The sequence below is a fragment of the Dendrobium catenatum genome, unplaced genomic scaffold (assembly GCF_001605985.2).
Source record: "Dendrobium catenatum unplaced genomic scaffold, ASM160598v2 original_scaffold_96786, whole genome shotgun sequence".
NCBI classification, from domain to species: domain Eukaryota; kingdom Viridiplantae; phylum Streptophyta; class Magnoliopsida; order Asparagales; family Orchidaceae; genus Dendrobium; species Dendrobium catenatum.
The window spans coordinates 1,130,621-1,202,553 of record NW_021415225.1 but is presented as its reverse complement, the minus strand read 5'-3'; the positions used below and the strand labels follow the sequence as shown (position 1 = coordinate 1,202,553).

The 71,933-nt window shown below is 36.9% G+C and overlaps 7 protein-coding genes across 8 annotated transcripts; 5 read left to right on the top strand and 2 right to left on the bottom strand.

Annotated features, from left to right (window-relative positions):
- The first annotated feature begins 524 nt into the window (after window positions 1–524).
- Window positions 525–2,528, top strand: LOC110109021 (xyloglucan 6-xylosyltransferase 2). 2 transcript variants are annotated; one of them, XM_020839916.2, is made up of 2 exons: window positions 525–874; window positions 1,070–2,528. In XM_020839916.2, exon 2 carries the CDS (start codon window positions 1,112–1,114, stop codon window positions 2,420–2,422), a length of 1,311 nt encoding a protein of 436 aa, XP_020695575.1. In that variant the 5' UTR covers window positions 525–874; window positions 1,070–1,111; the 3' UTR covers window positions 2,423–2,528. The 2 variants fall into 2 exon arrangements, with proteins under 2 accessions (XP_020695575.1, XP_028547799.1); XM_028691966.1 differs by having other exon boundaries at window positions 1,065–2,528.
- Window positions 2,529–4,817: 2,289 nt separating this feature from the next.
- On the bottom strand, window positions 4,818–6,433 carry LOC110109035 (probable galacturonosyltransferase-like 3). The gene has a single exon (XM_020839931.2). It carries the CDS (start codon window positions 6,298–6,300, stop codon window positions 5,266–5,268), a length of 1,035 nt encoding a protein of 344 aa, XP_020695590.1. The 5' UTR covers window positions 6,301–6,433; the 3' UTR covers window positions 4,818–5,265.
- A 9,317-nt stretch (window positions 6,434–15,750) lies between these two features.
- On the top strand, window positions 15,751–26,615 carry LOC110109006 (60S ribosomal protein L19-3-like). The gene is made up of 5 exons (XM_020839896.1): window positions 15,751–15,809; window positions 16,268–16,390; window positions 16,483–16,796; window positions 25,996–26,048; window positions 26,374–26,615. Exons 1-5 carry the CDS (start codon window positions 15,797–15,799, stop codon window positions 26,399–26,401), a joined length of 531 nt encoding a protein of 176 aa, XP_020695555.1. The 5' UTR covers window positions 15,751–15,796; the 3' UTR covers window positions 26,402–26,615.
- A 5,968-nt stretch (window positions 26,616–32,583) lies between these two features.
- Window positions 32,584–35,135, top strand: LOC110108996 (pentatricopeptide repeat-containing protein At2g22410, mitochondrial-like). The gene has a single exon (XM_020839881.2). It carries the CDS (start codon window positions 32,665–32,667, stop codon window positions 34,510–34,512), a length of 1,848 nt encoding a protein of 615 aa, XP_020695540.2. The 5' UTR covers window positions 32,584–32,664; the 3' UTR covers window positions 34,513–35,135.
- Window positions 35,136–39,468: 4,333 nt separating this feature from the next.
- On the top strand, window positions 39,469–40,422 carry LOC110109028. The gene is made up of 2 exons (XM_020839924.2): window positions 39,469–39,695; window positions 39,769–40,422. Exons 1-2 carry the CDS (start codon window positions 39,609–39,611, stop codon window positions 40,156–40,158), a joined length of 477 nt encoding a protein of 158 aa, XP_020695583.1. The 5' UTR covers window positions 39,469–39,608; the 3' UTR covers window positions 40,159–40,422.
- A 16,521-nt stretch (window positions 40,423–56,943) lies between these two features.
- On the bottom strand, window positions 56,944–57,604 carry LOC110109023 (splicing factor 3B subunit 6-like protein). Its single transcript, XM_020839918.2, has one exon. The coding sequence runs from the start codon at window positions 57,533–57,535 to the stop codon at window positions 57,158–57,160; it is 378 nt and encodes a 125-aa protein (XP_020695577.1). The 5' UTR covers window positions 57,536–57,604; the 3' UTR covers window positions 56,944–57,157.
- Window positions 57,605–62,289: 4,685 nt separating this feature from the next.
- On the top strand, window positions 62,290–68,405 carry LOC110109022 (pectinesterase). Its single transcript, XM_020839917.2, has 3 exons — window positions 62,290–62,939; window positions 63,009–63,338; window positions 67,519–68,405. The coding sequence occupies exons 1-3, from the start codon at window positions 62,306–62,308 to the stop codon at window positions 68,211–68,213; spliced, it is 1,659 nt and encodes a 552-aa protein (XP_020695576.1). The 5' UTR covers window positions 62,290–62,305; the 3' UTR covers window positions 68,214–68,405.
- Window positions 68,406–71,933: the final 3,528 nt, after the last annotated feature.

The window sequence follows — 71,933 nt, the reverse complement described above, 5'->3', positions numbered from 1 at the left end:
ACCCGTAACCTCTCTCATATATAAAAAAGTGCTTTATACGTAGCCTTTTTGAAAGAGAATTAAAAAACATATATCGAACAACTTGTATTGATCCCCTTGATCATAAATAATTTACCAACATTTAAATATCTTAATGATGTAAAAATTGATGGATTTCAAACTATTACGTTGTCTCACCAAAACATTTGATTTGACACAAAGCATGTTTCAAGTATTTTTTTTACGCTCATTCAAAGTCAAATCAGATCAGTTGCAACATCGATGAATTTATCTCTTCGAGACATTTAGTTCAGTCATAACCTTTTCAAAATTAGAATTTGTTTCATTCTAACTTTACCTTCGTAAATTTTCAATTCAAATATACATCATAATTATTTTTTTATATTAATACAAATACATCCCATCACAACTTTCTTTTGATTAAAGAAAGATGATTAATATAATGATAGAATTATATATAAAATTGTGAAAGAATGAAGAACTTAGTGATTATAGAACAATTACACTTCACTTTACCCTTTAAATTAATGGTCCAACAACTTGCATCCACATCCACAGCAAGCAATGCCGTCTGCGCCATCTCCGTCATCTCCGCCGCGCCTTCTCTACAAAACTGGGTCAAATTCAATGCCACCTGCACTAATTTAGCTGCCCCTGAAAAGTGAAAACTTACGCGCATGTCTCCCTCTCCGTCCAGCTGCCGTTCAAATTAGATTTTCATTTCTTCCAAAATCGCCCTCCTCCGTCTCCAATTTCTTCTTCCAAGTCCAGCTCTTTATTCTATCTCTCTCTCATTCTCTCTGCAAATAATCTTTTTTCTAGCCCTAATCGTGTCCCTCGGTCTGTCTTTGCATCTACAGTGCACATTCAACATGTTGACCGCGTAAATCTCCTCTTTTTATCCCCCTGCACTTCCAAATTGCAATTTTTACATCTTGCCTGGATTTCCGGACAAAGGAGAAGAAATATACATTTTTTTTAAAGAGAAGAACGTGCCTGGGTTAACTCTTACGTGTTCGTTGCCCTAGCCGATCCTCCGATTTATTTATTTATTTTTATTTCAGCACAGGCGGCGAGAAGAGGGAGGAGTCGTCGGTGAAGTTTGGCGGAAATGTGGGAACGGTGCTTGGATGAGCGCCGTGTGCGGAAGATCCAGCGAGCTTTCCGAAGAGGAAAGCTTACTCTTTTGTGCCTCTTCATGACCATCATCGTCCTCCGCAGCACGCTAGGCGCAGGCAAATTTGGCACGCCGGAGCAGGATTTCAATGATATCAGCGACCGCCTTAGATCTCACCACCGTGTCCTCATCGAGCAGCATTCCTCATCGTCGTCTTCCACCGCCGGAGTCGCAGAGGAAGAGGACCCGCCTCCGGATCCCTCAAAGCCTTACTCCCTCGGTCCGAAAATCTCTGATTGGGACAAACAGCGCGCTCGCTGGCTCCATTCCCATCCTGAAACCCCCAACTTTCTCACGGCGACAAAACCCCGCGTCCTTCTCGTCACCGGTTCCTCGCCCAAGCCGTGCGAAAACCCTGTCGGCGACCATTACCTCTTGAAATCGATCAAGAATAAGATCGACTACTGCCGCGTTCACGGCATCGAGATCTTCTACAACTTCGCTCTTCTCGACGCCGAAATGGCCGGTTTCTGGGCCAAGCTTCCCCTCATCCGCAAACTCCTCCTCTCCCACCCTGAAATCGAGTTTCTCTGGTGGATGGATTCCGACGCAATGTTCACCGACATGGCCTTCGAGCTCCCCTGGGATCGCTACGTACCTTATAACCTCATCATGCACGGCTGGAACGAAATGGTCTACAACGACCGCAACTGGATCGGTCTCAACACTGGAAGCTTCCTTCTCCGGAACTCCCAATGGTCGCTTGATCTCCTCGACGCTTGGGCTCCCATGGGTCCTAAGGGCAAAATCCGCGAAGAAGCCGGTAAAGTCCTTACCCAGTTTCTAAAAGACCGGCCTGTATTCGAGGCCGACGACCAGTCCGCCATGGTCTACCTCCTCGTCACCCAGAAAGATCGATGGGCCGATAAGGTCTATCTCGAGAGTGCTTATTACCTCCATGGATACTGGGGAATTCTTGTGGATAGGTACGAGGAGATGATGGAAAACTACCACCCAGGTCTCGGCGACCATCGCTGGCCTCTTGTCACACACTTTGTCGGCTGCAAGCCATGCGGGAAGTTTGGAGACTACCCTGTCGAACGATGCCTTAAGCAGATGGACAGAGCCTTCAATTTTGGTGACAATCAGATCTTGCAAATGTATGGCTTTACTCACAAATCATTGGCGAGCAGGAAGGTGAAGAGAGTTCGAAATGAAACTGCTAATCCGCTGGAGGCCATGGATGAACTTGGATTGCTTCATCCACAGTTCAAAGCAGTTAAGAATCTGAATTCTGAATCTTGATTTTTCATTTGGCTGCAATGTGTTTGTGGTGGGATAGAGGATCTCTATTTGGTTCTCGATATGTTTTTTGGTATCAACTAATATATGTTCTATATGTTTTAGTTTATTGATTTATCTGCTTATTGTTTTTGGGGGCAATCATGTTGTTTTCCCTGTAGATTTTAACTTGGAAATTTGTTAATTTGGATGATGAGCTGATTTGATATGGTCTGAAAGTTCTTGCCTTCCAGATTTGTCTGTGCGAATCCTCATTTGGCTTACTTAGCATGCCAAAGTTTATGATTTTGATCCGTTCAAAGCTAAGGCCTTTGAGAGTTGTGATTTTGATTATCATTTTTGCTTTTGGAGGCCAGAAGAAATTTTGATGGAATAGTCTTTTAGTGAAGAAGACTTCATCTTCTCTCAAATTTGCATCTTGCTCACTATTCTTTAGGAATTAGGAGATTCTTCCCGTTACCATTTTTGCCACTTCAACTTTCTTGTTGTGTTTAGATGGATTTATGGCAGGGAAGCGTGGTGGTGGGAGAGATGTAGTAGTGGTAGATAGAAAAGTGTAATTTGTTGGCCACCATAAAAGCTCTAGGGAGTGGGAGGGGGAGGAAGAAATGTGTGTGTGTGTGAGCTGAATTTAAGAATTAGTTTATGAGCAACTTTTAAGGGTATACCACTTGATCATCTCAATTTGAAGAGAGATTATTCTGTGCGGAGTCCAAACGCATCCGGAGGCCAATTTGGACGTGCCACATCATGCAATGCACTGTGCATTGGATGATGTTACGCATCCGGAGTCCAAACGCCTCCGGACGCGTCCGGACACCGCATGTAATAATTTTTCCAATTTGCGGGACTTTTATAATAACAATTCATGTGTTGGTTGGGGAAACTAGGTTGTTTGAATCAAGAATGGTAAGTAGTTAGCCTATTGCATGATCTTGATAAAAGACTTCATTGAGAGACAAAAAACTTCATTGGTTGCATCTTGGATTGGATAACAAATTACCATCTCTTTGATGAACTTTTGCTTGAGTTGACATTCAACTTCTTGACTTGAGCTTGTTGGATAGCCTAGAAGTTGTTGGCAAACTCCAACTATAAGCTGAACAAAGTCACTTATGAGAAAAAACCCATATGTCTAGAGTGAGCAACAACTGCTACTATTATCATTTCTCATATGGACTTAATGTTATGAAGATTCTCTAATCTCCACATTGCCTTCCTACCTCTAGTCATGATACTATTCTGCAATATGTGGACCAAGTGATGGGCATCACTTTACATTTAGGTTTTATTTGGGACGGTTTTTTATTACTTCTTAAAGCAGTTTTTTAGTACAAAACTTAAAATTTTTGTGCTAGAAACTGTTTTAAGAAGCGATAAGAAAGTCATCCCAAACGAAGCCGTAATCACTTCCTAGCATGTATCATGGTCACTTTGCTTGTCCCTGCCAGAGGAGGTCACCCATGGCTCTTGTGTTGCACGCTATCCATGTTAGAACTGCTTGAAACCAATCAAGTGCCTACATATTCCTTTTTCTTAATCCTTCATCCACATGACATGAGATGGATTTTAGCTATATCAATACTCAGCCAAATTATAATGAGAGTGAGGGAGTACAAAATTTTAGAATAGAACCTCCGCTTTAGCCAATATTAAAGACTAGATACTAATATTTCTCAAAATCAATTTTAAGATACGGCAGAATGCTATACATTTAATAAGATGTTTGATGGAGAAATGTTTTGTAGAGTTTTAGAAAAGAAAGTTGTATTCAAGTCTTCAAGGATATATATATATGTGTGTGCGCGCGCGCGCGCGCGCAAATTTTGTACTAAAAAATCACTATATAAAGTCATAAAAAAATCGTCCCAAATGAAACATAACTAATTGATTTTTCACAAAATTACTTCCAGGGGCACTTCCCTATTTTAAATACATTGTTGATTATTTATCATTGAAACCCCCACTAATTCCATTTGCTGGCCATCGCCACCACTTATTATCAAGGATTAATTATTCTGTGTGGATGTCGAACACCATCCGGAGATCACCCAGAATGCACGTCACCCTTGAGCTCAATACTGCTCGGTACCGATCAATACCATTGCTCGATACCGCTAACATGAATCATTTTAATTAGTCTTCAGACGATGTTTTGTCCTGCCTCCGCACAAAATAATTTCTCGCTATCAAGAGCTGCTAAAAACTCCTAATCACCGCCGCTATCTATCATTGGTCACACATCACCAATATTCAATAGCCATCACCATCGTTAGACTTTTACATTACAATCATCTTACTCAAGAAAAAAAATAAATATATTTATTTTACACTAATTTAAACAATCCTAAATATTTCAAACATATTATACACTTTTTACACTATATTTCTTTTCATCAAATCAAATAACCCCTTAAAAAATTCCTAAATCATCAAATACAATATTTGACTTCCATAACGATTAAATAAATTCCCCTTAGAAACTTGTAAGCTAAGAGGAACTAAAACAACATATTGACCAGAACAATTAAACAAATTTTACATTTGCAAATCGGACCCTCCCTCCACTTCAAAACGAATTATATTAAATTAATGGGCTAAAATGGAAAAAAAAATAATAATAAAATAGCCAATGACGACGAAACACTATGAGCTGGCGACACCGATCGGCCACCGATTGGTCCGATTCCTTCATTATTGCTTCCAGCTCCATCCCGCCTTGGCCTCTCCGTGCCAGCTGTAAATTCATTCGAATTGACGATTCTGCCCCTGTTAATCATCCAAATTTCCAACCCATTCCGTGGGTCCCGCGCGCTGCTCCACCGACAATGGCCGGGCCGGCGGTATCAGACATCGACGGCGAAGGGGCTTTGGTCGCGGCGGCGGAGGAGAAGATCGTACGGTTCCCAGAGCCCGTCGAGCTGGCAGGGACGGCCGGCGTCGAGGCGAAGCCATGGCTTCCCTTTACCGCTCCAATGGAGCAAGCTCACCGGGCCCGGATGTAGATCCCGGCATAGCCCCTCTACATTGTCACCGCCGAGACCGTGCTGATTCCATCGGTGTTCCACTCCCTTCACCTCGCCGGCGAAAACTAGAAGGAAAGGAGGCAGTGATCCCAGCTCGTAGATCCTCGCCACCTTCTTCTGAACCTCCATCCACCCCTCTAACCTCCTCGTGTATCCCCCTGCCCTCCATTTCTCCAGATCCATCACCATCACGCCGGTGTTGAAATAACACGGCCGGCGCGCACGCCCGTCGAGAGCGTGGGGGAAGTCGGGGTCCGACCAGAATCGGTCAGTGAAGTACGCCGTGAAATTCGCGTGGCAGTACTCAGGTGCACCGAGCACGTACGGACCAAGCTCAATGCCCCAAAGACGCGCGACGTCGTCTACGACCACGAGGTCCGAGTCAAAGTAGATGACGCGGCGAACTGCCCGCGGAAGAAGATCCGCGAGATAGATTCGCGCGTAGTTGAGCGGCTGGTCGAGAGCTCGCCGGACCGAGGACGAGATCTTACCGCGAACCAGCGCGTCATCGAAGCGGTATATTCGGAACGGAAGGGAAGGGAAGGCAGCGGCCACGGTAAGTCCGAGGTCGTGGAATGGAGAAACGGCGACGAAGTGGAATGTGACATTCTCCGGGCAGGATGTATGCTTCAGGATCGATAGAACGCCGGCGAGGGATCCCCGGAGGTAGGTTGCGTCGAGGGTCATAGCGACGTGTATGGTCGGCGCCGCGGCGCAGCCGCGGCCGTTGCGGAACGCCGGGGCCTCGCGAAACGCGGGTAGATCGACGGTGTGTAACGGATTGGTGCAGCCGGTGACAGCGAAGAGCACCACCGCCGCCATTAGGCTTACGGAGGTGCGGTAATGGCGGGGCATGTGGCGGCCGGAGGAGGCGGTCCACTAAAAACGAAATTGGCGGAGAAATCTAGGGTTAGGTTTATGAAATAGGTCCGCTGAGTGCGGGACAGCGGAGTGCAACGAGCTTGTGCGATTGTTCTGTTACGCGCTAATAAGTAGTGACGGTGAGTGCGATGTACGTGCACGTGATTCCAAATAATAGTTTTTAAATTACTGCTCGAGCGTTGTTGGTCTGTAATTGTTGGCTTTCAGGACATATCCAATAAAAAATATTTATTCTAAAATAAAATTCAAGAGATTATTACTGTACAGATAATCATATAATTTTATTTTTATGATTATAGTTATTATTCATTACTATACTTTTACTATTCATCACTGTGATGTTATTTTTCATAGAAGCAAATCAGACGGTTTCCTGTGTCCGCTCTCCACACGTAATAATCTCTCCTAAAATACACTAACATTTGAAAATACGGTAATTCATCTTCAATCTAATTTCATTTTATAGCATAAAAAATATTTTAGATATATTCTTTCTTCAACTGAAAAAATGATGTTTGGCATCACATTGTTGATATTGCAAGAATAGCGCAGGTTTTTGTGTTTGCACTACCAAAAAGTTAAAATTTTCACAGTAGTTTCTAGCAGCTAAAAATTGGTATATACAGTAGTAAAAAGTGATGCTAAATTTAATATTAAAATTTGATATTTTTCATGATAATTTATAGCAGCAGTTTACAAACCGCCACCTAAGCGCCGACCGCACCAACCACATTATCAATATCGCCTTTCTTGACCAAGTCGACACATTCCATATTTGACTCCTAAAGCAGGTCGCGGACGACAAACATTGGTTTAGTGTCTGGTCTGTGATAGCCTTATGATATGATTAGGGTTGAAGGGATTAATTCATTAATTTTAAATTTATTTAATATTTAAAATTATTTTTTAAATTATAAGTATTTTTAGGATGTAAATGAGTCAAGTTGACTCAAGAGTCAAATTGAATTTTACTTGATAGATTTCTCATGATCTTAGCTGCATGAGCTAAGCTTGAGACAGCCTCTACTCAACTCGTTAGCTCGGGCTTGTTAATATAAGATATATTGAAATATATATTAGAATTATAAAGCTAAAGTATAAGGCTATTATAAATACTTAAAAAACTTATATCACTTTTTATATCAAATGATATTTTATAACCTATCTTTTAGATTTTCATTCTTTTTCTACTTTTATTATAATAATGCTTGAATCATAATCTTTTTTTCTCAATCTGACTCCCGAGTCATCCTGAACTCGTAGAATTAAGCTTGAGTTTAAACTCAAACTAGATTAATTAATCGAATTTAAGCCCAAGTTAAAGGTGACTCGAGCTTTGCTCAACTCATTTACACCCCTAAGTATAACTCTATCTGAATAAAGTTATGCCTTGATGTGAGAAAATTTATTTTATGTCTTGTAATTGTCATAATTGATCAATTCTACTTATATATATATATATATATATATTTGCTTTAACACAAGCTCGAGATTTATGTGAACTTATGTATAAGAGAGAGAAAGAGAGAGAGAGATTTGAAAGATCCCCTTTAAAATATATTAATCATTAAATTACTAAATTTTCTATACAATAACAATAACAACAACAAGTCTTTATCTCAACACCTCGATGAATCCTTTTTCTCCATTAGATTATCTTATGAGTTAAATTTTTATTTAAATCTAAAAAAAATATTATTAAAGTCATTTAGTGCTTAAGAAAGATAAATGAACAAATCTTTCAATTGTGGATAGGAATATATATTAATTATGTTTTGCAATTATTTGAGATTACAACTTCAATCAATCTTTTTTTATTATTTCACATAGGAATATAATGAATTGAATAAACCAATAAGTTTATTTTTTTAATTTTTTTAAATAGCTTAGTAAATAAATTTTATTCTTCATAGTTGACTATTGATTTATATACTATCAATTTTGTTAAACATAATGAAGAAGACACATACTTTTAATTATTTCCTACAAATAAATCAAACTTCATATTTAAATGGAGAGAAAAATATACATTTATGGTTTTTTCATAACACACTTCTTCTTATTTTAATTTGATTTTTATGTAGAATTTAGGTTATCAATTCACTATATTCCTATGTGAACTAATTAAGGCTTCGTTTGGAAAAGCTTTCGTACTGCTTTTTAAAACGGTTTTCTAGTATAAAAATTCAAATTCAAGAGATTTTTTAACTAAAAAATAGTTTTAAAAGCAAGAAGAAAGTTGTCCCAAATGAAATCTAAAAGTGTTACTTGATATTTTGATCTCAAATGTTTGTAAACCCTAAGTAAGCATAATCTTATCCCACTTAGAAGATTTATTAATTCATCTTAGTCAAGCACCTAATAGCATTATTAAATGCTATAGGTTTTAAGTTAAGTTAAAAATTGGCCACTTAATAAAGTAAATGAAGAACATTATAAACAAATAAATAAATGAGATAAACACGTAAGAAATACAAATTTTGAATTGAAGAAAATATTATGGTTGCACCATAAATCCATAATATAGAATTAATTTATGATAGAAATGACGAAATAATGCTTATTAATCATGAACTTAAAGTTACAAAGACGAAAAAAGGAAGAGCATAACTAATTATTATTTTATGCCCAAAACTATTTTTAATTATCCTTCTTCTCCTTCTTAATTCTCCAAAATATCTCCTTGATGGCAGTTACTTAGTATCTTCAAAGCTACCTTTTATGCTTCTCTCTCTCTCTCTCTCTCTCTCTCTCTCTCTCTCTCTATCTATCCTCCTTCTTAATTCTCCAAAATATCCCCTTGATGGCAGTCACTCATTATCTTCAAAGCTACCTTTTATGATTATCTCTCTCTCTCTCTCTCATAACCCCTCAAAAACAACTGTAAATAGCTCCCTCATGATTTTGAAACTACTTAAAAAAAATATGTTTGATTTGTAGCACTACAACACTCTAGACAAGTGCCTCAACACTACTGTTGAATGCTCTGCAATCATTTTTTGTTTGGGGTACCATCCGCGCATTATTAAGCACCTTAATGTTGCATTAACAAGTGCTTCGGTGCTTCAAGTCAAATGTTGTATGTAATCATTATTTCATGAACGTACATTTTCTTTATCCTTGGCTGCTATGCTGCTCCTATTCACTTCATTATTTTTGCCTCATCTACTCATGTCTACAATATTCATGAATTTGTCATTAAAATAAGTTAAATTAATTGGTGAAAACTCATTATTCACTTAGCAAGTATTGATATTGCTACCCATGTTGGACCAATTTAATTCTAGTCTTACTTAAATGAGTTAATGTAAACAATCTTATATTGGAGAAACTTCATTTGAATGAAAATAAATGAACCAAATTTTGTAATATAAAAAAGTATCTTTGCCTTTGCTTGTTCAAATTTAAGAATTGAGAGAAAAAAAAATTATGATCAACAATTTATTATGCTTAGTTTATGCATATTTATTTGAGAGAGTTTGATTGGCAATAGAAGGTTTCTTATCGGCGTACCTTTATGCAAACATATTGCTCAATTGATCCTATGTACAATCTTATAACACCATTATTTAGTTATCAACAAACTTTCATTTCATTAGCAAATGTTGTTTGAATTTAAAAACATCCTTTGACTTTTCAAGAATGCTTGAACACCTAGCTAATAGATAGGTAGGCATAAGCAATCATAAATTGTATAAAAAACTCTTGTGATTAAGCCATTTGTTCATAAGCTGAAAATGTTACACATAATTATTTATGCAATCATTTATGATACTCATAGATGCTATGGGAGGAGCATATAATCTTTCTAATCCTAAAAAACAATAGATTTATGTTTGAAGTAGTTCATGAAGTTTAAATTGACTTAATTTGTTAGTTCAATGCATGAATGCCTTTAAGGCAAAAATTGGTTGATGTAAGTAAAGAAGATGCTTGATGGCATTACATATCCAACTAAATGGATGATGGATTTATCAACATTTATTATAACTAGACATCGAGAACTTGTGGATAGCTAGGAGACATATCTAGTTGGAAGGCCAATCAAATAATAAGATCATTTTAAAGGAATTCACATATATGTTTATAGCCTAGTACTCATACAACTACTTAGTATGACATGTAGGTGGAATTTAGCTAGTTCGTGTTTACATGACTTGGCCATATAGAATTTTAAGTTCATATTTGTTGAATTAGGCTATTAAATGTTGAAAATAATCCTATATGAAGTGCAATGATATTCATTTTTTTTAAATATTCTTGAGTTTGAGGGACACAATAAGTAGTAGTTGGTGTTCTTTCAACTAACAACTTACAAGATGCAAATACAACATATGACGCTAATATATGACAAGTAGAGAATGACCAAGAGAGATTAGGGTTGTTAAAAAAGAGAAATAAGACAACAAAAGGGAATGGAATATGAAATCCTCCAAAGAAGAAATTTAATTCCCCTTATAAGACGTATGAAGGGCACCAACCTTAAATTTGATTATCTAAAATGTGGTAGTGCTATCAATATAAGGACTTTGGATATTATATAAAATTATTATAATCGAAAGACAACTGAATTGTCTATATTGGTCCATTAACATAGTGCCAATACACTAGTTTAATAGAATAATTCAGTTAATTGGAATGTTGATAAGTTAGATGTAGAGTCATTGCATTGAGCCATTAGGAGACAATATAAGAGACATATGATGTGATAAGGATATTATACTTTCTGAAGTGCCTCATGGTAACATTGATTAATTTGGAACTTTCATATTCAATTCACATTGAAGTCAACAAATAGAAAGATGGGAGTTTGGTATGTTCCTTTAAGTGTTGGCTGGATGATTTATTTATTGATTGTAGGTGTTTTTCTAGTTTTTTTATTAGTATAAAAATTAAGCTTCAACCATAAAGAATTCTATATTTATTGATTGTATTACCAGTGATAAGCTTTTATTGCTCATCATGGACTATTTGAGTTAGTATAGTCCTAATATTGACCATCAAGAGAAGAATGTGAAGTTTAGGATTACAAACCAATCATATTCAATATCTTTAAATGATTTTGAAGGGATGTAAAACCTATTTAAGACATGTTAAATGTCAGAGAATTTTAAATAATAAGAGGATATATATGCCTATTAAGTAAGCCGTCTTGATGTCTTTTCCAATGACCAAATTGACTTTCTACCTAGCTAAAAGATAGAATTTCTAATATATCCAGGACTCAAGATGATCTCTATCTCTAATTTTCCACACTAAATGACCATCCCAAATATTTTAAAATTAAAGAACAATCTTCTAATCGTGTTGAATAAATTATTCATTTGAATGAGTGTATCTCCTTTGAGAGAACCTATATTATTAAATAAGAAGAAAAATAAAATCATACAACTTTGTATGAACTATTGGGAGCTAATTAAAATAGGTAAAGGCCAAGACAAATACCATATATAGAGAATGCATAAATTGTGTTGTATCATTTGTATGAACTATTACATGGTCCTATTTGTAAACAAAACTTTTATTTTCATAATTATTCGTTCATTAACGACTTTAGTCCTTAACTGAAAATGTTCTTTTGATTCCTATATATAATATATAATTAACCATATAATCTTGCTCTTATGGGAGATCACGATCCCTATAGTTAAAAAAAACCATATATTTAGGCTTTTTGTAAGCTATGCAAGGGGAATATTTGGTTAAATAACCCATCTTCATTCCATTGATTATATGAGTTTGTAGAATGTATTGATAGGTGATGATTAGTCTTCTATTAAAATTCTTTTTTTTTAGTCTTCTATTACAATTCATTTGATATATTTGGTAGCTAATATATTTTTGATAATTGTGTTGATGAAGATATTTATTATCATTTATGGTCAAAGATTGATGAGTCCATTATCCATCCTCATGCATTCTACTTTAAAGTAGTTTATGAATTGCTCATAATGATATTTTTGTTTTCAATTAGGTGATTAATTAAGAGCCTTATCATAATTTTTTCATGAAAATTACTCTTCAGTTCACCTTTTTCCTACTTAATCCTCGATCTTAACATATGCATATACCTCTCTTTACTCTTATCACAAAAATTTTGCAGTGTTGAGAAACTCATTCTTAGCATTGGAAATTCTTGCACTATCAAAAAGTGATGTAAGGAGGATCTTTGATGCAAAAAAAAAAAAAACACACTCATTTTCTTTTAGTAGTGTATGTGGTATATACGGAACCATGGTGTTTATATGGCTAGGAAAAATGTAGTGGTGAGGGATTTTAGAGGTTAGTAGAGCAATTATAGATGTAATGAATTTTTTGTGTGGACTTATAGATGAAGGAGGGCTCAAGTTTATTAATTAATGGACTAGGTTGAGAGGTGATGGCGGTGTATTAGGGCTCCTGGAAGTCTGGAATAACCTAAGAGGTGAGTTCATATTTTATTATTTTATTTATTTATTACAATGTTAAATTTTGTTTTTATTAAATGTTATAATATTGGAGTTTCATTATTGGCTTATTTATTGATTATGACATCTTAAAGTATACATATGCATGGGATATGCAAAATGATTTATCATGTAAGAATTTTTTAAACTAGTTGAACAATGCATGATAGTAGGTGTATTCTAATTATTTTGATTTATTGTGATAACATAATATTAATATAATGAAACATGCAACGTATTCTAATTATTTTGATTCCTCATGACAACTTAGCATAAATATAATGAGCTATGTGTGTATGCAAGTAACGAGATTATAGTGTATGATAATGCTACTAAATTAGAAAATAAAAGGTTTTCTCTACTTTCCTCAAACATTGTTTTATCTTAGACTAAGAGATGAAGTAAATGTTAAAACTTGTATGTTAACATTGTAAAACAACTTCTTGGCCTAGAGCCAAACTCCATTTCTTCCACTTTCCCATCATTCCATGCCTACTCTCAACCTTCACCAACGTCGCAAAATCCTTCTCATATATCTACCTCACTCTAAATAAGCCATGGAAAAGCTTCTTCTATCATATAAGGGCAACATATTGTTCCTTTATTAAGACAACTTCTTGGCCTCCTTAAAAAAAAAAGTTCCTCATATTATCTTTACCCCAATCAATTCCTTCCAATTGTTATCCTCACCTCACCACTCTATAAATAACAATATCCCACCATCCCTCTCAATTACTATAATCACCTAGTTCAATTTGTTTATGGATACAAGGAGAGTGTGTGGAAACCCATGAAGGTGTTGGGATTGGCTTAGGATTTATGGGGAAGTACTAAAGCAGAGATATATGTTTTAGGGTTTGATCTTGTAAGGATTATGACAATGGATATGGGGGGAATTTTGGATTATTGTGGGATTGTAGAAGGGGTGAAGGTAGTAGTTAGTGTTATTAGCCTTCAATTTCTCACCCAATTCCTCTATTTTAAGCCCATCTACCCCAATATGTGAAGAATATTATTTTATTTCCTTGTCAAGTGAGGATAGAGCATTAAAAGAGTGGGCAATAAAGTCATTGGTGCTAAGCAAAGAGATCTTTAATGAAGCAAATGATAGTGTTATGGGACATAGTCAAGGTCCAATACATAATGACCAATTCTTTTCATATAAATAGAATATAGTAGGTGTGTTCTAATTCTTCTAATTTATTGTGATAACAAAATATTAATATAATGAAACATGCAATGTATTCTAATTCTTTTGTTTTTTTGTGACAAGTTAACATAAATATAACAAGCTATGTATGTATGCATGTAATGAGAATATAGTTTAAGATAATGCCACTGAATTAAAAAATAAAAGATTTTCTCAACTTTTCTCAAACACTGTGTTATCTTTGACTAAGAGATGAAGTAAATGCTAAAACTTGTATGTTGTATGAGTAAAGACTAGACTTATGCAAGAATACTTGACTTATCAAGCATGAATAATAGTTTAATTGCCTCAAGGTTGATTATATTTGTAATAAGCTGACTTACATTTCTTAACAATTTGATCAACTTTGTTACATGCTTGTTGCCTCATTATTTAGCTAAAATCTACTCATTTGGTTCTACTATTAATGTGGTAGGCACTTTTTTTAACAATCATATTTCACTCTTCATTGTTATTTACTTAGTTTACTTCTAGGTTATGATTCATACTAAGGTATGGTTGTTGGAGAAGAGTAGGAACTTACTAGGCCTAAATGATCAGTCCTTCTCACTTTATTTTATATTTAATTATTTAATCGATCGGTGGTCTTATTCTCTTTGGTTATATTAATATATACTACCTTGATTCTTACTGTTAGTATACTAAGAATCTCATTTAGTGACTATATCTCACTCTTTATTATTGTCTCACATCAAAGTAATGGGTCATATTAAGGTGGGCGGTAGATGGAGATGATTGGGAGTCGGTTATTCTATTATTTTTGTTATATTTAGTCAGTCAATGAGACTCAGTGTCTGTAAGAAAGTTTGAATATTTTTAATATGAATATCATTTTATTGTTACTCAATCATATATGTCAAATGCTACAAATTTTTTTTCTTTCCCACCAAAAGAATATTTCTCATTTGTTCATGAAAGAATCACTCATATTCCCTATAAATAGACCTCTCTTCTTACTACAATTCAAGATAATCATGTTCAATGATAAAACATGTCCTTCAACTTGTACTTGATAAGTCAACTTGAAAGTTTAACATAGCAGAGTGATATTGAGTTCTTATTTATAGACTTTTTATCTCGATTGACAAGCCAAGTCAGTTTGGTTTATCTATATTAGGTTTCATTGATAAGGTTCAAATTCAATTGAGCTTCCATGATCATATTTGGGATAAGATAATATTAATGAGCCGTTTATGTGTAAATAAATTTATGTAAAAAGAAGAATGTTCCTCCATATGCATCCTTAAATCCATCATGATAACATAAATAAATTCACACAAAGCTTATGGGGCCTATTTCCTTTTGCTTATATAAATTTCTATATGCAAAAATATGAAGTAAATAATATAGTATTCTTAATCTAGATCCAACAAATTAGATTTGTATTTGATGTTTTTAAAACTCATATACCAATTTTAATTTATCCTGATATTTCATACATCCTACTAAATAAAGTAAAATATTTTTTTTTATCGAAATCTTTACTTAAAATTTTGGCTTGGCTACATCATCATTAACAAAAAAAAAGTTCGAAAAATTAAGAAATTGATACGTACCATCAGTTTTTCTATTTATAGAATAAATTATCATAAATAGAAAATAAATTAATAAACTCATATTTTTATGCTTAACATAATAAAATTATTTGAAATTCAATAAATCATTAAAAATAAAATTAATAATTTTACTATGTTTTTCAAAATTTATGCGAGATTAATGTAAATATAAAGATTTAGTTTCTTCTATGTCAAATATTAATATCACAAGCAAGGGGAAGGTCTGGCTCGACCCTAATGAGGTCAGCGAGATTTCCATGGCAAACTCTCGTAAGCACTGTCCCTCTATTTTCTGCAGTTTTCTTTCGATCAGTGTGTTGCACACCCCCTTCCCTTTATCTTTAATCAACCTCTACGATGTGTTCGAACCTTAAGATTATGATTAGGATTTAGCCTTCCCGAATCATGCTTTTCTTTGGATATTTCTGCGAGCAATTCGGTAAGATTCAAAGATTGCCTCGAGCTCTGATAATTGTATGGAGAGAGCTGATGCGTTATCCTTGCCCTTTTGATGTATCGCTCTATTAGTATTTCGTTTACTGCCGTATTTGCTGACAACTATGAATTTAACTTATCCCACAATTTGAGTTTCAGTTTCTTCATAAGAAGGTTAAAATCTGTAAGTTGTTGGAAAATTATAATCTTGTATTACTGTGTGCTAAATTCTGAGAAGGTTCACATGAAGTGTTTGCTTATATGTAAAATGCTGTTGGTTTATTAAATTGCAGGCCAAAACATTAGGAAGTTGGTAAAGGATGGTTTTATTATTAAGAAACCTATGAAGATTCACTCCAGATCTCGTGCTAGACGCATGGCAGAAGCAAAGAGGAAGGGACGCCATTCTGGATATGGTATGGCTTAAATGTTTTTCTAGAGCTTGACAGCATTTGGGGGATGAAACCGTTAATGTTGTAATTGATTTCAAAATCTTAAATTCTTGCAGGTAAGCGCAAGGGTACTAGGGAGGCTAGGCTACCCACCAAGGTTCTGTGGATGAGGAGGATGAGGGTTTTGAGGCGTTTGCTTAGGAAATACCGGGAAGCTAAGAAAATTGACAAGCACATGTACCATGATATGTATATGAAGGTGAAAGGAAATGTTTTCAAGAACAAGAGAGTTCTGATGGAGAGTATCCACAAGTCTAAGGCAGAAAAGGCAAGAGAAAAGACATTGTCTGACCAGTTTGAAGCCAAGAGGGCGAAGAGCAAGGCGAGCAGGGAGAGGAAGATTGCTAGAAGGGAGGAACGTTTGGCTCAGGTGACCTAATATCGTATTGCAATAATTCCCTTTGATATGAATTGTATTTTTTAGCTGCTTAAAACTTTTTGCCGAGTGTTTTTACCCTTAATATGATTGCTTTTGCAATTGGTTCTTGGCTTCCATTTATCAATTTATAGCTAAATGTTATTATTATGCAAGTTGTCTCACCAGCATATGTTTGCTGTCTGGTGTCTGAAACCGTTCTTTTGCTCATTGGTCTAAAGTAAGGATGAGTGCCCATTTCATCTGCACATTTTAAACAATATCTTTGCATGTTTTACTAGCAAATTTAGATGTATGGATCTGAATATGTATCTTTCAAATTTCAGCACTGAAATTTATACATGGTCAACTGTGCTTCCCTGATAATGTATTCATTTGAATATTTACGTATTATATTAACTCTTTAGTTACCTAGGTTTTGTGGGATGCGTTCTACTACTTGCATTGAAAAATTTAGCCATTTTGCGTCACCATTCCTTTGTTTTTGAGTTTCTAAGTGGCACAAAAAGTGAGGTTTTCTTTTCTTGTATAATCGTCGATCTAGTTTCCTTACAAGTCATTAAACACTTATAGGAGTTTTTACTTTTATTTCTGATCATTTGATTTTAGCTTTTCAAGTTTGTTTCAGTAAATTTTATATTACTAAGTAGTTGCTTTGGATTTTGTCCTACTTTGAATGGCATTTATATTCAAGCAAGGTAGGTTTCGTGCTTGAACCTTGTACGCCCATCTTTTTTTCTCTTTCCTCTCTATAGCATGATTATAGAAGTTGTTTCTTAGGTAATGGTACTTATCAGTTATCCTTAAATTGTAATCTTTAGCAATCAAATGAAGAACTCTTTTAGCTTAAAAAGACTAATTGATGCAGTACGTTTTCAGAAGTGTACTGTTACTTTAGGGTTCCAATAATCTAAATAAACTCAGAATGTTAATAAATGGAAATATTGGATTTGTACATGACTGTTATTAACTTTATTTTTACTTGTATGAATTTTCTGCATTTTCCTGCTTACTCATAAGTGATGTTTTTGAAACAGTTTCTATCCCACAAAGGTCCTATTTGCATTCGCAGCCTTGTTTATCTGTCTCTTAGAATGCCGTGAAACTTCAAAATTAATTATTCCCCAACATAATTTAAAATTATAATTATCATTTTTATTCTTATAAATATTCCTTATTATCAAATGTGATTTCTAAGAAATATAAATTTCTTTGGAAGCACAAAATTCGATTTGCTGAGGGCTTTTAGTGTTGTATGGTGCTTTGGGTGTTTGGTGATCATTTTACCTTAAAGTTCGTCATGTGTTTTTGAAAGCACTAGTGAACAAAAATAGGTGGTTTGGACAATAACGATGTTGTTGATTGCCAAGTTGTGCATGACAAAGTTGAAAATGTAAAGATGGATGCTAGAAAGGCTAGATTGAGCATTATTATATTTGATTGATGATAATAGTAATATATATTGAAGATAAGTTATAAGAAATCTTATTAAAGGTGGAGCCACCCTTCATTCACGTTGGCACTTTGGCAAGGCTAGTCCAGAACCATAATTCAGACCTCCTAGGAGGTCATAAAGGTGTTCCTAGACAAGGGTTGTGCCTTAAGGCACTAGGCAATAAGGCAAAACATATTGCCATTCCTAGCCAAGGGTTCTTCCTTAAGGAACTAGGCAATAAGGCAAAACATATTGTCTTAATATGAGAAATGTGTAGTAATTTGAAACATGCTTTTCTCATGAGAGAGGAGTTAACCTAAGGGCATTAATTTTGGTAAACTAATCCTTTTTTGGTCTGTAGATCGTATTATAAGTCTTAGCAATAGTGCAACATTCTCATACAAGCATATTTGTTACATGTTCTCAATTTTACTATGCTTAAATTGCCATTTTTAAGGGTTATTGCCATTTATGACATCTTAGGTTGAGCAATGAGGGTATTCCTACTTTCAATCTTGTTTGATTCTCAAAGCCTTACATCTTGAGGTTTTATTTGGTACAATTATTCTAATTTTGTGCTTTGTGTTATATGAAAGGAAAATTGCATTAGAATTAGTGATGCATAAGCTTGTCCAGATACTTATATGAGATTAGAAAAAAAATACACATTGGTTATTATTAAGTTTTTTTTCAATATAAACCAAATTTGAACATTTAGATAGCATCATAGCATAGAATTTTAAGCAAGATAGTTCAATTAAGAAGATTGTTTTGAAAGTTTTAGCAGTCTAAAAATAGATTGTACATTGTTAATGAGACTTGTTGGTGGAGTGAAAAGGTATAATGGGTTATTAAAAATGAAATATACTTTTAAGACCAAATTTTAAAAATGAGCATGTTTAAAGCTTAATTAAGCAAAAGAAGCGTGATCATTAAAAAAAATTAATAAGGAGCAAAACACCAAATAATTGGTATTTTCTATAGAAAATGATAAATAATTAAGAAAACGTCAAATTATTTGGCGCTTTCCATAGAAAACACCAATTAATTTGGCATTTTTCATAGAAAATGCTAATTAATGGAGAAAAAGTCAAATCATTTGACGTTTTCTTCATTGGAGAGAGAAAGAGGGAGGGGCGGGAGGGAGAGAGAGAGGAGGGGTGGGAGAAAGATAGTAGAGAGGGAGAGGGAGGGGAGAGAGAAAGATAATATAGAGGGAGAGAGGGAGAGGGAGAGAGGTGACATGGGAGAGGAAAAAAATATTCTGTGCGTATACCGGACAAAGTCCAGAGACCAATCAGAATGCGCCACGTTATTTTTTTGCTCGGTACTGAGTGATGTGGCGCATTCTGGTTGGTCTCCCTCTCTCCCATCTTTTCTTTCCCCTCTCTCTCTTTCCATTGTCAACTCTCTCTCTCTCTCTCCAACTAAGAAAATGCCAAGTGAGTTGACTTTTTCTTCATTAATTAAAATTCTTTAATGAAAAATGCTAAATTAATTGGCGTTTTCATGAAAAACGTCAAATAATTTGACGTTTTCTTAATTATTTAGCATTTTTATAGAAAACGTCAAATTATTTGGTGTCGTTGCTCCTTTTTTAAATTATTTAATAATTATGCTTCTTATGTTTAATTACACATTAAACATGCTCCTTTTTAAAATTCGGCCTACTTTTAAAAGGTGGCAAAAATTGATTACTTCTAAGGTTTTTAATAAGTATAAGAAATTAAAAGTTTTTTAAAGATGATAATCAATAAAGTAAATTTTTTATGATTTATATGATAGGTTTGGTACTAAGGAGAAAATAAATAATATATATATATATATATATATAAAGGTAAGAGATTAGCTAACTATGGTTAGATATATTAAAAGTCAAGATAATATGATTATAAAAAAGGATGAAGACACTAAGAAAACAAAAGGGGGAACAAAACAAAAAAACAAAGAAAGATAGAAGAGGGGAGGAAGAAGAAAGACGATGGCTAGGAACAAAAGGGGGAACAAAAAAAATAAAGAAAGATAGAAGATAAAACGAGAGAGAAAAAATAAGAACTGCGAGCCTTGGACTCTTCCGAAGACTGACGGGTGATGCTTTTGCCCTTCTCCAAGGGACTTCAAGTCACGAGCCCGGACCCATCCTGCTGCTGGTGAAACTCCGATTCCGTCCCATAGGAATCTCACTAACGCTCTCTCACAAGAAGAACACAAGTGTGAACACAAATTTTTAATATCAATTCTTCATTATCATTATAATAGCTTAAGGCCCTATATATAGGCCACAACATAAGAAAAACTCAAAATTTCAAATTTGCCCCTTGGGCCACAACACTCACATAAACTATCCTAGGGGTAAAACAGGAAATACATCAAATAAGAATTAAAATGCAGAAAATAACTCATAATTGAAAATTTAAATAATGGCCGTCGATTTACAACGCCGCTTGTGATAGATGCGCCAAATCTTCGTACTGATGTCCGCATCATTCTCCCCAGGTGGGAGAATACTCGACTCCGTTGAGTAAGCATCACAACTGCTCATGTACAACTCTAGATTGTTATTTTGAAGCACTAAACCCAATGACCTTTTTGCAACGATTTTCAAACAGCCCCGATTGCCCACAATGTCAACTTGCTTGTTGCACTTTAGCTCGCCAATTATGAATGTCATTTCCAGAGCTTCATCCACATTCTCCGTTATAGGAGTTTTAACCGGGTCAGGAGAAACCTTTGCTTCTGTAGGAGTTGCAATTGAATCAACCAAATATCCCTCTGTATTATTTGCAGTCACGCATTCCTCCTTGCCAACCAATTCATCTTCTTCTTCATGTTCTTCCTTGATCGCCTTATGTTCCTCTTTGATTTGCACAGTGATTGGGAAATTAAAAGCTTCATTGGCCTCCATCCATTTGTCCGCTCTATCCCTTATCTCTCTGTCTCTTAGTGCCCTTTTTCTATCCTTTGAGGAAGGGGATCTTGCAGGTGTGTAAAGTGATGGGTCAGTCCTACCTCGCACTAGGTTATCGAGTCGTTCGATTGTTTGACGGTGGAAGTCTGCTAAGTCTGCTTGATTTTCCTTGAGATGTTGACTAATGGCGCCCAGTTGACTTGCCGCCCAGTTTAGAGTTCTTCCAAGTCGATCTTAGTCCATGCTCTGATACCAAACTGATGTAGAACAGGGAGGGAAGTAGTGGCAAGAACGAACTCCAAGCGCCCTCCCGAAAACCTGAAATAATTCCTTCTAGAAAATCTGAAATATATTTAGATTTCTTTCAGAAATTGGCTGTAGCTTTGGGAGGAAGAGGGCTCAATATTGTAATGAATTTGGAGAGCTTCTAGTGGAGAAATTCCCACGTGATGGCCTTGGAAGATTTCAGCCTTGATGGTGAAGAGAAAAAAAAACTGAGAAGAAATTCAGATTTTGGAGAAAGAGATAAGAGAATAGCCTCGAGCCTCTTTCTAACAATCTGAAAAATTATTTCAGATTTCCGGTCCAGAAATCTGAGAGGAGATCTCATATTCTAGTTAGTAAGGAATTGAAAATTGGAACAAGGAATTACAACAGCAATTGCATTTGAAGTAGGAGAGAGGGAGAGAGGGGAGAGACGGGTGACAGGAAAAAGAGGGAATAATAATGTGTTTTTTATTTTGTTTTGTTTTGTTTAGCTTCAATTATCTTTGTTTTTGTTTTGTTTCTTTTATTGTCCCCGTAGTCGTATTCATCTTGTCATCTTTCCTCCTCCCCGCTCAACCCCTTAGCCAAACCTCCATACCAAGCTCCACGAATTTTCCCCATAGCCGCCGGCTACCTTCCCCCATTAGCTCCTCCACCGCCGGCCATTCTTGTTTGTCTCCATGAATGAGGAGTCGATGTCATCTTAAAGCTTACTTAAAGAGTTCAAATAATTTAGGAAATTATTTTCATATTCAAATTTTGAATTTCAATTAATTTCCTAAATTAGAAAGCTATTTTAGGAAAGTATTGAATCTCATTCATGATGTAATTCAAATTTAATTTGGGTGATTTAATTTTGGGCGGTTTTTAAAATTCAAATCCAACTAATTTGAAATTTGAAATCTTTCCTAATTTGCCATTCCATTTTTTAGACAGTTTTAAATGACTTCTATTTGAATTTCAAATTGAAATAGGACTGAATTATTTCTTTCATAAACCCCAAACCCATATTAAGTATTCACAATCTAATGCATTAAAACCCCTATTCCCCCTTGCATGCCGCCAGCCCACCTCACCTCCACCTTGGCATTCACTCATATTTATTTCCTTTTCTCCCTATTTGCTCTAGCCGAAATATTCAAAAGGTTCAATTTGAACTTTCAATTCAAATTGGATTTAATACCATGCTTTCCTAATTCCAATTTCCAAATCAATTTGCCTTAATTTACATCTCCCGTAACTCCTCAATTAATTCCCTTATCTAAGGAATTAATTAAGGAATTCAAAATCCATCCCTGACTCCTCCCCTCACCCCCTCATTCCAGCCGGCCCCTTCTCTCCCTCTCTCCCATTTCACGTGTAATTGCTACTGTAACTCTTGGTTCCAATTCACAATTCATACTACTTGAATATGAGATTTATCTCTCAGGTTTTGAATAAAAACCTGAAGAAAATTTCAGATTTTGTGAGACAGTTGGAGTTTGTCCATCTTCCATAGCAAAGCGTGACCCGTTCTACATCAGCTTGGTATCAGAGCATGGACTCGGATCGACTTGGAAGGACTCTAAACTGGGTGGCAGGTCAACTGGGCGCCATTAGTCAACATCTCAAGGAGAGTCAAGCGGACTTAGCCGACTTCCACTGCCAAACAATCGAACGACTCGATAACCTAGTGCGAAGTAGGACTGACTCACCTCTTTACACACCTTCAAGATCCCCTTCATCAAAGGATAAAAAAAGGGCACTAAGAAACAGAGAAATAGTGGATAGAGTGGACAAATGGATGGAGGCCAATGAAGCTTTCAATTTCTCAATCACTGTGCAAATCAAAGAGGAACCTAAGGTGATCAAGGAAGGACATGAAGAAGAAGATGAATTGGTTGACAAGGAGAAATGCGTGACTACAAATAATGCAGATGGATACTTGTTTGACTCAATTACAACTCCTACAGAAACCAAGGTTTCTCCTGACCCTTAAAACTCCTATAACGGAGAATGTTGATGAAGCTCTGGAAGTGATATCTATAATTGGTGAGCTAAAGTGCAACGAGCAAGTTGACCTTGGGGGCAACCGGGATTGTTTGAGAATCGTTGCAAAAAGACCATTGAGTTTATTGTTTCCAAATAACAATCCAGAGTTGTACATGAGCAGTTGTGATGCTTACTCGACGGAGTTGAGTATTCTCCCACCTGGGGAGAATGATGTGCACATCAGTACGAAGATTTGACGCATCTATCACAAAAGGCGTCTTAAATCGACGGCTATAATTTAAACCTTCAATTATGATTTATTTTTATGAATTTTAGTTCTTAATTAATGTATTTCCTGTTTTACACCTAGGATAGTTTATGTGAGTGTTATGGCCCAAGAGGCAATTCTGTAATTTTTGATTTTTCTCATGTTGTGGCATATATATAGGGCCTTTAGCTATTGTAATGGGATAAAGAATTGATATTAAAAATTTGTGTTCACATTTGTGTTCTTGTGAGAGAGCGTTAGTGAGATTTCTATGGAGAGGAATCAGAGTCTTCACCAGCCGCAGGATGGGTCCGGGCTCGTGATTTGAAGTCCCTTGGAGAAGGGCAACGGATCACCCATCAATCTTTGAAAGAGTCCGAAGAGTTGAAACAATTAAGAGGAGGGAGACGGTGAGAAAGAAAATAGAAAATCTGAAGAAAATTCCAAGTGAGGCTAAGCAGGATTTAGGAAATAATTCCAAAAAAAAAGTTGCGGAGGAATTAAATTAAAGGTGGGGACGTGGGGTGTTCAGCCAAGATACGAATTCTCAATTTTGGCAATAAATCCAAATAATCCATTAGGGGCCGGTGGCATGAGGTAACAGAGGAGCATTAAAAGAGAGGATTTAAGGCTTCTTAAAGTGGTTTAATGAGTTAGGAAAGTAATGAAATAAATCCGATTTCAATTTAAAATTCAAATTGATTTAAATTAAGTAGTTTCCTAAAATAAGATGACAAATTAGGAAAACTTTTCAATTGTCAAATTTCATGAATTTGAATTTGAAAGCTAGATTAAATATTTTCCTAATTTAGGCGAATTAAATTAGGAAAGAAATTTGAATTTTAAACAACTTGAATTTCAAATTAATTCCTAATATCATGCACCCCTAATTAGGAAAACCAAGAAGAGAGGGGAAAGGATGAGGCCGGCGGCTAGGGAGCCATGGCCGGCGGTTTGGAGGACTTTCTGGGGAGATGTGGCCGGCGGCTTATGGTGGAAAAAGGAGACGACGATGGTGGACGTAGGTGGAGGATGACGACGACGGCTAGGAACAATAAGAAGGAACAAAAACCAAACAAAGAAGAGATAAAAAAACGAAAGATAGAAGATAAAACGAAAGAGAGAAAATAAAAACCGCGAGCCTCAGACTCTTTCGAATACTGACGGGTGATCCGTTGCCCTTCTCCAAGGGACTTCAAATCACGAGCCCGGACTCATCCTGCGGCTGGTGAAGACTCCGATTCCTCTCACATAAACTATCCTAGGGGTAAAACAAGAAATACATCAAATAATAATTAAAATGCAGAAAATAACTCATAATTGAAAATTTAAATAATGGCCGTCGATTTACGACGCCGCCTGTGATAGATGCGTCAAATCTTCGTACCGATGTCAGCATCATACACCCTCGCTGTACTTTAGCTTTGGTGTTTTCATACCTTTCTACTCTTGTGGCTCATGCTCAATGCCTCTAAACCATAGGCGACCATTTGTGTTGTGTTCCTTTGTTTATTCAATTAAAATTACTACAGTTAATCCTTTCCCAATGAATGAGTTGAATTCAACCCTACTTTGCTTAGAATATTTGAGAGGAGACGCCCCATTATTGCTCGTCAGCCCCATGGATGTTACAAGTTAAAGCTTTATTATGTTAGTAGATTGAATCCTTCGAGACGAATAACCATGAGATCTGATTAAGTTCACTTAAATTCCCCCCAGCATTTTTCATTCAATCATACTCAAATTTAACTACATGCAAATCTAACATTGTGCCTAAGCATCCTTTCTTTAGAGCAAAAGGGGTAACTAATTATGAAGGTTTGCACCCATTAGAAGTCTCAACCTAGATCTAATGTATGATTGTTAGCCTCTCTATTGGGCATTCTATGTCCAGTGAGCATTGCTTCGATAATTTTTCAGCTATTGCAGAAAAATCCCCAGTCTTCTACAAGAGGGTTTGGCTAAGATAGCAGAGACACCTATTGTTGAGGATCGTTTTTGTTTGAAAAACATGGTTCAAAATGTTGAACAAGAACTAAAATGAGAAACTACAGCTTCATTTGGGACGGCTGTCTTACTGCTTCTTAAAGCGGCTTTATAGTTAAAAAAATTTAATTTTTGTACTAAAAAGCTACTTAAGAAGCAGGAAGAAAGCCCGTCCCAAATGAAGCCTAAATTGGCATTTCAACTCCCCTCAATCAGAGCATTTATTTATGATTCATTGCTGACTATCATTTGTAATTCATCCTTCTTATTCGACTCTCTTCCTACTGCTAATTTTTGGAGAATAACTATCTAAAAAAAGTCTTTAGCAATAATTCTGACTTTTTTTCTTCCCTCCTAGGGCCCTGGAGAAAAAGCACCACCTGCAGTAGCAGCTACAGCTCAATCATCCGAGTAAGTCTTCTTTTTAACATCCTATGTTATCACTCAGGCTTCGTTTGAGACTGCTTTTTTAGTGCTTTTTAAAGCAGCTTTTTAGTACAAAAATTAAAAGTTTTTACTAAAAAGCTGCTTTAAGAAGCAGTAAGAAAGTTGTCTCAAATGAAATCTTAGGCTTCGTTTGGGACGGCTTTTTTATTGCTTTCTAAAATGGAGTTTTAGTACAATTTTTTTAATTTTTGTATTAAAACTCCGTTTTAAAAAGCAGTAAAAAAACTGTTCCAAACAAAACCTTAGTAATCTAGGATAAAGCAAGCACTCAGTACTTGTTTTGTTGCAGCTCTCTCCCCAAGAAAACAAAGAAGTGAGCTTAGCACTGACTGAGACGATATTCTGAAACATGGAAATTAAGTAGATTTTTACAGAGTCTGGTAGTTCTTAACAGTCTAGACTATGTGAAATATATTTTTGATATTTTCCCCACCCTTTTATCAAACTATGAAACAGTGTATGGAGATAATGCATGTTGATTTCAAAACCCAGTTTTTATTTATTTATTGTTACTGTGATCTTAATTTCTTTTAGTTTCAGCTCTGACATCTCTGTTCAGCTTATGGCTTTCATGCTGATGACTTCAGGTGAAGTAGCAGAATTAAGTAACTTTGTATTATAGTGTTTTTTGGGCATATTTGGGTTTCAAGATTCAGGCTCTGTTTGGAAAAGCTTTCTTACTGCTTAAACTTAAAGCAGCTTTTTAAGTGTTTTTCTAATCTCTTTGGCCTTTAGTGAGGCTGTTAATGATAGTTAACGGGGTGTTATATTGCATAAATAGTAAAATTTAAATATTAAATACATTAATGATATAATTTTAATAAACCTCTTAATACCATTTTGTGCCAAGAATCATGATGGCATCAAGGAATTGAGCAATGATTTCTGAATTCTTAGTTCGTGCATAAGTTTACATATACTAGTTTTATTGCACGTGCATTAAATACACGTGACTAAAAATTTAGAAATCTTCATATTATTAAAATGTAATAACATTATCATTTTTGAAAAATAAATTAAATTTATTTTCATAAGTAATTATAATAACTACTTATTTTAATCAAGAAATAGATATTTTTGTTAAAATTATGGTAGAGAAAATATATTAATATTATATTACAATTTAATATTGAAAAATACATTGTTTATCTTTATAGAATTAATGATGCAATGAAATAAATAGGAGCCATGAGTTGATAAGAGGATGAGCTCGAAATATATCAACACAACCAAAATTTCATTAATATAGCAATAAACAACTCAAACTAATAAGAGTTGAATTAAATTCCTTAAATTTTAATTTGATTCATAGACTTTTCATTTGACCCTTCTCAAATTTCTATCCTTTTTAGATAATCACTTAAACATCATGGAGGAAGAAAAGAAGATATTACAATATGCTAGATGATAGAACTTCATAGCCAATATCAAAGCTCTATTATTTCCAATTCAAGTAACATCTCAAATAATGGAGATGGCATAGTCCAATGCATCCATCAGGAAATTTGCAATCACGAATTATATTTTCTAATAATAATCTTGTTTTGAGTGAGAAAGATAATACAAACTTGCATCTCTTTGCCAAAGTTATATTTTCTATTAATGACAAGTTCCACAGCAAGCATTAGAACGATGACTCTGACATCTCCAATGATTGCAAAGTGAACATAGCTCAATAAGTCAATTTTATGAATTGGAAACATGGAGTATGATTGATAAATTTGTTAGAAATCCAAACATTTGATGAACAAAGTACAATTTAATATTAGTGAATCTCTAGATAAATTGTTATTCATACTGTCATACATCATAAAATCAATATGATAGACAACCAACAAAAAAGCATTTGAATTTAATAAAAGCAAATATCATGAAAATAATTCCTCTGAGAACCTTAATGCCCATCCTAAAAATACCTCCACTTATTCCAAAATCTTCGACAAATCTAATTATGAATAAAATATTAGAATGAATTATATCAACCTTTTAATGCAGAGTCTGAACCCATCTTGTCATAGTCCTCCTTTTATAAAGCACAAAAGTATGTGGTACTTGATAAATCATGTCAAGGGATAAGAATTTATTTGAAGTACGTCAACTTCATGTCTTCATGTACAGTTATGCTAATTGGAACTAAGATGAGTGGAACTACAAAGTTTTAAAAAACATGGTAAATTGGAAAATAAAAGACACCAATTGGTCAAGTTCAGGAAAGCCTTTAAGTCATTCCAAAAATAAACCACTTGTAGCTCCCACAACACATAAGAATTAATCTCAAATACTGCAAACATATAACAGTCTGCTACCAATACAAACTTTAAAAATAAAAGTATAATGGGCAACAAAAGCCATTACCAATTAGACAAAATAAAAATTAAATGAGGGAAAAGCAAGGCTTGATTATACTAAATTACTGTATGAAATAACTGTTAACTAAGTATCTATCTGCAATTAAAAACCTGCAACAAGGATAAAAAATCCACTGCTCATCTAACATAAAAAAGGGAATCAAGTCGCTTACAATCTAAATGATCGATAATGCATCAGAAGAAGCAAAAGAAACAAAGCAGACAGAATTCATTATCATAAGGCTGACCCCAACTAATCAAAATAAAGGTAGTTGACGATCAAAAGATAGCATTTTTGAATAATATAATGCACATAGACCACAAATCTGAACAAGCTATGAAAGAAATGTGCTCCCATACTCTTCCAACATCCAGTAACTTCGTCTCTGAAAGTTCTCATCATCTTCTCTGTGTGCATAATAGCAATGCAAAACGTCTACGCTTCAAGCCTGGAATTTTTTACATGTTGAAGCAGCTTATTACTCTTGAGAAGGTAAGTACTTAGGAGAAGTAGATCAAGCAGTTTGATAACTATATATTAAGTTTATTACTCTTAAGCAGTAGATCAAGAAGTAGATGAAGCATCTTATTACTCTTAAGTTTTTGGAGCGGATTCAACGTATTAAGGAGTATGATTTTGCATTGAACACGGATCAAGCAGTAGGTAAAATCCTTATGGAAAAACTAAGAAAGCTAAGCATGTTTGATAACTGTATAGCCATTTGAAAAGCAGTAACTTCACAGCCGACCAAAATTATAGGTTAATGGTTTGCAATAAGACATTTCAAAGCCTCACAATATACAATGTAATACAAACAAACCCTCAACCTTTTTCAAAGCCTCATAATATAAAATTTTTTTTATGATGTTATCTCAAACATCATATCACAAAATAAATATATCAACACAAATTTTAGTAAACATAACACAAACACAAAATAAATATATAAAATTTAAAATCTTCAAAAAATAAATTTAAAACTTCTTATAAATATGTTTAAGTCAAAATAAATGATGCATGTAAAGTATGACCACAAATATAAAAGATTTTACAAAGTAATTTGATATTGTAAAGAGGTTAAAAATGATATTGTTGCTTTAGATAGTTCAACTTAATTTTTTTTTTAATAGTACCCAATCATTTATTTTGATTAATATGCAAGTTAATGTGAAAATTATTTTGATTGTATGGATTTAGCTTTATTGCTACACGCATGAGGCAATAAAGATTTGTCCTAAATAGATCCTTACTCTGCCCTATTTGTCCTAAAGTTTATGTTGTTTTTCTGTTTTCCTAAGGCTAGCCATTTTACTGCTTTTAAGAAGATGTGTGTGATATTCTATCAGATCATGTGACAGTCTTAATTCTAGCGTGTTTTCAACTTCTTTCGACAAGAAGCCAGATAAGTTAACAATCTCATTAGATTGTGACTCTGGTTTACTACAAATGCACATTTTTTAGTTACAAATTTTCCTTTTCCAACAAAGCTATAATGTCCTCAGCTTATGGCAACATCTATTTGAAGGAAATCTAATATCCATCATTGTTTTCATATTTCACAAATACCAATAAACCATTATCATCATCCTCCATTTCTACAATATATGATTTCCCATCGTTCCTCAAGTGTTGCAAAAACATTCCACATTAACTACTGGAAAGTAAATATCTCTTGAATTATTTAAGAAGCTCCCATGGCCATTAGTTTTCAATTCCACTACCATTTTTAACAAGTTCAAAATAATCAATGAATTCTAAAAGATGGAAGTTGAATCTGTCTGATTAACTCTTACAGACTAAGCTTTTTCGACAATATTTTCTTTTGGCGTCTTCTAAACGAGCTAATGAACCTCAAATAAAAACAAATCATATCCAATAAAATCAACTATTGATTTGAGGCCAATGCTATAATAACAATTAAAATCTCTCTGTTAAGCATTTCCTGGTATAAACATTCACCAATTTTATGTCAATTCTAACACCAACATAAATTAGATTATATCTTCAGCGGACAGGATTTAAATTTACTTCAAGAGTGAAACAGGGTTAGGTACTTTTGGTGAAACAGAGGCACTCTGAGATGTTCTCAGAGCAAAATTAGGGCCCCTGGGAAAGAAATTTTTTGCTGCATTGTGTTGTCATACTTCGCTTTATAAAGGTGCTATGTGGTGAAATAATTTATCTATATCATAATATTTTATATTGGGTTTGTTTTAACATGATAAGATCATTCATCATCCCCTTTTTTATGGAATTTTCTATAAAATTTATGTACAGGTGATAGAGTTTTGTGGCTATGAGAAGTAGTGTATCTTGAAGCTAAAGATGTGTAATAACATAATTTGTTGCTATGAAAAAAAAAACGTAACTACATTATAGTAAAAAACGTTATAATATTTAGAAAATAACATAATTTGTTGCTATGAAAAAAAAAAAACGTAACTGCATTATAGTAAAAAACTTAATAATTTTTAGAAGGAAATTGTTTTCTTTGTTTTTTTTTTCTATCAGGAAGTACATTTGGATCATGGGTGGGCTATATCATGTGACAATTATCAAGTTTAATGGCATACACATTAACATTCAGTAATGTGTTGTTGATGTCTCTTTCTAGTAAGAATTTGTGAGCAACCAAACAAGATGAAGAGCATAACATAGTGAATTAAAGCAAGATAAAAAAATGTTCTAAGTAAAGTGCACATAAATGTAATTAAAAGTTGAGATCCTTTGAAGCCAGAAGAGTAGATATCCAAGAACAAAGTGCAAATAACAAAAGGAGAATAGGTGAGGAAAGCTTAAGTTCGTTTTTGATGATGCGAACCGTTTCCCAAGGATGGAGAGGGATAAAAGCTTAGACAGTCACTTAGAGAGTTTAGAACCGTTTCTGAAGGGTTCAACACTTTCATTACATGAAGATGTGTTATAGAAGTTGAAGAGATCTAATCGAGAAGCCGATTGTGGGACGAATCTATGGTAAGTTACAGAGGAAACGGAGGTCTCGACAGTTACAGTAAGGAGATGCGTACCACCTTAACGAGAGAGAAAGAGTAGTAGTGACCGAACGATGTAAAGACCGTAAGAAGATACAAACCGTAACTATGGAAAGCTAGGGCAGACGATGGTAGTGCCAGGCGGACTAAAGAAAGGTAACGGAGGAATCCTGAGAGCCGTGATTAGTAACGAAATAATGTCAGGATTAATTACCACAGGAAAAAAACATACCTCAGGTAATAAATTTTAATTATAATTAACATAGGAAATTAAAAAAAATATAACTGCTAATGATATAAATGTTTGGCCATTACGTCAACCTTTAATTAAATGTTTGGCCATTACGATATTTAGAATTAACTTGATTTAATTCTAATTCAATTAGAGATTCGAACAGTCAAATTATATTGAATTTATTATTAATTAAGTAGAACATTACTGTGAGACCTCGTTCCCTTACTGTTTCTCTCTAGATTGGATTTTCTCCCAGGATCGTCCGGGACGATATTGAGATCGTCCAGGCCGATCTGTACTGTTCAAAATATCGTCCTGAAAATAGTTCTGGGAACTGTCCAGGCCGATGATTTTAGTCTGATCGTCCCAGGACGATCTGGCGATCGGCCGGGCCGATTAGCTTTATGATATAAGAAAATCAGCTCGTTTTGAATATTTCACACTAAACATTTAAAGATTGATGATAATAAAGAGTGGATATTAATGATTTCAAAAAATTAAATATATAATATCTGTAAATTAAAAAAATTTAAGAAAATATTAACCGCTTAAATATTTAATAATCTTAAAAAAGGCACCAAACATAACCCAACAAATGGGGCAAATTATTGCATCCGGTCACCCGATGCGGAGAATAGGTTCGAACATCCAATAAAAATTTGTCACGTCACCTGTGCTTTTTGACTGCGCTTTTGACTTGCGCTTTGATTGCGCTGTTTGACTTGCGCTTTGACTTCGCTTTACCTGCACTTTACCTGTGTTTTGCCTGTGCTTTATCTACGCTTTAACATGTTTAAGTTAAAATAATATTTTATTAATATCCAAGCCTATCTACCCGTTCGGTTACAGGATGCAATAATTTGACGAACAATGGATGGAGACTTATCATTGTTCCCATTGGTCCCAATCGAGAGTTACACCATCGCGCTTCTCGCCTGAAGCCACGGCCCTTCCAAGATTCAAACTTCAAGCAAATCTCTATTCTCTTCTACAGAGATGCTGCTCCATGAAACAGCTCAAGCAGCTCCAAGCTCAGCTCACAAGCCATGGACTTCTCTCCGACACCCTCACCCTCTCCAGCCTCATCGCCTTCTGCTCTCTCACCCCTTCCGGCGACCTCAACTATGGCCGCCAACTGTTCGACCGCGTTGCCTTCCCCAACCGATTCATGTACAATACATTAATTCGAGGTTACTCTAACAGCGATACAAAAATGGAGTCTTTCGTCCTCCTCCGCAGAATGATGGCACAAGGTTTATTGCCCAACAACTTCACCTTTCCATTTGTTCTCAAATCTATTGCTGAAAAATCAACCCTTGAGGACTCGTTTGTGCTACACTCCATGATAATTAAGACTGGTTTTGCATCGCAGGTTGTCGTTATGAATGCCCTCCTTCATGTTTATGTTGTTTCTGGGCATGTTTGTTGTGCGCATAAGGTGTTTGATGAAATTCCTCAAAAGAGTATTGTTTCATGGAATTCAATGATTGATGGTTATTCTCAGATGGGTGATTATAGAAGCGGATTTGAGTTGTTTAAAGTTATGAGAGGTTTGGGTTTGGAGGCTGATGAGTTCACTCTAGCCAGCTTGCTTTCAGTTTGCGCGCAATCGAGAAATTTGGAACTGGGCAGGGGTTTACATCATTTCATTGTGATGAATCGCGTCAATAAAGATTTGATTGTAAACAATGCTTTGGTAGATTTGTATGGAAAATGCGGGGAACTGATTTTGGCTCAGGCATGTTTCGATAGGATGCCGGTGAGAAATGTGGTGTCTTGGACTTCACTCTTCCAAGGTTATGCGAAGAATGGCTTGCTCGATCTTGCTAGGTCCCTTTTTGAACAAATGCAAGAAAGAAGTATTGTTTCATGGAATGCAATGATGGATTGTTATATCAGCAGTGATCAGTGTCAGGAAGCATTGCTTCTTTATGAGCGGATGAAGATCTCAGGTATTGTCCCAGATGAGGTAACTTTGATCAATGTTCTTTCTGCTTGTAGCCAGATTGGAAATTTAGTTGTTGGTAAGATAACTCATGAATACATAGTTCAAAACTTCACAAATCCTAGTCTCATCCTGCTGAATTCTATTATCGACATGTATGTGAAATGTGGCCATCTGGATGTTGCCTTAAGCCTATTTAATATGATTGAAAAGAAGAATGTAGTATCATGGAATGTAATGATTGGTGCTTTAGCAGTCCATGGGAATGCTTTAGATGCTATTGAACTCTTTAGAAGAATGACAGGTTATGGATTCTCTCCTGATGGAATTACATTTGTTGGTGTATTATCTGCATGTAGCCATGGAGGTTTACTAGAACTTGGCCACCATTATTTTGAAGCCATGGATGTTGTCTATAATGTTCGACATGAAATCGAACACTATGCTTGCATGGTTGATCTGTTTGGTCGTAGCGGATATATCGGTAGAGCGATCGAGTTCATAATACGAATGACGATGAAACCCGATGTTGTTATATGGGGTGCTTTGCTTGGAGCTTGCCGGATTCATGGTGATTTGAGGACTGGCTTACAGGTAATGAAACAACTACTGGAGCTGGAAGTTTACAGCTCTGGGTTATTTGTGCTTCTGTCAAATTTGTTTTGTGAGATGCAGAGAAGGGAAGATGTGATGAAAGTTAGAAAGCTGATGAATGAGGGAGGGGTGAAGAAAGTTGAAGGAAGGAGTTTAATTGAGGTAGGTGGCAAGATTCATGAGTTCCTTGTTGAGGACTTCAGGCATGAGAGCTCAAGCAACATTTACTTTCTTATGGATCAATTGACAGATCATATAATGTCTTCAGTTTCATTTTCAAGCTCTTTGGAGACATTATTACTCACAGAAGAATGAAAAGTTCTCCATTTCTTGTGGACATTGTTTCTATACTATGGTAGTAACCATGATGACTAATAATTCAAGGCTTTAATCGATTGATTGGATTGAAATATCATCAACAGGAAGATCAAAATTTTTTCTTATAGAGCCAATCGGAGGTGTTCATGGTTTCAAGGACATGACCAATGTATGTTGGAAGAAGAAAGATAATTCTGTGCTGACGCCGAACGCAACTCTACATCCGGATACTAATCAGAATGAGCTACGTCAGCGATACCGAGCCGCGGGCTTAGGTACCCGGATGGGGTTCCGCTTCCGCACATAATAAGTTTTCCATCAGATGGGGATCAGATCTTAGGAGCAAGTGGAAACAAGACATTTCCAAGCTTGAGATAGACCTATCAGCTACTTTATGACTAGTAAATGTGATAAAACAGTAAGGGAAGGCTAATTTGTTAACCTTTTATTAAGAAAACCATCCTTATGGTGTTAAGTGTTATATACTTAGGATTTGTTTGACACTCAATCAAAGAGTTAGGGGTTGATTGGGATCAGTTCTAATGTTATTTTTATTTTTGTGTTTTTAATTTAATTTTATTTATATTTTGATTTGAAATATAATGTTATGATTTAATGAATTTTTTTATTTTTTTAAATATTAAATAAATTGATTTATGTGGTGATAGTGATGTTTGCCAATGACTTATGCTGTTGTTGATAATGATTAAAGTTAGAAGTGTCAATATTTGACACGACCCGAAAACCCGACCCGAATCCAACCCAAAAATTTTGGGGGTTCGGGTTAGGGATTTTGACACAGTTGTAAAATCGAGTCGGGTTTGGATTGATCAGGAACACGAAATCAACTGGGCTTATACGTTTTTCATTAATTTAAGAGGGTTTTAAAATATTATTATGAATTAAGTAAATGTTATTTCCAAAAAATAATAAACTATGTTGCTCAAATTGAATTAAACTTTATTTATTTTAAATTCATTGAAGTAAATTTTATCTTAATTTGATTTAGGTTTAAATAGATCAAATTAAAAAAAAAAAAAAAGTAAAACATACCCAAAGCAGGTAAGGTTCAGGTTGACTCAGACCTGAAGACGGTCGGGTTCTGGTCCAAAAGATTGACCTGTTTGCAAAAACGGGTCGGGTCGTATAGTACCAGGTCAATTCCATGTTGAATTTGAAACCGACCCGTGATCTGTTTTTGACAGCCCTAATTAAATTTGCCTAAAAATAGTGGAGGGTGATAAATATGATTATTTTTAAAAATATCTAAAACAACTAAAAATTATTTTGAATATTTGTAATAGCAACTTGATTTATTTTTTAAATAAAAAAATATATATACACTAATGTACTAAACAAACATATTAAAAAAATAATAATTCCAAAAACACCCAATTTTAAACCCCATATTTCAAATATAGGCCAATAATGCACTCAATCAATCAGCCTGCTTCAAAAGGTTTTCAAAAGGTTTCCTTTTTTCACGTAGTATTTATTGAACTTAGTTTGGTCACGTGATCGGCACGTTTTGATCTCACGCTCTGGTGCTCAATTCATGATTCAATTAATAAACTGTTTATCGTAACGGTATCGGATGAAACCCGTCCATTTCCTTATCGGTGAAAATGACTGTAATACCCTTTGACTCATTAACCTGCTTAAGGATTGTGCCGGTATCGGCCAAAACCGGTACATTTCCTTAACGGTTACTAATGAATAATAATCGAGAAATTCGTATAAATTTTAAATGGTGATACGAAATGTCTATTTATGTTTGTGAATAAATCTATTTATTAATTATTATTTAACCCTAAAATTAAATAATATCTAATAAACACATAAGTTTTATTAAAATTTATGAACTCAATTATTCCTAATAATAATATTTTATGCTTAATTATTAATATTAAATATATAATTATTTGTGCTCAATTTCTATTTTAGGTTGATAAGAAATTAAATAAATAAATTTGAACAGGAGCTTATCAATCAAATCATATTCAAACTATGACTACACATTGTTGGTAATGATGAGCGACGAGCTCAATGACAAACTGTGGTCTTATAGTTAATGACATGCATTCATATTACTGGTAATGACGAGCACCGAAGTTAGCTGACATTGATGTTTATTTCAACGATGGCATGGATCAGCGTTGCTGATGACAATAGACGATGATGATTGGACGATCATAGTAGCGATAATTATTGGGATATTATGACTTAACAATCAGGGGCGGAACCAGCTGATTCTTAGGGGGGACGAATTCATAAATAACACATATACACAATGTATTTAATTTTGCTAGGGGACAACCACCTAAAGATAATAGTATTTTAATTTTTTTAGGGGGGGGGGGGTATTATACAGAGCTACTACAAACATTCAAATATACAGAAAAGCTCATCCAACATCTTCTTCTTTCTTTCGTCAAAATAATCATGTACATTACAGTGCATGACTATAAACGGAAAGTACAGAACATAACAGAAAAGTCATGACTGTACAAAAAAAAAAAATCAAAAGTACCAAAAATACCTAATCTCAGATCAGATACTGAACGGCTAGTCCAAAATCTCCTTCCCTTTCCCAGAACCTGAAAACCATGAACATAACCACAGTGAGCTAACAGCTCAGCAAGGCTACACTAGCCAATCAAAATATCCAAAAACCCTCATATCAAAATACTCACAGAAACAGTTTACACAAATGGCCGTACATAATTCAGATAATCATACATAAATCATATAATATCAAATATCAGACATAATTCAGATATTCGTCCAGAATAGAACAGATAAGATAACAGACTTCAAATATTCATACAGATCGGATGCTCAAATAAAAATCAAATAGCAGATACAGAAGAACTAAATCAAATTCGTATCACAGAATCGTATAAATCACAAATCACATTTTTCAAATCATATTATCAAATCACATATCAGATCACATATACTTGACCCAGACAGAATCTCAAAGGATTCTAGCCCCTTGTGCCTCCCTTCCCTGACACAGATAGAATCTCAAAGGATTCTGGCCCCTTACGCCTCCCTTTATGCTTACAGCACCAGAATATATCAGATATACAGAATTATCAGATCAGAATTCATTTTCATATTCCCTGACACAGACAGAATCTCAAAGGATTCTGGCCCCTTATAACTCCATTCTGATATCATTCAAATCATATCAAACATCAAATCATCATATACAGAGTAATTGAGCACATATAAAAATTTCACATTTTCGTATAGCGACTAACAACAGAAAGCCAATGAATCAAGAATGCACAATTTCATAAAATCACCAAATTAATAGAGATCGTGTAAAACGTAGTTTCAAGACTTTTCTTGTATTGAAACAATATTTTTCAACAACCAGATAATTTACTATTCGATAAAAACTCCACAAATTCAAAATATCCGGTGAAAAACTTACAGAAAATACTCAAAACATGCAAAATGACAATCTCTACAACATACCAAAAGTTACGCGGTAAAAGTTTTACCGGTAGAAAGATATACCCATTTTTTGCAAACGGAAACAAAATTTGAAACAGAAAATCCGTCAAAAATCACATTTTTTAAAATTGAGAAAGGCATAATGTGTCTTACCTCGAGTTGGTTAACTTTCCTAACTGCGACGAGGAGCCGAAAATGCCTAAAATGCGAATTTCCTCTTCTTTCCTTCATTTTCTCTCTCTCCTGCCCTTCTCTCTCTTCAAAAATATCACTATTCGGATATTTATCAAACTCGATCGTCCGGATGATATGCCCCAATCGTCCCGAGACGATCTCCTATGGATTCCAATCGTTTAGACGAAAATTGCTTACGTCCCTGAACGGTGCCCTCGGGTTGCCTTCGTATGAACGATAATTATGATCGTCCTGGGACGATGCTCTCGAGTTGCCAATGTTTCAACTGTTCGTCCCGAACGATCCCAACTTCGTCCGGACGAACCTGGAAGGAAATCTCAAATCAGACCAAAACATACAAGAAAAGAAAAAGAAGGATGTCACATCGAGCTTGACTTGTTCCATTGTAAATGAGTTTGAGCCTCTTGTCGAATAGCTCATCCAGCCTCTGCATCCGTGTCATCCGCTTCTGCATAGTCCTGTTTACTTACGCGTTGTTTAAGTTGAATTCGCCAGTATGTTTAAGAGTCGTTCTCGTCATCCCGTCGTCCGAGATCGAGCTACGCAATTGACATGACCTCCTTGAGCCACGGGATTGATGCGAGCACCTCGAGACCTCGAGACTCAAGTGCTGTCTGCCTCAAATAGGCATAATTAGCATGGTATTATGTTGGTATTAGTCGGGATTAGGATGGTATTAGGTGGGATTAGACACTTTTTAAAAATAAAAAGAATTTTAAGAATCATAATAGTGAATAGAGCCGGCTTGTGAGCTTGCGAACCGAGCCTCAATCAAGCTCGAATTTAAGCTTGAGCTCGTTTAATAAACAAGCTCGAATTTGAGTTCAAGCTCGACTCGTGAGCTCGATAAGCTCGGCTCACGAACCAAAAAATGAGTCAAGTTCGAGCTAGCTCGCGAGCCGCCCGGCTCACTTACACCCCTAGGTCTAGAGAACATAGCCGAGTGATAGTGATTAATAGGCCAAAATTGAAAGATAATGGTCACAAGGAGTCAAGGATATAGTTGGGATATTGTGATGCATAGATTATAGTTGGGAGATAGGGTTCAAGAGATTAAAGTTAGGCAACTGAGAATCTTAATTTAGACATTCCATTCGAATGCAATTTAAAAAAAAAATAAGAATATTATCTCAAAGTCTCTAAATTTTTAGATTAAATATCATATATATAAATATATTATATTTTTAATTTTGGCTTAATTATTTAAGAACGAACCGCGGATAGAGTGGGGTCCACCAGATCCGAATTTGCAACGGTCAACAGGCCCGTGTCAACTAGCGTGGCATTCTCGTAGTTAACTCGAAATACCTGTCCAATCTTATTAATCCGCCCTCGGACTGGAGCTCCTCTGCCCTAGAAAAACCAGAGATAATACCACAGGCCATCCAAAGAATCGATCCGTTTGTTCTTCACGTCCTCTTAATCCCACATTAATGGCGACCAAAACCCCCATCTTTCCAATGCCGATTCCCCACCACTACAGCGACTACGGCTTCGATCCCGAGATCGACTACTTCCAGGTCTCTTTCTCCCTCTCCTCCTCTTTCCTCCCCTTTCAATTTCTTTTCAATCAATCGAGCGATCCATTCGCAGGCTCTGGAAGAAGCGCGGAGACATGGAAAGAGAAGCGACGGGTCTCGATCGGCGGACGCGCTGCATTTCAAGCTACAGAAGCCGATTTCGAAGGAGGAGAGAACGAAGTCGAAGAAGAGGCGGCAATGGTGGAAGAACGCGTTTGGGCTTATTTGGAAGAGCGGGAGAAGCGTTGGTAGAAGCGTCGGCGGCCGGGTTCCGTCGGGGCCGCTGTACGCGACGGAGAGCATGCCGTGCCGGGCGGTTCGAGCGAATTCCGGTCCGCTGAGTGCAGCTGAGTTCATGGAGACCCAGGTGCCGTACTTTAGCCTTAGGGATCTTAATCTTCTGGAGAGTAATGAACTCTCCGCCGGCGAAGCGACGATGAGGCCTATCTATCTCGTTACTTGAGTGTTTGAGAAGGTTTTGATATTGAGCTTGATTGCTCTGCTTTGTCTTCTTCTTCTTCTTCTTCGCCTGAGGTTTGTTGTTTTCTTCTTTTCTTTTTTATTGATGGAAATCAGATCTTTAGCCTTTTGCTGGCTCTGCGGCAATGGCGATGAACTGAGCTCTGTAAAGTTTTCATCTTTTTGGACTTCTCGCGTGCGCGCACGTCCTGTTGTCTTCTGTCTTTTTGCCGTAGTGGTGGCTTTCCGGATTTTACTGAAAGTTGAAGAAGATGCAGAATCAGTGCTGCCTTAAAAAAATAAAAATATAAAAAAATATATATATTAATATTAATTTAAAATTTAATATTTATTTATGTAACATAAAAAAAATTTAAATTATATAAAATATATGATTAATATTAATTTATGTAAAACTATATATAAATATACAATAATTTTGAGCTATTTATATAAATCATTGAAAAAAAATTATTTAGTTAAAAAATAAATCTTATGCATAAAAAAAGTTGGGTTAGTATATCTTGATCTATTTTTTTATTACTATGATTTAAAATTGACAATTATTGATTTTTATATTATATCTATTCTCACCATTATACATAAATATCTTAAATTTTTGCTATTTATAAAATATTTTGTAATAAATATTTTTACTAATTTTAAATTATTAACATTTAATAATTGTCATTAGATTATTATTATTCAACTGCCATCATCTCTCAATTACTTCTCAGTGGTCTACACTACAGCCATAAAAGAGATCCAGTCCTCCGAATTTTATAATTTCAAGTATATAAGTTATCGAGAGAGGAGTTGAAAATACCTTCACTGCCAAAAAAGAAATGAAAATGAAAATATTGGATGATTGGGTATTAAGTGCGGACATTGATTTGGTGTTGTGGATATGAAATAAGAAATTTAGTTTAAATCCCGTCAAATACAAGAAATTATATTTAAAAAAATCATAAAATATTTAAGATATGTGTGTCAGACACAGGTGTCCAATTTGTATTTAATATTTTTTTAATCGGACACGTTTTCGGCGTGTCCGACACGTGTCGGAGGAGTGTCGAGCGAGTGTCGTGTCGGATATGGTGTCGGGCACTGCACGCCTCTTTGAGGAGAAGTGTCGGTGCATCATAGATTATCATAAACTTTAAATAAATAACATTCAATCCCATCCATTTTGCAAATTTTAAGATTGAGAACACCTTTCCTTCAATACCAATGCACGATATTGTTGTTTGGTGATAGTAATCAGACGATATTGGTTGGATTATAGTGAATGGATTGTGATGATCGAATAATAGTGGTCAAATATTGATGATCGGGCAATAATGATTTGATGACACCAATCAGAAGGCGAAATTAGAGTTCATATGATTCTGAGTTTAATTTAAAAAATTTTCAATTTAAATAGTTCTTCAATATTCATGCAATCGAATCACAAGTGATTATTATTATGCACCATAACATGATCATGACACAAAATGAAAGGGGATGATGAATAAAATTGGTCATAATCATCTTAGAAATGAGAGGGACTTTACCATGGAGAAAGTTAGTAGTAACGTATGCTTTGTTTGAATTTTTGTACTAAGAAACTGCTTTAAAAAGCAGCGAGAAAGATGTCCCAATCAAAACCTTAGTTAAGAGAAAGGTAGCTCATGTCCCAAGTAGTAGGTTAATCTTTCTTTTAAATTACTGATGCAAATTAATTTTTTCTAAATTATTGCCTTTATATGAGTTATTATAAATTTTTGTGAAAAAAAAAAACTAATTGTCTGCATTATAGCTATCACTCTAATAAAATTTAAAATTTTATTTGAAAAATAAAATAGTGAAAAAGCTACCCAAAACGAATAAGTAAAATATTATCGTATTTTGTTTAGAAATCTAGTAGCCTAACATACATAACACACACATCTAATACCGTAATCCTTAAACTTATGATCTTCTACGAGAAGCGAAAACTCTCCACCAACAAATGGCGGCACGGGCAAATTCAAGATGGGGGCACTAAGAGCACGCACCTCCATTAACTCGAGTTCGACTCATTGACTTGTTTGATTGAGAGATTAAATATATTTCTCAAATCCTCTTTATTTTACGACTTACAAAGAGTCTGAATCTAAACGAATAAGTTACAAACATATACGTATTATAATTATAAACAGATCATCAATGACTCAACCCACGTTGTAGGATAAAAGCTTGATGTTATTGTTGTTGTTATAGACCATCGGAGACTCTACAACTCATTATCGAAATTTCATCTACTTGCATCTAGTACTATTTAAAATGAAATATTTATATTTTATCATAGTGTCATGGTGTGCAAGGCAGCAATTTATGATGAACATGAAAAACAAGTCTTCTTACTATTTTTAATGGCCTCCATTAATCATACTAGGTTAGCATTAAAGATATAAATAAGAAAGCAACCTCAAAGGTAGGTTGCTAAGAAGCTTTGATTTTTCCTATTTAGTTGGTGAACCCATGTGACAATCAATGAAGTATTAATGCATGCCTAGCGGCTAGTTAAAGGCGTTTTTGATGTTGCAAGGACCAAGTCTCTTACTTCGAATTCTCTTTTAACTTGGAGTCATTTATTGAAAAAATTATTTTGTGTGGACATCAGACGTTGTCCGGAGGTGAATCAGAGCGCACCACCTCACCCCTTTGTTATGAATGGATTGTGACGATTGAACAATGGGGTAAAATATCGATGATCAGACGATAATGGCTCGATGACATCAATCGGGCGATGGAATTAGAGTTCAGGTGATTCTGAATTACATTTAAAAAAAATTAATATAAATAGTTCATCAATATTAATGCCAATACAAAAAATTTTCTTAACAAATATCACGAGTGATTATTATTGTGCATCATAAATAGGGGTGTCAATATTTGACACGACTCGAAACATGACTCGAGCCCGACCCGGAAAAATTTAAGTTCGGGGTCAACCCGTTTCACATACGGGTCGGGTTCGAGTTTGCCAAGTTGACCCGTTTCAAAAGTCGGGTCGGGCTCGGGTTGACCCAACAACCCAAAAATGACCCGTGTTGACCCCTTTAACCCGGCCTACGCTGTACGCGGAACCGCAGTTCGCTATTCTGCGAGAATGCATCGCCGTCGTTGGTCGCCTCCCTCTCCGCCATGCGTCGTCGATCGAACCATTCGCCTGCCGGCCGTAGCCTCTTCAACTAGTAGATTTGCCGCCGCCTGCCGCCCTACTCGCCTGCCACCGAGAACAAAAAGTTGAACAAAACCTAGCCGCACGGCCCGCGCAGTAGCTGCAGGCCCAGCCTCCAGCGATCCGTCGGTCGGCACGCTCAACCCTGGCTTCATCTTGCACCACTAGCCTGCCAAGCTCCAGCTCCACCCGCACGCGATTGCGCACATTTACTGTTTGCGGGTTGGGTCGGGTCAAAGCCATATTTAAGAGAAAGAGTAGCAGTAGCTCAAGTCTGAAGTAGTAGGTAAATCTTTAAAATTAATCATGCAAAATTTTTTTTTTCTAAATTATTGGCTTTTTATTAGTTTTATAAATTTTTGTGAAAAAAAACCTAATTATCTTCCTTATAGCTATCACTCTAATAAAAATTTTATAAAAAAAACCAAATAAATGATAATCAAATAGAAATATAATAGTAATTTGAAAAATAAAATAGCAAAAAAAGTTATCCAAAACGAATAAGCAAAACATTATAATATTTTTTTAGAAATCTAATCAGCCAAACATACATAACACACCTCTAATATTGTAATCCTTAAACCTGAGATTCTACAAGAAGCGAAAGCTCTCCACCAACAAATGGTGGCACGGGCGAATTCAAGATGAGAGCACTAAGAACACGCACCTCCATTAGCTCGAGTTCGCCCTCACTGACTTGTTTGATTGAGAGAATTAACATACCACTCAAATCCGAACTTTTATTTTATCCAGTGAACGTACGCTCCTCTACGTTCGGATCTAGGCAAAAAAAGCGCAATACCGAGTACCGAGTTTTTAAAAAAAACTCGGTTTTGCGCTGTTTTGGTCTAAAAATGAACGTAGAGGAGCGTACGTTCACTGGATGTAATAAAAGTTCCTCAAATCCTCTTTATTTTGCAATTTACAAAGAGTAAATTTAAACGAATAGGTTTTATAATTATAAACAGACCATCAAAGACTCAACCCATATAGTAGAATAAAAGCTAATTGTTTTTATTGTTGTTGTAGACCATTGGAGACTCTACTACTTATTATTGATATTTCATCTACATGCAACTAGTACTATTTAAAATGAAATATTTTATATTTTATCATAGTGTCATTGTGTGCAAGGCAGCAATTTATGATGAACATGAAAATGAAGTCTTCTAGCTATTGTTAATAGCCTCCATTAATGTTGTTGGGCATCCAAGTCAGAGAGAGAGAGAGAGAGAGAGAGAGAGAGAGAGAGAGATTACTCCAACTTGATTATAATGAAGTATTAATGCATGCCTAGTGGCTAGTTAAAGGCACTTTTGATGTTGCAAATAGACCTGTCAATATTGGCCCGGACCTGAACCCGACCCAAAAATTTCGGGTTTGGGTTGACCCGAATCCGAAATGAGTTGGACCCGTTTGAAAAATCGGGTCGAGTTAACCCAAAAACACGGGAATGACCCGAAATAACACATAAACCCGTCTGCTCGAATGAACCCGCCCCGCCTCCCACAGCTGCCCTGCATCAGTTCCGCATGACGGTTCCGCGTCGCACACTCAAGCGCGCCCCGCATCGAGCACTCGAGGGCGCCCAACGTCGAGCCCTCGCGAACACCCAACATCCCGTATCATTTCCACATAGCGCGTCCAGTTCCGTTGGTCCACTGCTGCAACAGGCCAGTTCCACGTTAGTTGCCTATCCGCGGGTCGGGTTCGGGTCCAAAAAATTGACCACTTTGCAAAAACGAGTCGGGCGGCCCAAACTCGAATAGTGCCGGGTCAATTTCGGATTCTACCCGAACCTGACCCGTGACCCAAAATTGACACACCTAGTTGCAAAGACCTAAGACTCAACTTATAAGATAGCTTATTTAATAAATATTAATATAAAATACAATTATAATATTTTAAAATTAGTTAAAAAAATTAATAAAATTTTAAAAATTATATACCATTTTCATATACCAAGTGATTTCCTATTATTTCTTATATAATTTTACATTTTTTATTATTTTATTTAAATAAATACTTCCATTATAATCATTTTCAATCTTTCATAAAAAATAAGCAAACAAATGAGTCAATTCAAAAACATTAGAGTTGATTTTTTTCTACTTTTCAAAGAGCTCTATAATAAGAGGCGGTGCTTAGCAACTAAGGTCTTGTTTGGAACGGCTTTCTTACTGCTTCTCAAAATAATTTTTAGTATTGTTGCGTCCTGGAGTATTCGCGGCGGTAGAGAAATATATAGTTTAACGTCTTAGCGTTGTACGAAGATCCAGCACACAATCAGATAAGTGAGAGGGTGTAGCATTCATAAGAGACAACAGAGTTTTTTACGTGGAAAACCCTTGAAAATGGGGAAAAACTACGGGGCCTGGCCCAGTTTGAATGAATTCACTAGTATTTATAGTCGATTACAAATGAGGCCCTTCCTTAGGAGAAGGCCTTGGATTGATGTAGCAAATGTACATCATATAGATTGCATTACATGGTAGGAGTTACATATACATGTTTGCTTGGTCGGAAGGACTGTAGTCGGTAGGAGACTGGGGTCTGAAAGACCGTTGTCTGGTGATGGAAGTCGGAGTGACCATAGTAGGCGACGGAGGTCGGGAGGACAGTAGTCGGCAGGAGACTTGGGTCTGAAAGACCGTTGCCTGGTGATGGAGGTCGGAGTGACCATAGTAGGCGACGGAGGTTGGGAGGACCGTAGTCGGCAGAAGACCGGGGTCAAAAAGACCGTTGTCTGTTGATGAAGGTCGGAAGGACCATAGTAGTCGACGGAGGTCGGGAAGACCGTAGTCGGCAGGAGACTGGGGTCTGAAAGACCGCTGTCTGTTGATGGAGGTCGGAAGGACCATAGTAGGTGACAGAGGTCGGGAAGACCGTAGTCGGTAGGAGACCGGGTTTGAACGTCGGGCCTTAAGCAGGACGTCGGGTCTTCAGCAGGACGTAGGGACTGAATGTCGGACCTTAAGCAGTACGTCGGGTCTTCAGCAGGACGTAGGAACTGAACGTCGGACCTTAAGGCATTGGTGCAATGAAACTCCGACGAGGTTTCGGTGGTGGTCCGGCGAGGTTCCTGTGGTGGTTCGGCGGTGGTACGGCGAGACTTTTGCGGTGGTCCGGCGGCCGTCGAGGAGGACCTTCCTCCTTCTCTTCTTCATTCTCTTCTCTTTTTCTCTCTCTTGCTTGAGTCCCCCTCTCATGAGAAATGAGGGCTCTATTTATAGATTTTTTGGAGTGGCATGGCCCGTAAATAGGCATGAGATCAGGGGCGAATAGGGAGTGGTCAAATGGATGGCCGATATTAAATCCTATTATCGTGCACCGTTCGTTGGACATTTGAAGGCCTTAGTGATGTCGGAATTCTATGATCTTGGGCTCGTTGGACTCGTCTCGTCGAGCTGTTCGATTCGAGTATAAGCTCGTTAAAATCGGAGACTATTTGGTAACTCAAATTGCGGTTTGAACCTTCCAACAGCGCTTCAGGTCCATGATACGGACCCATTTTGGCTCGGATTGGGTCGAATTTGGTGTCGTTGAGTTCGTATTTCCGAGACGCTCAGTTCGACTATAAGCTTGCTGAAATCGGAGTTCGGGTGCTCTCGGAATTATTTTTTGAAGTTTCCAACTAGCTTTTGCCTCGAGATTCGTGCCCGATCAAGATAATTTTTGCATGACGTATCAAGTATAAAAGTTAAAATTTTTGTACTAAAATTTATTTTAAGAAGCAGCAAAAAAGCCGCCCCAAATTAAACCTAAATATGTTGAAATGTAAAAGCACAATTGTCTAATTTAAAAAAGAGGGATTAAAACACTCACAACAGCTTTTATAAAAGCTATTTTCACCGTAATAGCTCTATAGCTGCGTTTACAAACAGTTGCATTCACCACAAACAAGCCCTCATGTCCAAATCCAATACAAGACCTCAACTAAACTTGGAACATGAATAAACGCATGGTAGTTTCATGAAGAAAATATGAGAGATCTAAGAGTCCTTAAGGGCAACTACAATCTACAAATTTATATCTTAAGGGCGCATCTCCAACCGAAAAAACCCATTTTTCACTCCAAAATGCAGTACAATATGCAGTCATTCATTTGCAATCAAACGTAATTTTTTCTTCTTTCGCGCGCTTCCTGCAAATGTAACCATCTCTGGTGAACTTTTCTCCTCTTTCGCGCGCTTCTTCAGCAATCACGCAGCGAATTTTTTCGGCGTAGGTGAACAGTGCGACGCCTTATGAACAGTGTGACGCCAATATGACATCGCACTGTTCATCTACCAGAATTTGGCGTGATTTGGAGTTTGAATGAAACAAATGACGAACGGCAAACAGTGGTATGGAATTCGATTGGAAATTGTCCTATCACATGCACTCGATCTCCTCGGCCCTTCAAAATCTGATGCAAGATTTCTTATGTACTTCATTGACTATCCAATTTATGATCTGATTTACCCCAGGCAACAGAAAGGTGATCCCTTTCCAGAGCCTGATGATGGCCATCGCAACCATTACTAGCGTTTAGGTCTCTATAGCGTCTAGTATTCTCACTAATCACCCAACGCACTACGCATAATAAAGAGCTGTAGATAGTCAATCCAAAATACAATTTATTGCATCCTATCAGCAAAAAGATCATAAATTCTGGAGCAGTTTAGCGGGATAGTTCCTCGTTCTTCTAAAATAGAACTCTAAATCCATTCTCTCATATAAAGGAATTTTTATTGCGTCCTCCCACCTGACGTAGAGATACGTCCTTCCAGAGCTAAAATCGCGCTAAAAAACGAGAAGTACCGAGCAAATACCGAGCAATACCAAACAATAATGAGGAATATCATCATGTGAAGACCAATACCGAGTTATACCGAGCAATACAAAAAAATACCTAGTTTTTCCTAGAAAAAAACTCGGTATTTTTTTGTGTTGCTCGGTAGTGCTCGGTATAACTCGGTATTGGTCTTCACATGATGATATTCCTCGTTATTATCAAATAATACGTAACAATACCGAGCAAAAACCGAGTTTTTTGGCGGTGGGAGGACGTATCTCTACGTCAGGTGGGAGGACGCAATAAAAATTCCATATAAAGAGGCCAACAAAGCTTTTTCAGCCTGAGAACCCATCAGCAAAGATCATAAATTCCAACTAACCCATTACCACACGATCAGGGCAAAAATTAGGCTCCATATCTTAACAGATCTAACCTTGTAATTTAAGCCATTACATTTCAATTAAAGAATTAAATGGTTTCTCCCCATTCTGTTTAGGGCAGCGGACAAAATTAAGTTAATTCCACAAATATGATGAACTCCTCTTCTTATTCAAATGTTGCAGGTCCGTTGATGCCTACTCCAATAAGCTCATGCTATGACTTCTTTAGTATCGTCAATGCCTTCTCAAGCCCCTCCTATCACGACTTTCTGATGAGGACATCGGAAGATCTACAGCTACGATCTAGAGTTTATTTATTTTATGTGCTTTATGAACTAGTTTATTTGATATTTCTGTTTTCCCATTGTACCCTTATGAGGGGAGTTTAGTGAGTTGTGTGGCCAGGAGGGAATGTTAGTCTTTTGAGTTTTCTTATTTGTGGAGGCCTATATATAGAGGCCTTAGGCTTTGTATTGGGATGATGATGAATATGAAATTTTCAACTTGTGCTTATGGATCTCTTTGTGAGTTCTAGGTTTTCTCTCTTTGGATGATATCTTAGCGAGTTAGTGAGAGGAGAGGCCCAAGTGGGGCAAAAGCAATACCCGTCAATCTTGGTGGATTTCAAGGTTCGCGGTTCTCTTATCCTTCTTTTTCTTTTAATTTTCTTCCTGCATCGAATTCCCTCCCCACTCGTCTACTTTCATAGCTTCCACCGCCGGCCATTCTCACCACCCCAATTCTCTCCCAAATTCCTCCACCTCAAGCCCCTGTTTTCCCAAACCCACCGGCTGCCTTGGCCTACCCAGTCGCCGGCCACCCCTCCCAAAGCCACCATCTCCACCACGGCCCGTCCCCATCTCCACCCCTATGCCGCCGGCCACCTCTCCCTCTCCCATAGAATTTGAAATTCAAAATTCTAAGCCCATAAATACTTTCCTAAAATAATCCTCCCAATTAGGAAGGTTTATTAATTTGAATTCAATTCAATATTTGAATTCAAATAATTCCCTCCCTAATAAATTTCAATTAGGAAACCTCTCTAAAATTAAGCAAATCTGAAATTAATTTCAGATTTGATTTCAATCAACAATTAATTCCCTTGGCCCACATGCATTGAACCTACACACATTTGCCCCCTTCATGTGGCCGGATTAAAAACTCCCATGACTTTGAATTCAAATTTCAAATCCTAGTCTCTCTTGCTCAAATCTGAAAAGGGAATTCCGTAACTGTTGTCCAAGAAGTGCATCCCGTCAACCTAGCTGTCCTGCTTCTCCAAGTGGTGTTCCTGGCTGTCCACATGATGAACCTTGCCCCTCCAAGCCCTGACCAGTCAGAAGGAGGAAACCACTGAATTCCTCCACTCTAGACTGCTATCAAGGTTCATGGACAGGTTTGATCTGCTGTCCTGAATTTTGGGACATTGAAAACTGCTGTCCATCAATTCCAGCTGAGGGAGATCAACAGTTTTGCTGCTGGCAATCCTCCAATTGCTGTCCAGAAGAATTCCAGCAGCAGAAACAGCTGTTCTGCTGCCTAGAAGTCCTCCCGCTGCCGCCCCACTTCTCCAAACAGGATCCAGATCCCTGTCCAAATAAAATTCAGTCACAAGAGACGATTGCCAGCTTGGGAAAACCTTCTATGTGCTGCTCCAAGTCACAAACCAGGATTCAGTGAACTCTCTCCCTTATTCTTTTATTCTCATAGTTGCATCCAATTGTGGAATTAATTGATTCACTAAAATTGTGTTAGTTTTATCCACTAAAGCCTAGCAAGATAAAGAGTTGAGTGAGGGACCCTTGCTTAGTGAATAATCTTATTGTTAGCATTGGAATTTATTGTTGAAAACCAGTCATGCATGCAACGTTAGATTAAGTTGGCTATTTTACGATCTTAACTCCTATGCATGTGGTTTAGCCTAAGCTTGTCTTACCGCTCTCTGTGTTTTATTGCGTCGTTTAAATTCACCATTAAGTTATAGTTATTTATTCTAGGAATATTAAGCGTGCAAATTTCTTAAGCAGTTCATCCATGCATTATGTTTCACATCACTTCCTCTCCATTGTTGATGCCTTCCCTAGCGAGCAACAATCGCACTTCTTGGTTCTTCTTTTATGGTAAATGAGCTCCCAAAGATGCTTTTGTTTTTGTCACGACTTTCTTGCTTCCCCCATCGATACCATCTTCAGTGAGCTCCCATCAATGCCAATGAACTCCTGTTGCTAAGTTTTTGAGAATTTGCGGATATTGAGCTCATGAGTTGAGCTTGAGCCCACTATTAATTTGGTGAGCCAAATTTAATCTTAATATATGAGTTCGACTTAACCATGAGCCTGAGTTTAACCCTATCATTATGTAGGCTAGTTGAACTTCAAGTAGATGTGACTCAAACTTGGCTCGGCTCATTTAAACCTCTACATGAGGATTCCATTCATGAGTGAACCAGGGCGCTAAACAATATCTAAATTATCCTAGCTTATGCAACCGTAGAATGTTTATAGCTGTTTTAGTAGCATGACATGCACAAAAGTGGAGGAAGCAAATGGAAGTGGCTAATCTTGGCCAAATCATCTAGCAAAAGTGTCTTTTGAGTGCCGGAAAATTTCCAAACATTACTCTTATTAGCAAGTTTTGGTTGTTGAAAATTCACACAACATTAGGCTTCCTCTATCTCTGTGAAGATAAACACTGATACCACCAATAATCCTAGCCAAGCATGATATGTTTTTGGAGGTTGGTGCCAGCATAGAAAAGTTGTTTTCCATGGTTATAGCCTCCAAAACCGCCTTAATTAGGAATAAAAACCCCTTTGGTCATTGGGAATGAAGGCACCTCTACTAGTGATTAAGGCACCAAAGGGTTGAACCAAACCATTTGGTCGTCCTCAACTAATTCACCTAATGGGTGTAGTTTAATCTGGTTAGGTTCATAACCTCACTTTTCTGAGATGAATATATGGGTTGATCCATCTAATGATATGCAAGGACAGAATAAGAATGAGAATTGAAGAAGAAGAAGAAGAAGATATCTCATTTCATCACTTTGAATTGTGTTAAGTAGTCGTATATATAGCAGAGAGAGTTTCCATGGCTAAGATGGAGACAGATGATTCCTATCACATTTAATGACTAGGATTCTTTTGGTTGGTGAGAGATGCCCGGTGATGATGTATTTGTAGTGAGTAGTGGCTGCTCCTTTGACCATGAGATGCAGACCACACTATTACCGTTATTACCATCAAGCCAGAGATATTTTCACTCTGATATTGCTTTGATCGAAGCCAGATAAATAAATCAAAACCGTACAGGAACATAGAGTTGAAAGAGAAATTACTACGTGCAAAGTTCGCATGGCATCCAGACTCCAATCGAAAAAGGCCACATCGCTTGTACGCAGTGTATATTATACACACATTGTGTACAAGATTATACACAAGCTGCGTACAGACGAAGTAGCCTATTTTGATTGGAGTCCATATACAAGCTACGTCCAGAATCTGCACTTAATAATTTCTCGAGGTGAAAAGCTATCCATGATACATTACAATGGGCTGTCATCCCAGTACACCCAAAATGCAGGCTATGTCCATTAAATTCATCTGAAGCATTGCTACCAAGGTCAACATGGCATGGACATGACATCCGGATTAACGATCCACTATCTAGGATTGAAAGCTCCACTAACACACAGCTCTCCTTGGCCTATTGGTTGAGAGCTAAGGCTTCCAACTAAGAGGTCTAGGAAAAAAAAAAAAAAAATCTCACGATTTCATCGGCCTATTAGCACCTCTACAAAATCAAACTCAAGGTGCTTCCATATAAAAAGTTCATGACGTTAAAGAGAGAAAAAAAGGCCAATACAAAATAAATGAGCAGGCTGAAGGCTGCCTAAATAAGCTTGTTGATGTTTTGATTTAAGTTCTATTTAGCTGTTGATTTTTTGCTACTTTTCAAAGAGCTCTATAATAAGAGGTAGTTTTTAGCAATTAAATATGCTGAAATGTAAAAGCACAATTGTCTAATTTACAAAAAGAGGAATTAAAACACTCACAACAGCTTTAATAAAAGCTACTTTCAACGTAATAGCTATAGCTGCCTTTACAAACAGTTGCAGTCACCACAAACAAGCCCTTAAGTCCAAATCCAATACAAGACATGAACTAGGGGTGCAAACGAGTCGAGTCGAGCTCCTGTGTCAAATACCGAGCTCGAGCTCAACTCGACAAAAGAAAGAAAAGCTCGTCGAGCTACTCGAGCGGCATTCGAGCTCAGCCCGCGTCGTCAGCATTCGAGCTCAGTCGTCGTTGTCGCGTTTGAGCTCAATTCGTCTGTTGAGCTGCTTGAGCGGCATTCGAGCTCATTCGTTCGTTGCCAGCTTCTTTCCCCTTTGTGGCCGTTCAAACTCAGTTCGTGTCATCAGAGTTCGAGCTCAGTCGTCGTCATCCTGTTCGAGCTCACGAGCTCAGTCCGTCTGTCGAGCTAAGCCCGCATCATCAGCATTCAAGCTCAGTCGTCGTCATCGCGTTCGAGTTCAATTTGTCCGTTAAGCTGCTTGAGCATCATTCGAGCTCATTCGTCGGTCTCCAGCTTCTTTCCCCTTCGTGGTCGTTCAAGCTCAGTTCGCGTCGTCAGAGTTCGAGCTCAATCGTCGTTATCCCGTTCGAGCTCAATCCGTCCGTCGAGTTGCTTGAGCGGCGTTCGAGCTCAGTCGTCGTTGTTGTCAGCGTCTTTCTCGTCTGTCGTCGTTCGAGCTTAGTTCGTGTCGCCAGCGTTCGAGCTCAGTCTGCGTCCGTCGTTGTCGTCGCTAGTGTCCGCGACCGTTGCAAGCTTCTCATGTCACCAACGTCTTTCCCGTGCCAGATTTTCATTTTCACGTTGTTGATTTCATATGCAAGCTGCTCGACGAGCTTGTGAGTGGAGCAGCAGGCTGGTCGAGCTTGAGCTCAAAATAGTGTTCGAGCTCGACTCACGAGCTCGATAAGCTCGACTCGTCGAGCCTGTTATCGAGTCGAGCTCGAGTCGGATCGCGAGCCGACTTGACTCAGTTGCACCCCTAACCTTGAAACATAACTAAACTCATGGTAGTTTGATGAAGATATATGAGGTCTAAGTGTCATTAAGGACAACTAAAATCTGGAATATTTTGTTAGATGTTATCATGAATATGTTTCGGACATTACTCTCTAATAGCTTCACAAAAATTTTGGCAGGCAGCCTAAAACAATTTTATCTGCAACTCATACAGCCTCACACATGCCAGGGAGGCATTCTGCAGTTCCAAGCCAAATACCAAAAAATCCCCTCAAATTTCTATCTTATTACATGCATTCGATCTCCCGGCTCTTCAAAATCTGATGTCCAAATTACGAGCAAGATTTCTTATGTACTTCTTTGACTATCCCATTTATGATCTGATTTACCCCAGACAACAAAAAGGTGATCCCTTTCCAGAGCCTAATGATGGCCATCGCAACCATTACTAGCATTTTAGCGGGATAGTTCATCGTTCTTCTAGAATACCCACAGCTGTTTGTCCAAATGGTGAAGAGCCGGCTAAGCAAAGCCTAGGTTCCTGATTCAAATCCCTTGGCAAGCAGTAAAAGCCTTAAGTGTTGGCTGTGTAAATTGGTGTGGATTGCATGCTAGGTCGACCGGGATTTTCACTGGCCTAAGGACAGTACTTTCTCGTCACAAAAAAAAAAAATCGTTCTTCTAGAATATAACTCTAACCCATTCTCTCATATAAAGAGGCCAACTAAGCTTTCAGCCTGAGAATTTATAAGCAAAGATTCATAAATTCCAACTAAACCATTACCACACCGATCAACTCCTGCTTAAGTCTGAGTAGCATTTTTTTATAGGGCAAAAATTAGGCTCCATATCTTAACAGATCTAACCTTGTAGTTTAAGCCATTACATTTCAATTAAAGAATTTTATGGTTTCTCCCCATTCGGTTTAGAGCAGCAGACAAAAATTAAGTTAAATCAACAAATATGACGAACTCCTCTTCATATTCAAATGTTACAGGTCCGTTGATGCCTTCTCCAAGAAGCTCATGCCGTGACTTCTTAAGTATTGTCAATGCCTTCTCAAGCCCCTCCTATCACGGCTTCCTCTCCATTGTTGATGCCTTCCATAGCGAGCACCAATTGCACTTCTTGGTTCTTCTTTTGATGTAAATGAGCTCGCAAAGATGCTTTTTTCGTCACGACTTTCTTGCTTCTCCCATCGATACCATCTCTAGCGTGCTCCCATTAATGCCAATGAACTCATATTGCTGAGTTTTTGAGAATTTGGGGATATTTATCTCATGAGTTGAGCTTGAAGCTCACTATTAATCCGGTGAGCTGAATTAAAGCTTAATATATGAGTTGGGCTTGACCATGAGCCTGAGTTTAACCCTATCATTACTTAGGCTAGTTGAACGTCGAGTAGATGCGACTCAAACGTGGCTCGGCCATTTAAACCTCTACATGAGGATTCCTTTCATGGTGAACCAGGGCGCTAAACAGTGTCTAAATTATCCTAGCTTATGCAGGTGTTAACCATAGAATGTTTATAGCTGTTATAGTAGCATGGCACAAAACTGGAGGAAGAAAATGGAGGAGAGGCTAATCTTGGCCATGCACCTTGTCTTCTTTTTTGCCCAACAACCAACTTGGCCAAATCATCTAGCAAAAGTGTTTTCGAGTGCCAGATAATTACCAAACATTACTCTTATTAGCAGGTTTTGGTTGTTTACAATTCACACAACATTAGGCCTCCTTTATCTCTGTGAAGATAAACAGTGATACCACCAATAATCCTAGCCAAGCATGATATGTTTTTGGAGGTTGGTTCCTGCATAGAAAAGTTGTTTTACATGGCTATAGCATCCAAAACCACCTTAATTAGGAATCGAAAAGCCCTTTGGTCTTTGGGAGTGAAGGCACTTCTATTAGTGATTAAGGTACCCAAGGGATGAACCAAACCATTTGGTTGTCCTCAACTAATTCACCTAAATGGGTGTAATTTAATCTAGCTAGGTTTATAACCTCACCTTTCTGAGATGAATATATGGGCTGGTCCATCTAATGATATGCAAGGACAGAATAAGAATGAGAATTGAAGAAGAAGAAGAAGAGCAGCAGTAAATGGTACTTCTCATTTCACCACTTTGAATTGTGTAAAGTAGTCGTATATATAGCAGAGAGAATTGCCATGGATAAGATGGAGAAAGAGGATTCCTATCACATTTGATGGCTAGGATTCTTTTGGTTGGTGAGAGATGCCCGGTAATGATGTAATTGTAGTGAGTAGTGGCTGCTCCTGTGACCATGAGATGTAGACCACACTATTACCGTTATTACCATCAAGATGGTATTCCAGAGATAATTTCACTCTGATAGTGCTTTGATCGAAGCAAGATAAATAAATCAACACTGTATAGGAACATTAGAGGTGAAAGAGAAATTATTACATGCGGAGTCAGGATGGCGTCCGGACTCCAATCGAAAGGGCCACATCGCCTGCACACAAGGTGTATATTATACACATATTATGTACAAGATTGTACACAGGCTGTGTACAGACAAAGTAGCCTATTTTGATTAGAGTCCAGAAGCAAGCTATGTATGAATCCACACGTAATAATTTCTCGAGGTGAAAAAGCTATCCATGATACGGTAGAATGGGATGTATGAGGACATGCCAGTACACCCAAAATGCAGGCTATGTCCATTAAATTCATCTAAAGCATGGCTACCAAGGCCAACATGGCATGGACATTACTTCCGGATTGACTCTTCACTATCTAGGATTGAAAGCTCCACTAACAAACTTCCTAAATATCTAGATTAGAATGGGAGAACGGTTAGGAACCCCCAACCCGTGCTTGATTCCTCTCGAGCAGCAGCGCCTCTTAAGTGGGGCCCAATCAAGAGCGGGCCATGAGGTTTCTGGGGTGAGAGACTCTTCTAGGTCAGCCAACTATTAGTCATGCCACCAAGCAACCTTTCGTGCGTGGCACGGGTGGCAGCAGGTGGTACCCCGTTCCAAAATAAATAAATAAAAAACTTCCTAAATATCTATTTTGCCCAACGCCATGCCTAAATATATAGATCATAGGTATATTTCTCATTCATTCATCACATTCACAACTCCAGAGTTCATATTATTTCCTTCATTTATATTCTCGGCGCACCGGAGGATGCTGACCCCAAATAATTAAAAACCACAAGCTCAATTATTAACTTGAACATAGAAAGCTTCACCAAACACCCTCAAGGAGGTGCTACACAATAAGTTGTTTTCCAGCGCTGACGACACAAGACACTGTTTGCATCTACAATTGAACACATAGCAGCGAAAATAAAGCACTTTTCAGGCATAAAAGCAACAAAAATTACCCCTTAAAACCCTTTTTTTCAGAAAACAAAAGCCTTCAAATCTACCAAGCCGGCATCTAAAAGCTAAATATGAACAAAAAACAAGAGATCAATTACAGCGATGATAAATTAGCCGCACAAAGGAAAATACGGGCCGTTATCATTCAAACATTTGAACACAATAACATATAATTGAGCGCAGTTTGGGAGAACCAAAATCCACAAACAATAAGCTTGATGATGGTTTCGACATAACATGGATCTTTAAGCTACTTATCTTTAGAAGTGGAGATTCCATATTTCTCTTGCATGCGGGCGAGCTCATCCTCCTTCTTCTTCAGATCGACCTTCTTGCTAATCTTGGACTGCTGATAGTAAAGCACGATAAGATATCGGTTCGCGACGTTGAAGCCGGAGAGATGATCTACGGCAGTCTTTGCATCGTAGATGTCTTCGTAGACAACAAAGGCGGTGCCACGGGTCTCCTTGCTCGTCCCGATCCGGATCTGGCGAATCGCGCCGTATTTGCCAAATATATCGTACATCTCCTCGCTCGATATGTTGAATGGAAGGTTTCGCACGTAGAGCACTCTGTTCACCTCCGGCGGCAGCCGTGTGTTCCCCTTCCTGAGGCTGATCGCCGCCATCTCCAAGCTAGGGTTCCGGTATCTTGCCGAGAAACTGGACCTTCAATCTTCCGACTTTTTTCTATTTTTCTTCTTTTCTGCGGGTTAGGCTTTATAGTTTCAACTACTCAAGCCCACATAACGGGCCGAAGTTTTATAACATCATCAACCTTATGGGATTAGCACTTAAATTATGTAAAATTTGATTATTATTAGGGATTTTGTTTAGAATAAAAGGAACTGCAAAAAGGTAATATTTTTGACTTGTTTGATTGATTACACATTTACACCATAAAATTAAAAGTTTATATATAAAATTAAAAGATATGCAAAAGTTGGCGACAACTTTATCCACAAATAGTAAGGCCGGTTAGCGTTAGCAGGAGGAAAAGGACCTGACTGAACTGAGTTGAAACTCCAATTGCCATCGAGGAAAGGACAGGGCTTGCGCGCAAATGGAATTCGGGAAAATCTTCCGCCGGAGTAGAACAAGAACCTAAAAGAATTGAAAGGGTGGGGTGGTAGTAGGTGGCGATGCCGGTGGTGGGAGTGACGGTGGATGGCAATAGGTGATAGCTAGTGACAACTGGCGGTGAGTGGCATGTGCAAAATCAACCTCTCTTTTGAGGGTGGATAAAATATGATTGTGAAATGCCTGAATCTATATATGAAATTAAATAGAAAATAAAAATTCTCTTAGAATTTGAGCAACAACATTTATTGAAGGTGAACAAAATAGCTAAAATGCTTTCTTTTAAGATTTTTTTTTTTAAAGTCAAACAATTAACCACCATAAGCTCTTCTTGATTTCACCGCTAATGAGTGGTGGCTGTGACCAACATCATTTTAAATCGAGTTAATCTTGAACATACTGAAAATTAACGACACGATAAAATTCACTTCCAAACTAATAAGTATGATGTTCTTGTTTCTATCGAATATCATAAATTTTATAGTTAATAAATTATAAATATTTATTTAATCAAAATATTTTACAGGGTCGAATTTGAGTCATTTTGGTATCTAACGGGTCAGATTTAGATTAACTTTAGTATCTATTTATCTAATCGGTCAATCAATTTTGACACCCTTACAAATTCGTTAAGATGGGTCACATAAGGCTCATCACTTTCATGCACCTAGGGGTGTCAATATTTGACACGACCCGAAAATCCGACTCGAATCCGGCCCGAAAATTTGGCACTATTAGGGTCAACCCGAATCCGAAACGGGTCGGGTTCGGGCTCAACATTTCGACCCGTTCAAAAATCGGGTCAGGTCCGGGTTAACCCTTTGACCCGATTTTGATCCGAAAATCCGATTTTGACCCGACAGCCTGAGATTGACTCGTTTTTTACCATAAAGAAAGGAGATAGACCCGTTTATTTTTACCCGAAAACTAGCAATTTTTGGTTGGAAAGGGGTCATTCGGGTCGTGTCGGGTTGACCCGGACACGAAGCGGGTCGGTTCGAGTCAGAAAAACTGACCCGTTTTCAAAAATGGGTCGTGTTCGAGTTGACCCGAATATTGCCGGGTCAGTTTCATGTTCGACCCGAACCTGACCCTGACCCTTGGCCTGAAATTGACACCCCTACATGCACCGACAACTCTTCCACCAAAATCTTAAGCAAGTCAACAAAGTTCTTAGACCACATTAACACACTGATCTACGATCTACGCGTACGAGCCAACCACATTGGATATTAATCCAACATTGTAGTTACTAGCCACCAAAAAACACACGTGGCCACCTTCCATTGTCGTATTTGCTGTTTGATATTTTCCCATAATATAAACTTTTTTCAACAAAATAAACTGGCCATGTGAACTAGTCATGACTCATGACACGTGACAATAATTCGAAAAACATGGCTGAATGAATGTTTAAAGTTTATAATTAAACTTTAAGTGTTTTATTTGAGCTTATATAAGCTTGGAATGAATCACTTTTGGTATTCTTGAGTTTGTCTCATCTAGACATTTAATTCAATTATAAATTTTTTAAAATTGGTGTTCATATGATCATAAATTTAACTTTTAGAAGTCGTCAAATCAAGACTTTCAAAATTATCTTGATTGTGCACGAATCTCAAGGCAAAATCAAGCTAGAAACTTCCAAAGTTAAATTTGAGATCACCTGAACTCTGATTTCAGCAAACTTACAATCAAACAAAGCGTCTCGGAAACGCGAACCCAACGACACCAAGTTCAACTCAATCCGAGCCCAAATGAGTCCAAATCAAGGACCTGAAGTGCTATTGAAAAGTTCGAATCACAATTTGAGTTGCCAAACGATTTCGAAACATGATGTGCTTATAGTCGAATTGAGCGGCTCCACGAGACAAATCCAACGAGCCCAAGACACCGAATTCCGACATCTTTAAGACCTTCAAATGTCTGACGAATGGTACACAATCAAAGGATTCAATATCGGACGTCCATCCAATCACTCCCCATTTGCTCCTGATCTTTCACCTATTTACGGGTCATGCCACTCTAGAAAATTATAAATAAACCTCTCATTTCTCTTGAGAGTGGACCCAAACAAGAAGTAAATGAGGAGAAGAGAATAATAGGAGGGAAGAAACTCCTCCTTGAACACTGTCGGAGTTCCGCCCGACTTTCAAGTGATGTCGGAATTTCGCCCGACCTCCAAGTGATGCTGGAATTCCGCCCGACCTCCAAGTGACGTCGAGATTCTGCCCGGCCTCCAAGTGACGCCGGAATTCAGCCTGACCTCCAAGTGACGCCGAAGTTCTCCTTGGTCGCTAATTGACTTCGAACTTCTACCCGACGCCAGACCTCCGCTCATCGCCAAGTTTCTATCATACGCCGGAATTCTGCTTGTTGTCGAACTTTAGTTGGACATCTATCTGATGTTGGATTTATATTCATTGTTGGATTTCTACCTGACACCATCCTTCTGACCTTCATCGTTAGATAACAGTCCTTCTGACATTCGTCGCCCGTCGATTACAATCATTCTAACTTACGTCGTCCACCGATTACAATCCTTCTGACCTCCGTTGTCAGCTAACTATGGTCCTCTTAACTTACGACGCCCACTAATTACAGCCCTACTGACCTCTGTCGTCAACAGACTATGGTTCTCCTGACTTACGTCGCCCACCGACTATAGTCATTTCGACTTCCGTCGCCCGTCGACTACGGTCCTCCTGACTTACGTCGCCCACCGACTACAATCATTCTGACTTCCGTCGCTAGTGGACTACGGTCCTCCTAACTTACATCGCCCACCGATTATAGTCCTTTCGACCTCCGTCGCCAGCCGACTACGATCCTCCTAACTTATGTTGCCCACAGACTATAATCCTTCCGACCTCCATCGTCAACTGACTATGGTCCTCATAACTTACGTCGGCCACCAATGACAGTCCTTCTGACCTCCGTCGTCAGACGATATGATTACGATCCTCCTGACTTACCTCGCCCACCGACTACAGTCATTCCGACTTCCGTCGCCCACCGACTACGGTCCTCGACCTTCCCCTAAGGAAGGACCTCATTTGTAAGAAACTGTAATACTAGTGGATTCATTCAAACTGGGGTAGGCCCCTTGGTTTTTCCTCCTTTTTAGGAGTTTTCCACGTAAAAATTTTGATGTCTCTAGTGAATGACGTACCCTCTCTTTTTATTTGATTGCATGTTGGATCTACGTACAACGCTAAGACGTTAAATTTTATATTTCTCTACCGCCGCGAATACTCTCGATCGTAACAAGATTCATGATAATCAAATCAATTTTTCATGTATATATCAATTATAGTAGAGATTTATGTAGATGTATTGAAGGGTAATGATAATCAAACAATGGTAGTTATTTAATGTAAGTTTATATTGGTGGCTGAATGATAATGGTTGGATAACAATAATTGAACATTGATGATCAGATAATGATTGACCGACAACAGTGGTTGGGCAATGATGAGCAAGTGACGAGATATTGGTATTTGACTTTATTGTCCACTGTTAGAACGGTTTTCAGAGTTCTTCAAATCTCTAAACTCCTTCAAATTTAGGTTAATGTCCCCTTATTATACGAATGAGGGTGGACTTGTTGTTTTATGAGTGACATTTTAATATTTTTAGAAAAAAAAAACTCAAACAAATAATATAAGTTGATTTTTTTATTATTTAATTATTTTAGCATTTAAGTTTGCTAATAATCTTAGAATTGGATGAATTTGGGCTCATTGGCCTTCTCTCATTGATACTCTTGGTTTGATTACAAGCATGAAATATTTAGAGATAATTTGTTCTTTTAATTAATATTATAAAATTTTTAATTATATTTAAGTGCTTGATTTGAATTCGTTTGCATTAGGACCAGAAAACTATTGATGTTATTGAGCTTGTTTCATTGAAATGTTTAATTCAGTTATAAGCTTGTTAAAATCGGAGTTTGAATGGTTCTAAACTCATATTCAAAAGTTTCTAACTCAAATTTTACATCAATATTTTTAATTTATCAAATGAATTTTTTGATGGCTTATCATTCCTAATTTTTTAGTATTTGACTCAAAGTAAAATAAATTCAATGTAAAGCTTATTGGTAATGGTCGATGATGCATTGGTGCATAGGGTGATAGAGTGGCTGGCTGTGGCGATTAGTGGCAATGGCTTTTTTTTTCTTTCTATATATATATATATATATATATATATATATAGATAGATAGATAAATATTTTTTTTTTCTATTAAATCATCTATTTAAATTCTCCCCAATTTTAAGGTAACCTTCGCCATGCTCACTCTCCTCTTGCAACTCAAATGTCCGCCCGAATCCCCAAATCCAAGCTACTCATTCCACCTACCTTCCTCCTCATCGTCCTCCTGATCCCCTACACCACCACCACCTCCTCCTTCCCCCTTCCCTCCGCCGCCGCTGCCACAGCTGCTCTCCACTGTCAATCCACTCTCTTCCCCAACCTCTGCCTCTCCACTCTCCTCTCCATTCCCAACCTCTCCACCACTCCCCTCCCATCAATCATCTCCTCCGCCGTCAACTCCACTGCCGCCACCGTCATCTCTTCCTCCCATAACTGCTCCTCCATTCTTCGCCGCCATCACCTAAGCCCTCGCCAAAGACTCGCCCTTTCCGACTGCATCGAGCTTCTCGACGCCACGCTCGATGATCTCCACCTCGCCGTCTCCGATCTTCGCCGGAGTTCTTCCCGTCGCCGCTGCCGCGCCGATTTGTCCACTTTTCTCTCCGCCGCCATTACGAATCAGTTCACTTGCCTCGACGGCTTTGCCTTTGTTCCCGAGCAGGAGAGCATTCGTCCTCAGATTCAGCGTAGAATGGTCAAGATTTACAGACATGTTAGTAATGCGCTCGCCTTGTCAAAGAAGATCAGTTCGCCGGAAAATTGTAATGGCCGCGGCCAAGATGAAGTTTTTCGAGGTAGTAATTTAATATTTAATTTTAAATTATATTTGATAAATTAATTTCACAATTATTATATCCTTACAGTGAATGGTAAATTTCCCACGTGGCTGACGAGAAGAAACCGGCACCTACTTCAGGCGCCGGCGCCGGCGACATCAATTGTGGCGGACTTGGTGGTGGCGAAGGACGGGAGCGGTAACTACACGACGGTGGGGGAAGCAGTGGCAGCGGCGCCGAATAACAGCGCGACGCGGTTCGTAATTTACATAAAAGCCGGGGCGTATTTTGAAAATGTGGAGGTTGGGAAGAACAAGGTCAACTTAATGTTCGTCGGAGATGGCATGGGGAAGACGGTGATAAAAGCCGGCAGGAACGTCGTCGACGGCTGGACCACTTTCCGGTCAGCCACTGTCGGTGAGCCTACTCGAACCAATTAATTAATCTTTTTTATAGACAGTACTATTATAATTTTTTTATTGCACGCTGCTTTAATTTAATTAATAGAAAGTAAAGGGGCTTATTGAAAAAGGGGCTTGTTGTTATTTATGAAGGTAGTCAGTATCGTGTCGGGTACGGATACGAGAATGTTACATGTTTAAAGAATTAAAGGCTCCTATATAATTATTTTTATCTTTTTTAAATAGAGAAAAATTCGGAAAATTAGAATAAGGTGATTTTCCATAATTTATTTGACATAACCAAGTTTCTCGATTAATTATTATGTGCGGACGTCAAATATCATTCGAAGATCAATCAGAATGCGCCACATCACTTCTTTGCTCGGTACCTTGACTCGGTATTGCTTGGTCGCGACTCGGTACCACTGATGTGATTGTACGTGATTCGCCTCCGAACGTAGAGCTCCGTCCAGCCTCAGCACAAAATAATTCTCTTATTTAAGATAGTTTTTTTTTCCACTTTTTTAGCTTTTCAAAATTTTTTGTGATAAAAAACTAGTTTTTACATCCGGTGTTGCTTATATGTGAACTTTTTAAGAAAATAATTGATCAGATTAAAAAAAAAATTATAATATTCACAATTGCTTTTAAAAAATAATTTCCTATAATAATTTTACAGCAAACTTTATAAAATTCTATAATCTTACAAAATAAAACTTAAAACTATTTTGAACAAAATATTTTTATGAACTATTATATATATATAAATACTAAATGCTATATGTCACAAAAAATCATTTTGATCATGCACGAATCTTGATGCAAATTTGAATTAGAAACTTTCAAAATTAAGTTTGGGATCATCAAAACTGTAATTTCAGCAAACATATATTCAAATTGTACATCTTAAAGAGACGAACCAAATGACACCATATTTGATCCAATTTGTTGAACTCTATATCTTTCTGCCGCCACGAACATTTCAACACATAATAGTTCTCAAAAGTAGCTTTCCATGATAATTTTTGAAAAGTGGGTTGCAGTCTAATAGGCATGTGATAGCCATCGAAAAAAATAGCGAAAAAGTTGCCCCACGGAGAATTTTTTTTTATATAAATGATATTATAAAAGAAAATTAAAAGAATTGAAAAAGGGCAAAAAACATATTGTACACTTACCCAAAATAAAGAAATTTGGAGTGCACTAAATAATAAGCAATAATGATTACTTGAATTGATAATGAAGCTGTCATATGATGGAAAGCACTTCTTGGAGTGTAGGAAACAAAAAAGTATGATAATTACTTCAATTATCAAAGCTACTTTATATTAAAAGCATTTCTTATGTTTTTTTTTTGGAGGTTAGGTTTTTTTTTTTTTTTTTTTTGATATTTTTGGGCCATTTGATGTTATATTTAAATATTTTAAACTAAATTTTAATATTTTTGTCTTTTAATAAAACTTTCAATAGAATATTTTTGAAAATCTTAGAAAGTTTTTAATGATTTTTTTTGAATGTTTTGCTCTTAATTAGTCGAATAATGACAACATAAGTTAAATGATGAGATTGGATGTTAATAGTTAGGTGGCAATGATTAGACGACGGTTGCTGATGAAGATCATTGATGAGGGTTGACGACCAAAATAGTTGAGTTCTTCAAATTTCTCAGCTTTTGAACCTTCCTTAGGTAGAAAAATAGAGCTTTATTTATAGTTTTTTTTAGACAAAAAATAAAAGGTTCATCGAGCATCACATATTGATTCCCTTGATCATAGACTATTGATAATATTTGAGTATTTTAATGACATCAAAATTGAATGATCTTGGGCTTGTTAATCAAATCTTGTTGAGGATAAATTATTTTGTGCGGAGGTCGGACGCAAAACGTCGTCCCGAGACCAATCAGAATGCACAACGTCAACGTAGCGCATTCTGATTGGTCTCCGGACGGCGTTCGACGTCCAAACAGAATAATTAATCCTTGTTGAGATGCTTGATTTGATAATAAGAATGCAATATTTAAAGGCCACATGATTCTTCAATTACTCTTCAAAAGCTTTTGAATATGCTATAAGCATTTGATTTTAGTTCATTTTGATTTGAATTAGATAGCTTTTTGTATCATTGGGTTCATTTTGTTGTGACGTTCACTTTGATTATAAGTTTTATTGGAAATTGAAAATTCCTAACTTTAATTGTGAAAAATTCCAATTCAAATATTTCCCCTTTAGATTCATGCTTATTATGTGAATTTTTTGGTGATGTATTAATATGTAATTTGGCCACTTTATAATTGATATGTCATCAAAAAATTATCTGGATCGAGCACGAATCTCGATGCAAAATCAAGTTGGAAACTTTCGAAATTAAAATTGGGACTATCCGAACTCCGATTTCAGTAAACTTATAGTCTAACTGAGCGTCTCAAGAATGCAAACCCAACGACACCAAATTCAACCTAATCCGAGCCCAAATGGGTCCAAATCAAGGGTTTGAAGCACTTTTGGATGGTTCAAACCACAATTTGGATTACCAAACGGTTTCCAAATATAACGTAATTATAGTCGAATCGAGCGTTTCAACGAGACGAATCCAATGAGTCTAAGATCAACAAATTCTGACATCACTAAGACATTCAAATGTCCATCAAACATACCATGATCAAGGGATTCAACATCGACCGTCCATCCAACCACTTCCTATTTACCCTTGATCTATCACCTATTTATAGGTCATGCCAATCCAGAAATCTATAAATAAACCCCTCATTTCTCTTTAAAAGGGACTGAAGCAAGAAGAGAAGAAGGAAGAAGAGAAGAAAAGAAGGAAGAAACTCTTCCTCGACCACCACTTGAGTTCGTCGGACCATCACATGAGATTATCGCCTTTGCCGGACCACCACATGAGGCCATCGCCTTCGTCGGACCACCACATGAGGCCCTATCCTTTGTCGGACCACTATTTGAAGCCCTCACCTTCGCCGAACCACCGCTTGAGGCCCTCACCTTCATCAGACCACCACATGAGGCCCTCACCTTCGCTGGAACACCACCTAAGGGCCTGAACTCCGCCAAACCAACACTTAAGACCCTAAACTCCGTCAGACCATCAACTAACGCCAAAATTTTGCCTAGTCACTATCAGACTACTAATTGACGCCCCAAATTCCAAGAGATGCACGGTTTAACATTAGACTTCAACCATACGGTTGACATTTGTAATTTGATCGCCCTCTAGGACGATTTAGCCCACTGTACTCAACTCAAATTCTAGTGAAATCTTTTTAACTGGACTAGGCCCCGTGGTTTTTCTCCTTTCCAGGATTTTTTACATAAAAAAAATATTGTGTTCTCTGTGTGTGAGCTGAATATTTGTGCAATGCTAATACGTAAAATTACAACTCTATCGCCATGTATATTATAGACCGCAATAATAATGATATATATATGATCAAATTTGAGTTCTTTATATTAGTATAATTCAATTATAGGTACGTTCACACAACCTATTAATATAAAATGTTGTAATTGCTTTAATTTAATATATTCGATCAGGGTTTGAATATGCTCAATCATATATCGATTTTTTATTACATATGATATCAACCATGTTCAAATTTTGGTTGAACTTTTTCCAACTATTATTGAAGTCAAATTTGGGAAAACTTATTCTGTGCGGACATCGGACGACGTCCAGAAATATATCAGAACCCCCACATCATTTTTTTGCTTAGTATTGGTGCTTGGTATTGCTGTGTACCCGATGACATGTCTCGTTCTGATTGGTCTCCAGACCATCCAATATCCGCATTGAATAATTTCTCCAAATTTAGGCTTTGTTTAGGAAGGCTTTCTTACTATTTTCTAAAGCAGCTTTTTAGTATAAAAAAAGAAAACATCCCAAACAAAGCCTTAAGAACGATAGATTTAAAAAAGTAGTACACAATCTAAAATGAGGGTATTTTGATTTGAGGAGATTTTTCATCTAAGAAATGAAATATGGAGCAAATTTCTCTAATATAAAATATTATGGAACATATAGACTAAAATTTATCTTTTAAAATAGCAATTTTATGCCAATTAAAAAAATTCAATTGTTAAACAATAAATGAGTTATCTGATTGCTGATTATAAAGTTATTAAATTTTACTAATGACATTATAACGACTAATACAATAAATTAAATGCTAATCGCAGCGGTAGTAGGCAAAGGCTTCATCGCCCGCGACCTCACCGTCGAAAACGCCGCCGGTCCAACCAAACACCAAGCCGTCGCCCTCCGCTGCGGCGCCGACCTCTCCGCCTTCTACCGCTGCAGCTTCGTTGGCTACCAAGACACTCTCTACGTCCACTCCCTCCGCCAATTCTACCGCGACTGCGACATCTACGGCACCGTCGACTTCATCTTCGGCGACGCCGCCGCCCTCTTCCAAAACTGCAATCTTTACGCCCGCAAACCCGACCCCAATCAAAACCCCATTTTTACAGCTCAAGGCCGCGAAGACCCCAACCAGAACACGGGCATCTCAATCCAACGCTGCAAGATAACTTCTGCGGCCGAACTAATCCCGGTTGAGTCAGACTTCCAGAGCTATCTCGGCCGGCCATGGAAGAAGTATTCGAGAACTGTGGTGCTGGAATCGTATATAGGGAGCTTGATTGAGCCGGCGGGGTGGTCGGAATGGAACGGGAGTGTGGGAGTTGATACTCTGTTTTACGGGGAGTACATGAATCGAGGGCCTGGATCCAATGTGAGTGGGAGGGTAAACTGGAGTGGGTATAAGGCCATTAATGATTCTGCGGAAGCTTTGAATTTTACTGTTGGGAGCTTTATTCAGGGCGATGACTGGCTAGGAGCTTACTCTATTCCCTTCTTTTCTGGTTTGAGCTGAAGAACTTTGTTTGTTATTTGGATACAAAAGCTTGAACACTGCAATAAAGTAATGAACTGTGACAACAAATTTTTCTGTAAAATAACAAGCTGGGAACTTGATTAGATGCTGGTGACAGAAATTTTTTTTCTCCATGTAGAATATATAGTTGGTGAGATATGATAGTTAGAATACTATGCCTTGCTTTACTAATATATTATTATTAAGATCTTAAGGCAACAGATCAGGGTTGGCAAGGAAGAATAGATGTTAATCTCTTTTATGGAATTGAAGAGATTATTACATGCGTAGTCTAGATAAAGAAAACCGTTCGGTTTTATGACTCTCAATAATAAAAGTACAATTAATGTTCACCACTGCGCTTTTATTGTTCATAATCACAAAACCGAATGATTCTCTGTGTCCAAATTTTGCATGTAATAATCTCTCCTAAACTAAGGGGAATAAAATAAAAAAAAAAAAAAAAAAGGACCTCCAAGCTATAGCTTTAGTAGTATGCATACTTTAGGTTGTTCTCCCCCCATCAATCCATCATATATGACCATATATTTCTACCAAATAATCCCCCACTGAAAGTAGTTTATTAATCATACGATTACTATCATGCAAGGCATTCCCGCTTATGGGGGAACTCGCCTTAGAGAGATTCAATAAGGTTAAGGAACTCGCTTAGTGAAGCTCAGATTGGAAAAGTTTAAAACAAGGAAGCATACACGTTGGTCATGTTTAGAAGGAAGAACTTGCCTTCTCAAGGCAATCATCTTAGAGAGCTCTGATGCAGAGCATCTTATGATCTAAAATGTACTTTAGGAATGCTTTATCATTTAATTGTTGTTTTTTAGGTTTTCTAGAAGTTTCTATTTTTAATTATATATGCAAGATGTTTTAGAAAGAATGAAATGAAAGATATTTTTGGAAGATTAATATATAGTAATTATTTATCTTTGGTATTCTTGCTCTTAGGAGCTGTTACTTGTTATTAATCATTGATCTCCCCACATCAATCTCACCTCTACTAGATGATCACTTGACCATTATGCAAGAGATGCTGATCACCTACCTAAAAGTAGGTGTGGAGACTATGTTTGCTTAGTCAGTGCCTCGATCTTGGACGCTTATCGCTAAAAGTTAAACCAAGTCAAATATGAAAGGACATGTGCATTCATTCTAGTCAACCCACGTATTTTATAACTGTCAAATATTATAATATTTCATTATTATTTTAGGTGTTGCATCTACTTTAGCCTTCTCAGCCCTACAAATAACCAGTTGAGAGGCATTTTTGGGACCTTTTGGCTACTGAAACTTACAACATTGATTATAGATAAATTTCTTCCTATTAGCCACCTTTCTTTCTTTCTCTTCATGTCACCTTATATTTTTGTTGAAATCGTTTCACCTTAATAGTCTTGATAGTAAGGCCAATACATCATTCACAGGAAAATTTGGATTCAACAAAGTGCAATTTTTTTCAGTAGTTATTATAGGATTCAAATTTGTCCATCATTGATATTTGACTTTCCTAACTATAAACCTCCTAGATGAGAACCTCAGAACATAGTGTGAGCATGAAAAAAGAAAGGAGAAGGCTAAGAAAATATGAATTAACAACTACAAATATAAAGGCCATAAAAATACTTAGCTAGATTAATAGTTCTAAAAATAAATCAAAATATGCATATTCACTATTTATTTATACAATTCTTAGGGCTAAATGATACATAAAAAAGGTAGAAAAGTATGCCATTAATTATAATACTTTACAGACTATACATGAGGCGTATCTTGATCTAATAAGCATCCATGCGGTAATAATAATTCAATGTCCTAAGAAATTGCCTGAATAGGGGATTAAGTTTTTATAGATGTCTCCAACTCTTTATCTCCAACTCTTTTCTTATCTGTCTAAATATGATTGACATTTTGTTCATAATAGTAATAAGATTTATTGATGACATAATTCTATCTAAACTCATTTTCTTTATTTAGTAGGATCATATAGAATTCCTTTAGAAATTTTGCCTTCCTTAAGTTTTTTGTATAATGAGCCAACAAAAATCTTAACATATAGTGAAAGATATAAAGAGAAATCTATCAATAATTTTGACTCGTCTAAATTATTTGTTAGATTATTATTCAATAGTGTTAATATATGTGGAAGATGCTGAGAGAAATTCACCAAGGAGATTTAACTTATGAAAGTCTTGCTTGATATATGTATCAACAATATTTGGCATATTCAAGGCTAGTTATCATAGTGATGCTCAATGATGTCAATCTATGTGCAAGAGATTGGAAGAAATCCATCAAAGATATTTGACTTATCTAAGATTTTTATAGTATTATTTGATGGCATTAGTCAATGTAAAATAATTAAAATAAAATATCCTTGGGGTCGTTGACCACACTTTAATCTGGAGGGGGCAAATGATATATATATCCTTAACAAAAATGTTAGGTGATAGTATTTAGATGACTATAGTTGCGTAACCATGGTCGAAGACGTAAAATAGTTGGGCAATGGTGCTTGAGGGAAGATGGTCAGAAAACTATAATTGAGCAACATTGGTTAGATGATTATGATCAAACGATGGTGCTCAAATCAAAGGGATGTGGTTGGAAGATGGTGGTGGAAGGCGATTATGGTTAGAAGAACTTAGTAGGGCAGTAGCAATCCAATCATTGTGGCCGAGCAACTATGAAAGCTTGATCTGGGCTCATTCGGACTTGAATTGAATCACTCATGTTTATCAATCCAATCGGAATATGATAACCTATTTTTTCTTTCCTAGTAAAAACAATTTATCTACATGTAGCACTAATGAATCTTCAAAATCTTCTACAAATAATCCATTAAACATCTTCTTTTTGGAAAGAGCCATTCATACTGCACACTATGATAAATACTAATATTTATGTTATGTGATTGAAAGAATATGATAAATGCATAAAATAAAATAAATAAAAAATAAAAGAATATGATTAATGAATGTTTTCTTTAAGTAAATGGTCAAGAGACCGAAGGTTAAGGTAGCCCGATCTACCTCAATGAGTTCCCTCGCAATAATTTTGAAAAGAATTTATTACTCTCTTTTATCATTGTATTTTTTTCTTTCTTCGAATTGTGTAGAATCTTCCCTCGTGGTTTGTATTGTAAATTTGTTGCGCTCAAGTATGACTATGAGCGATGCACTATCTTTTGTTTGGCTGCTACTTTCTTGCCGTTCTCTCATTACTTTCCAGAAAACTTAGAAATAAAATGCTATGTTGAGTTATCTATCTCACAATAATTTTACATCCTATTTTATAAATGATACGTCATCACAAATTTATCTTGATCAGGCACAAATCTCGAGGCAAAAAGCTAGTTGGAAACTTCAAAGATTAAATTCAGGAGCATCTGAACTCCGATTTCAGTGAGCTTATAGTCAAACTGAGCTTATCGGAAACACGAACCAAATGACACTGAATTCGACCCAATCCGAGCCCAAATGGGTCCGAATTAATCAAGGACCCGAAGCGCTGTTGGAAGGTTTGAATCACAATTTGAGTTACCAAACAGACTCCGAATTTAACGAGCTTATACTCGAATCGAACGGCTCGACGAGACGAATCTAACGAGCCTAAGATCGCCGAATTTTGACATCACTAATGCCTTAAAATGACCAACGAACAGTACACAATAGTAGTATTCAATATCGTACGTCCATTCGACCACTC

What these genes read in the sequence shown, in the direction of transcription:
- LOC110109006 (XM_020839896.1), top strand. An exon ending in GGGACGCCATTCTGGATATG is followed by an intron (nt 16,391 to 16,482) that starts GTATGGCTTAAA and finishes AAATTCTTGCAG; the next exon opens with GTAAGCGCAAGGGTACTAGG. An exon ending in GGGAGGAACGTTTGGCTCAG is followed by an intron (nt 16,797 to 25,995) that starts GTGACCTAATAT and finishes CTTCCCTCCTAG; the next exon opens with GGCCCTGGAGAAAAAGCACC.
- LOC110109035 (XM_020839931.2), bottom strand. Translation starts at nt 6,300, where the DNA reads ATGCCCCGCCATTACCGCACCTCCGTAAGCCTAATGGCGGCGGTGGTG.
- LOC110109022 (XM_020839917.2), top strand. Translation starts at nt 62,306, where the DNA reads ATGTCCGCCCGAATCCCCAAATCCAAGCTACTCATTCCACCTACCTTC. An exon ending in CCAAGATGAAGTTTTTCGAG is followed by an intron (nt 62,940 to 63,008) that starts GTAGTAATTTAA and finishes ATATCCTTACAG; the next exon opens with TGAATGGTAAATTTCCCACG. An exon ending in TTTCCGGTCAGCCACTGTCG is followed by an intron (nt 63,339 to 67,518) that starts GTGAGCCTACTC and finishes TGCTAATCGCAG; the next exon opens with CGGTAGTAGGCAAAGGCTTC.
- LOC110108996 (XM_020839881.2), top strand. Translation starts at nt 32,665, where the DNA reads ATGAAACAGCTCAAGCAGCTCCAAGCTCAGCTCACAAGCCATGGACTT.
- LOC110109023 (XM_020839918.2), bottom strand. Translation starts at nt 57,535, where the DNA reads ATGGCGGCGATCAGCCTCAGGAAGGGGAACACACGGCTGCCGCCGGAG.
- LOC110109021 (XM_020839916.2), top strand. Translation starts at nt 1,112, where the DNA reads ATGTGGGAACGGTGCTTGGATGAGCGCCGTGTGCGGAAGATCCAGCGA.
- LOC110109028 (XM_020839924.2), top strand. Translation starts at nt 39,609, where the DNA reads ATGGCGACCAAAACCCCCATCTTTCCAATGCCGATTCCCCACCACTAC. An exon ending in CCGAGATCGACTACTTCCAG is followed by an intron (nt 39,696 to 39,768) that starts GTCTCTTTCTCC and finishes ATCCATTCGCAG; the next exon opens with GCTCTGGAAGAAGCGCGGAG.